We start from the raw sequence: 72,089 nt of genomic DNA, 5'->3' as shown, positions 1-72,089 counted from the left end.
GAGCTGTTCCGGTGGTCGTTGGAGGTCGGAAATAGGTGGGTTAGGACGGCAAGGAGTCGGTGATGAAGTGGTGAAGAAATGGTGGCCGGAGGTGGAACGACGGCGGCGGATCGAGCCAAAAACCGTGGGGCTTCAAATGGCTTTTCCGGCCAAACGGCCGGCCGGATGGGGGAGATATTTGGTGGGAAGGTGCGCCGGAGGGAGGGGGTTCGAACAAGACCGGCGGCGAGCCAAACGGTGGCCGGACGGCGGCGGTCTGGGCTGAAGAAGATTCCGGCGACAGGGGTGAAAACAGAGCAGGTGCAGCAACTTCCGGCGGCTCTCGAAAGCTAACGGCTGGTCCGATGGCTCTGAAAATTTGTGGGGATGATCTATGGTGGAAGGGGAAGAGAATGGTGGTAACGGCGCACCAAACGGTGGCCGGACAGCGGAGAACCGACCGATCAAAGTGGAGGCAACGGGAATGAGAAAAAGAGGGAGGACGCACGGGGAGAGGGAAACCGGAAAGGAAAAGAGAAAGAAAAAGAAGAAAAGAAGAAAAGAAGAAAAAGAAAAAGGAAAAAGGGAAAAGAAAAAGAGAAAAGAAAAGAAATGAGGTCCAGCCCTCACTCCGGAAACCAAAACTGATCCGCCGAAAACGATTTTAAAAACCGTAAAACGACTAAATAAAATAAACACAACATCAAATAAATTAAAAACCAATTTAAAACACATTAATTTAAAATAAATAAACTAATATATTAATTAAATTAAAAACAACCCTTCAGTGAAAATACACGCAAAGGCGAGTCATCACAAAGTGCTCATCAAATCCATCCTCCAAGCCATCCCCACCTACAGTATGGGGATTTTCAAGCTTCCAAAGATCCTGTTGCAGGAACTCAACAAGCTGGTAAGGAGTTTCTGGTGGGGCCATAATCCACAGGAACACAAAATACACTGGATAAATTGGAACCAACTGAAAAAAGCGAAGAGCCGTGGAGGATTGGGTCTAAGGGACTTTTCCAACTTTAATTTGGCATTACTAGCCAAACAAGGGTGGAGGCTCGTTAACAACCCTGATTCCCTTGCTGCAAGGGTCTTAAAGGAAAAATACTTCAACAACAACTCCTTCTTTTCTACTAGTTTGGGCCAGAACTCATCCTATCTGTGGCAGAGCTTAATGGCAGTAAGAGCTTTACTCAAAGAAGGCTTAGTATGGAGAATTGGAGATGGAGCTTCTACTGAGATATGGAATGACAGATGGCTTCCAAGGCAACAGATCTTCAGACATCCCAACTCTATCAGGTTCTTGCAGGCTGACACTAAGGTCTCATTCCTCATCAATGAAACCACTAGGCAGTGGAAGAGAGAACTGGTTTATGCAATGTTCTCAAAGGAAGAAGCTGAGAGTATCATTGCCATACCCCTCAGTCCATACCTCAGGCCAGACAAAAGAATATGGGGATGCACCACCTCTGGTATATTCAGTGTCAAAAGTGCATATCATCTATTAACAGAAAGGGATGAGCAAATGAATGGCCAGTCCTCCACCTCCATCTCATCTCAGCCTCCCTGGACCAAAGTCTGGAACCTGAGCATACCAAATGCTGCCAAAACCTTCATTTGGAGGGCTTGCCTCAATGGACTTCCCACCCGAGACAACCTACTGAAAAGTAAAACAATAGAGGACCCTACTTGCCCAATCTGCAAACTCCAACCAGAGACTGTGGAGCACATTCTATGGAGCTGTCCTTCAGCCAGGGACGTGTGGGCACTCAGTACAAGGAAGCTTCAGAAAGCTAGCCCCCTTTTCCACCACTTCCAGGACTTGGTAGAAAGTTTTTTGGAGAATTTGAGCAAGGAGGACTTGAAGGTTTTTGCTGTCACATCGTGGTTCATATGGAAGAGGAGAAACGAAATGGTGTTTAAGGACACTTTCCAACACCCCTCTAAGGTGTCACAGCATGCAGCTTATCTAATGGAAGAGCTTCAGCTTTTGCCACAGCAAGGGAAGACCCTTTCTAATCCCACTCTGGGTCAGACAGGCTGGGAAGCACCACCACAAGGCAAGATCAAGTTGAATTGGGATGCCTCTATCTCTAAGGCCACCTGCAAAGTGGGAGTGGGAGCAGTTGTTAGAGATTGTGAAGGGAAAGTGTTGACCACTCTTAGAATGCAACATGACCTCTTCCCTGATCCACTCTTGGCTGAGGCATTTGCTGGACTCCAAGCCTCAATCTTTTGCAAGATTCTCGGGCATAAAGACATCATCATAGAGGGGGATTCGCTGCAGGTGGTGTCAAGCCTCAATTCATCAACCGAGGTCCATACATACACAGGCCAACTCATATCAGATACAAGAACAATGCTAAATTCCTTCTCAGTCTGGTCGGCAAGGCACACTGTAAGAGCAAACAATACTGTTGCTCATGCCTTAAGTAGGGATGCTCTAAGCATCAGTGGTTATACCACATCTTTTGATTTTATCCCGTTTTGTATCAAAGACTTGGTTTAAGCATTATCAATATAGTCCTTGTTCCAAAAAAAAAAAAAAAGTCAACATTTTCTACCCAATCATTCTCATTAGCATTGTCATTAACTTGATTTTCATTCAATGTTTCATCTTTTTCATGAAATATTAATTGCGTGTAATTCTTATCAATTCAGTTAATGAATAGGTGATCTTCTACCACATTTATAGTCCTATAATACTCATTCTTATACTTAATACATGGACAATTGATTCTACCTAGTTTCTCTGCACAACCACGTGCAATACTAATAAATTGGTTTACCCATTCTACATATGTTGTAGAAAGTCTATTAGTAAAATGCATTCAGTTTTTGTCCATTTTGTTGTACGTATAAAAAATTTAACAAACAAATTGAGCTCAACTAAAACTAAAAGCATAGTTGAAAAGTTTGTATGAAAAATCAATTTTATTATCATGGAATATAATACCGTTAAAACCCTTTTTAAAGAAAAATTCTAAGATGCGTTCCTTTTTTTTTTTTTTTTTTTATGATAATAAAATTAAATCATCACTTATATTTGTTAAAGCAAAAGATAAAAGATCGATACTCAATTTTTTTTTTTTTTTACCAAAATATGTACCAAGTTCTGTTAATGAAAATAAACTCAAAAAACTGAATGTAAATAAATATTAACGCAATATCTAAAAGAAATTAAAGAAAAATAAAAATTATAGTATGCTCAGAATATAAACGTAGCTGTAAAGAACTGAAGGTACCTCCAGTGTGATTTTTCTTCTTCTTCCCTTATGCTCTGCGGCAGAGTCCCTTTTTTTTTTTTTTTTTTGTTCTGGATTTCGTTGTGTGCCCCGAGAGGTCTATTGGGAGAACAACTTTCCCTTTCCAATTCGACTATGCTTCTTTTTATTATTGTTGTTTTCTTTTTATCACTTCACCCTCACCCTTCAAGTCTCCATTCCCTCACGTCTGGTGCCCCAAGATCTCTCCTATATATTTGGGTACGTAGTTGCCACTTGCCATACAAAGATGAGATAAGAAAAAACCTTGAGGCCGGTCGGGTGTCAAATTAGCTTTCACACTGGTCAATCATGAAGTGCCACATAGGTGCCCCAACAAAATATGAACTGGACCCGCATACATTGAATCAACCTCTCCCTCTCCTTTCTCTCCCTCTCCCTCTCCCTCCCTCATCTGCACTCAATCGGCAAACAAAGCCCCAAAAGAAACGTCACTGCTCCCCGAAATTCAATCGATAAACTCCTCTATGGATGCCCAAGAATGTTCATGCATGATGAAGGGTGAATTGACCATGGCAATCACAGACTGATGACCACAATGACAAATCTCAAAAGAACAAAAAAAAGAACAATCTCTTAAAAAGTAATTTGATTGATATCTCTCGTCCTTTTTCCCTTAGGTAAAGACAAGAAGGATGGCCCCTCTAGACCCTTCAAATATGTACACGATGCCATCGATAAAGGGTGGGGGCAAAAGCAATAGAGAGAAAAGAATGAAAGAAGAGTAAAAATAGTTATTTTTTCCCTTCTAGGTTTTAGATGGATGGATCAGCTAGATCAGATGGGTTTATCGTCTGTTTAGAATTACCAGATTACAAATAGAACTACCAGAATAGAAAGTTTTACCTTTCAAACAACACGTCCACAAAAGCATTTGTAGATTGAGTGCAGATGGGAGGAGGAGATGGAGAGCAAGAAGGAGAGGGAAAGGTCAATTCACTGTATGCGGGTTCAGTTCACATTTTATTGGAATGCTTACGTGGCACTTCTTGATGGGCTGGTGTGAAAACTAATTTGAAACCCGACGATTCTATAAAATTTTAATGAAAAATAATGACAAGACATGACTTATTACCCTTCTACCACCTTTTTATTACTCTTTTAATATTTTTTATTTTTATTTTTATTTACTTAATAACTAATTAAGAAGTGACAATTATTAATAAAATTATATATATATTTTTAATTTTTTTAATGATTAAGGATGTTAAAAAATAATTAAAAAATAATAATAAAAAAATAAAAATTTTAAATATGCTAAAGTAATAAAGAAGCGGTAAGAAGATAACAAGTGTATCATTACCGTAATAAAAATTATTGTTCAGAGCAAATGTGAAAAAAATGTACAACAAAAGTGCTATGATCAACAATACTAACATTGTTCGTGCCCCTATCTTTTTTCATCCCGTGATTAATTCTCAATGCACAATTTACAAATTAAAAAGATGAAAATTAAACAGGCCAGAAATGAATTACAAATCAATTAGGAAATTATAAATTAAAATTTAAAAATTACTAAAAACCCTATTTTTCATTTATAAGAAAAAATAATAATACTCCTAATCACCAGATGAACCCCAAATGTACGCGCAAGTCATGTCACTAACTCATTTTTTGGTTTAAAATTTAGAGAAATATTAGCTCACAAAAGATATATTTCACAAGGCATATGCGTACGTCCCTCGTAGCTTCCTCGTGACCTCAGATTACAAATTGTTTTTAGTATAACATGGATGTAATGTATCATATCTAATCACAAAGACCCAATTGTTACAACTGATCACTTCGTGAATGATTAATTTTCTAGATTCTTTAATTACATACTACATGGACCAATTTGTAATTAATTAGCACAAATCCCAAGAATTAACCTATATATACATACTATAATTTTTTTAAAATGATAATTAAATCTCTAATAATATATAAACACTTATGTTATTTTGCAAAAATAATATTAAAAAAAAAAAGAACACAAATTAAGAGTGAAGAGGCCTAACAAAAGATAGGATAAATATCTAATATTTTTATTAAATGATTTCTAAACAAGTTTTACGTACCGGTAGTTAGGGCTGCAAACGAATAGAGTCGTTCGTGAATAGTTTGAGCTCGATTCATATATACTCAGAGTTAAAACTCGGTTTATTTAATAAAGGAGTTGTTCGCGACTACTAATATTAGTTCAAATATTAAATGAGTCAAATTCATGTAATCTCAACTCGACTCCGTTTAGATTCGTGAACAAAATTTATAAAAACCCAACTTGGCTCATTATAATATTCGTAATATATAGACATATATTCTTACATATACTCTTTAACTCTATATATTTTTATGTGTTATATGTTTTATTTTAGTTATTTGTATAAGTAATATATTTTGTTATTTTATGTATAACTAGGTTTCTATGATAAGTTTACAAAATATATGATAATTGTATATTTTAATAGTAAATAAATAAATAAATTTATTATATATTTTTTAAAATCATGATCAATAATTATACGAGACATCCTATGTAAGTATAATGTTAGTGCTCTACCCAATGTCCTAGACTTCACTTCCCAATACGATATGACATGGTCACTAATTAAACATTATTTGCATCAATTCCCACCATCATTGAGTACCATTTACATCAATTCTTGCTATTAACTTTTCAACTTTTTCCCAACACTTCACTTCCTAACGATTGACATGACTTAACACTATTTACATAAGTTAATCCAACTTGTCATTGTAAGGTTTTTGACTTTTTTTCAACTTAGCACTAATTATAATTTTTTTTTTCTCCTTGCCAAACACAGGACGATGCTCTTCCTTCACTCTCAATTTCTACTTCAATCTTCTTCTTCTTCTCGGTCGAGCTCCAAGCTTCTATTGAAAAGTTACAAGCACTCCAAATCCTCACTTAGCAAGTCTTTTCTGCTCCTCTAGTGTTTATATTTTTTTAAATAATCCAAAATCTTTTTTTTCTTCATTCTCTTGTCCAAGTCATGGGTTCGATTTTGGAAGCAAATTTTCTTACATCCCATCATGCTTGGGTAAAGTCTAATTTGACCCATAAAAAAACTTCATTTTTTTCTCTATTGATATTTGATTAAATGCAACAAAATCTCATTCTTTAGTTTTGTGTCAGTGGCTTATATTTTCTTTAAGTTTAATTAGTTAATAAAGAATGCACACTTCTACACAAATCTTAGGTGTTCATATTATTTATATTTGTTACATGCATGTTCATATCGTTTGCATTATTATAGTTGTGAGTACCATGAAAAACTTCTCCTATGATTCAAAAAATGTAAGATAACTTGCTTCTCGCATAATACTTTGTCATGAGTATCTATCTTGAACTTGTCCTAACGTATTAAGAATTTGTTCTAACAAATTTTATTCTTTCATTTTATAAAGAGAAGAACTAACTTATGAGGAGATTTTGCTTCCTTGACATGAATTGCCAGTAGGTTGTTAATTTTTAGTATAATTGCAAATATTTATTATTAAATTGTTATTTTGTTATATCTGTGTATTTGGTTCAAGTGTTGCTGCTAATAATGTGATGTGTTTTGCATGATAGGTTGATAGGGATTGGCTACTAGCTGGTTTTTATTTTTAGAAAGAAAGTATGTAGTCCTATTGATAGGTTGTTTAAGCAAGGCCTGGGTGTAATTATTCTTTGTGAGCAAAACTTGTTGACTCATTGGAGTTGTCCAACTGGATAAGGTTGCTGGAAATTTTGAATGTTAGTTGATTAGCTGCTTTACTTTTTTTTTTTTTTGAAAATTTGGAGATATTGGGATGGTTTCATTACTTGAATAGTTGACTTGCTTAAGTTGCAGAAGTATAGGGAATGTTGCAAACCACTATTGATATTTTGGTACTTGGTGCTAAAAATATAGTTTGACATATTGATATTGCTTTCATGTTTCTTATTCTTGACTCTTATAATTAGGTTATTTATTATTTTTATTTATTATTCTACATGTTATCATTCACTCCATTCTTCATTCAATTTTAGATTAGGTACTTATTATTAGTATTTTTTTTTCTCAATAAGATGTTTATTCTTAATTAAGATTAGTAGACTTAAGTAGTTGAGCCTACTCAAAATATTTTTGGTACATTGTGAGAAAATGTGAATTTGAGTAATTCTTAATATCTTGGGAATTTCATTTCAATATCTTTCTATGTACAAACACTATATGATCTTAGAGTAACTTTTCTTCAAACTTCCATTCTCATGCACAAAAGGTAATTCCAATATGCTGAAAATTATGGGTGTTAAGGATGTATTTTACACAACCAACCACACGGATGATCTGCAATGAACAAAGAGGCAGCTCTAGTTGCCTTGGGGACACTCCGATGCCAAAGTCAAAATAATAATACGAGGGTAAGTTTATGTAGAAGATAAAGTAAATCAAGTGAAATATTTGTTACTTCCTGTAGGCTATTTATAGAGGTGTAGAGTCGTAAAGATAATCATTCTCCTTAGATATATCCTCGACGGTTCTCCTTATTAATTGAAGTGATCATCTTCTGATAACCCGGGGATATTATAGCCCAATATTCCATGTACTAGTAAAACTCATCGGCACATCATGGGTCATTGGGCCTTTAATGTAATGGGCTTATAGGTGGACACTAAATATCTCTATTAGTTACCCTGCTAATTTTCTGCGTAACAATACATGGGAATTTAATTCACAACTCTTTCCTTTTCTATAACGCCCGTCCTTGTGGTGGACCTTTAGAAAATGATTTTATGAAAGGCGACAGAAATTACTGTTCGTTTTAAAACTTTTTCCTTTTATGCTAGGATACAAAAGACTTCATGTTTATAAAATAAAACATGTTTCTTAATTTAAAGAGAGTACAAATGGAAAATATTGAACTTTATAATTAAAAGTCTTTCATAAAAATACTGTGCCTAGGCTTCCATGCTCTTTTCCTTAGGCCGTGTCCATCTTGATGCATACTGTTCAGATTGTCCCTGGGAGGGCACACATAAAAACTAAAATGAATTGAAGACTCGTAAGTATTATTTTATACAATTAAAATATAATAATATAGATTTTTAGTCATTCATTCATCACCCCATACATACTATACACAAGACATTCATTCATTTAAAACATTTTAAGGCAGGGTTTTTCTTGAAAAGAATTCTCTTTCATAAAACGTTTCTTTTCTTTCGTAAAATGTTTCCCCAAGCCTCGTGCCTTTATTTCTTAAAGAGTTTAAGTATACATGTATTCTTTCTTAACATGTAAACATTCTTTCTCATCAATTTCCATTGGCCTTTACACATTGTTACACCCCATGTGCTAGGGTTTGTGGTCTTCCTTTAGACCTGGACTCTGCCCATAGCCACAGGTTTGGAATCTCTTTTTAGGCAGGGACTACCAATTCTACTTACCCAATATTGCAATCTACCCAGTCCTTGGTATCCTTTCCTTTCAGTTGTGGCCATTATGTATTTTCATATATTAAATCATTCAGTTCTTTCATTCTTTCATTCATCAGTCCGTTCATTCATAAACGTCATTTAAAAGCATGAGCTTAAACATCATCTTTCAAGGTGTCATTTAAAACATTAGTTCATAGGGAACATTTTAAAACATGAGTTCATAGGGACCCTTTAGAACACTTTCTTCGCGTCATTTATAGCATCACTTAAAGCATGAAGCATAAGCCTTGCATTTATTTTCATGAAAATACATAAAATACTTACTACGTATACCATCCATTCACATGCATACACTTAATACTTTGGGGCGCGAAAAAAGGGACTGCCAAGAAGGGTAGTTACATACGTATACTTGAAAACTTATACTTAGCATTCTTTCATAAAACATCATCCGTGTCATTTCGTAAAGGAAAAGTATTTCATTTTTATTTTGATTTCATCCATTTATTTAGAAAACTCTAGAAGAGTATGAACATAATACTTACCTGGACTCCATGCCATACTCATTTCATGCAGTCCATTCATATGCGTGTCAGACGGCAACCTACATGCATACACAACCTCAACATCATTGCTTATCTGGTACATAAGCAATTAACTAGAAATAGAACTACACCTCACTTGGAAACACTCTCCTTCTATCTCGGGCCCTTACATATCCCTTACTATGCTAAAACCTTTGGGACCCACTTATAGTCACTACCTCTTCGAAACTCAACGTTCTACCTCGAGTGCTTATCCACTAAAGTGAACCTCCACGATTTACCTCAAGGTTAAGACACTAAGACCTTCTTCTTACTCTCCTATTAACTACATTTTGATGCATGACTTAGACCGACTAAGTCATGCATCCCAATCATAGACAGTACACCCGTCACTTCCTTTACGCATCTTAGCCCATAGTAAATCCTTGTTTCCATCTAAACATGCTACATGACTTTAAGCCAACTCTGAGACTTAAACATCGTGTAACCATGCTTATGATAGATTACCTATTATATATGGTAAATCCATCTAGCACATGTGTCTCACCAAATGCACATGTACCTTACCCTCTTATCACTAAGATTAACTTATAATCTGTTGAACATCCACTTGTATAAACAAGCTCGGATACTAACTTTTACTCAAACCCGGTCAGTAGGATTTTCCTACTTCCTAGCCCTTTAGAAGTTCATCCCAACACTTACAAGGTAAGACCCATTCACACTACACCTCTGTCTCGTCGCGTAGCTCGAGGCTGATCCCAAACTACATCGTGACACCCGTCGTTATGGCAGGGTCACATCACAACTACTTCGGGACATTGTTCCTCAGTTCCCGACACTACACAATATGCTTTATGCTCCTCAACTACGCCTTCCAAACATTAGTGACACGCCATCCAATGCACCACATGGAGTACACTTCACGTAAACTTCGTTCTATCGACTCTACGCTATACACCATTACGATGCACTACACACGGTGCATCACTATACTACATAGAGTACACACCACATGTACTCCCTTCACACTACACTACACTACATCACTACTACAGCACACACTTCACAGCACAGTCCACGACACATCACAGCACACTACACATCTATGCCCAACACTTCACTGCACATCAAACTCCACAATCAACCAAATAAAATGTAACATAAATAACGAGGGAGAGAGAGTTATACCATTTTCAGGATTAACCCGTGCATTTCTCACTACCCATCATACATGGTGGCTAAACTGTGTACGATGGTTGTTTTAGGCATTTGGGAGCTATTTGGGCATGTGGGTTGGTGGATCTGGAAGGGTTGACCATGGGTGGCAGTGGAAGGCATAGTGGCGACTAGCCATATACAATGGTTGTTTTAGTTACTGGAGATGCGGATCTGGAAGGGGCTAAGTATGGAGGGCCTTGGAAGGACCTTGTGGTGGCATCGGTAAGGTGGTGCAACGGCTCTATGGTGGCAGATCTAGGCCATGGGTCATGGAAGACCCATGAGAGAGTGGGGGAGAGTGAGAAGAGTAGGGACCTCGGCTGAGCATGGGGATGGCTGGGGAAGATCGCCAGTGAGAGGAGGTGGTTGTTGGTGGTTGTGCGGTGGTGTGGTTGACCGTGTACGATGGCATGGGTGGAGGAACCCATGCGTGGGGTGATCCGAGGGAGGGGAAGAGAGCTACTGGGAAAGGAAGCCATGGGGTGGAGTCGGTGAGGTGGTGGAGCAGATGGTAGTGCTTGGTGACCTGGTTGGCCGCATACGGCAGCGCAATGAAGAGAGAAATGGGTGAAACCCATTTGGGAAGGAGGGAGGGGGAGAGAGAGGGTTGCCATACGGTGGCTCATCAGTTGGGGAGTGTGCTTGCAGGCATGAGGGGAAGATGCCGGTGGTGGTGGTGACCTGCAGTGGTTGGGCTAGAGAGGAGAAGAGATTCAGTGGAGGGAGAAATGGAGGCTGCCATGCGTGAGCTAGGGGAGAGGGAGGAGAGAGAGGGGAAAGGAAAAGTGAGGGAAAAGGGGGCAGGACTTGGGTATTTAATCTATGCCCTTCATCCTATGGCTCCCAATCTAATCCAACGGTGGAGAATTAAACATAAAATGCGAAACATCTCTTTATTTTCCCCCAACAGTACCTTTCCTTCCCCCGTATTTAGAAAATTCCCCTAACTTTTTCTTCGGCAAAACCTATTCTCCCTACCTCCACCTACAAATCCTGATGGTCACCTTTGTTTTAGTGCGAACGGAACGTTCTGCTTAAAGGTTTCACAAGCCACATACGTTCATGTACCTCTCTTTCCCTTTTTGGAGTCCCATTTTCCCACCCCATTCTCCCCCTAGTTTGTGTTTCTCTGTGACTTACTCACTTCAATTCTGAGTAGTTCTCCCCTTTCGCTGAATATTAGGGCATAGTGCCTCTATATTTGGCTGGGAACTCACGAAGTTGGGTTTCATTTTGCTGTCAACCGAGGTTGATTTTCAGGTCATAGTTTCTTTGTGAAGGTATATTTTCTTGTCCCTCTAATTTGCATAATCACTCCCCCTTCATGGTTGTGTTCCTCCACTGAAAACGACCACTAACTCGCTACCTCCCCCCATTTTGTGCCCGCACAAGGAATTTGCTACATTTCCTCTTAGCACAGTAAACGCTAGTCCCTATGTTTGATGGAATCTTCTGTGATTTTTTCCACAAAAAGCTCCCCTTTTTTGTTTTCCTAATCTGCTATGTTATTGTTGCATCACAATCCTTTTCCTGGTGGCAAAGGGTTTTTGGTATCTCCTCTTCCCCTTCATTTCCTCCACTTGGTTGCGATGATTTATTCGTGGTAAGAACCTCTAGTTTTTTTCCAATTTTATAAATGCATTTAGGTCAAGTAGAAATTAGCATGTATGTTTAACATTAATTTTACTCAATTGTTTGGCTAAAGTAGTTAACTAATATTGTTAATGAAACATATGTGCTTTTCTCTTTCATTTTCTTTCAAATTGCTATTTTATGACATGTTGTAACCAAAATCAAGTTTCATCAAAATTTTTCTTCAACACTAGTATACTTTGTGCACTAGTATACTTTCATATTCTTTCAAATTGCTTGGCACTCATCAACACTAGTCGTCCAATATGCATGCAACTCTTTCCTCTAAATAAATATTTAAATGGAAAGAAAGAAAACAAGTGAAGCTGAAATAATATGTAGAGGTGGGTCTGATGTAGACTTGTGTTAAAAAAGCATTGACCACTCAAATTACAGAACAAAATGGCGATGTCCAGTTACATGCTTGTAAGATACATTAGCTGATTTATAGTACTTAATTGCCTTCCATTAATGCACCATGCCAGTGTATAGATTACTAAAATAATCAGTATAATGTTGTATTGGATGATTGAATATACTTATATTTTTAAAAAATGGAATGGTTGTTAAATACCAAGTATTTGGATGAATGCAATTTTTGGTTTAGCATACATATGATGTATTGTAGTAAATGAGAATATTGTGAGTGAGTTCAAGCAAGATATGAATTAGGTGCCCAAGAGAAATTGATGATGCACCATGTGACTCTTAATCGCCACAAATAGTCTTTGAATTTGTCAATTTTTTTTCCAGCAAATGTAGTAAGCTGATAATGTCAAGTATGCATGTTTCCTCATTGGTTTTTACAGCGTTTCAAAATGTTGGGAAAATTATTATTTTCAGCAAATTTTTAAACGCTGGAAATAATAATAACCTATATGCAGCATTTCAAAAAATGGCTGCAAATAATGAACACTTTTTGCAGCGAAATTTATGTTATTTCCAATAGTTTGATGACGCTGCAAATGCTTTTCTCAGTTATTTACAACTAAATTGGAAGCATAATTGTGACAATTTTTTTTGCTATTTACAGCGTGGGAAATTGTTGCAAATAACTAAATATTTGTAGCGATTTTTGGCTTTTGCTGGGTTTATTTATAAGTGAGTAGACAAATGCGACTATCATTCGGCGCAGTAAAAATCGTTGGGAATAAATTATTGCAGCAATTTTGGAGATCTTTTGCGGCGATTTTTGGCACTGGAAAATGCCAATTTTCTTGTAGTGTGTGATTTGTTAAATCTATTTTATAATATTATAGTAATTATACAATTTGATGTATCACATTAACCCACCTCAGTTTATAAGCTTATTTTTATGAAATTAATTAAAAGCTCAAATATTTTTCTTTGTAATTGTGGTTGGTTAGATTGTACCCTACACCTTAAGGTTTAAGTTTAGGTGAATTTGTACATTTGGTTTGGGATTTGTTCGTTGTAATCATTGGCTCCGTGGGATACCCAATACTATTCAGGGTGTGTTTTGTTGTTAAAAATTTAAATCAACTTACTCGTTTAGTTACACAGTTCAGATGATATGAGATAAGATATTTTGTTAGAAATTGAATAAAATATTATTATAATATAACAATATTTTGTTATAACATGTTTTGAGATTTGAAAAAGTTGTGATGATAAAATGAGATGAGATAAGATGAAATAGTTTAGGTTTAGGTAAACAAACAGGGTAATTTATCTAGACTAATTATTGATGTAATTTATTATTTTTTTTAAAAAATAGTTAAATTTATCTTAACCTATTTCATACATTCAAACATATATCTTAACATATTTATATTCAAACATATCTTAATGAAACATACAAAATATTACTATTTACATATCATTTTAGATCATTTGAAATTATCTCAGCGTTCAAATGAAGCCTTAATCTTTTTGGTATTTAGGCAAAAGAAACCCATACATGGGTATTAGTATTGGGTAGGAATGATGATAAAAAAAATATATATATATATGAGAACTCGACTTTGAATTCGATTCTGTACTGATTCCAATAAAACAAAATTAAAGTCAGAGTCAAAGTCGAAGTTGGATTTTTTGTAATTTTTTAGTTGGAATCAAAGTCAGAGGTGTCACCGAATTGACTCTAACTCCAATATGATCTAACTCTAACTCCAATATGATCTGACTCCAGCTCTACCCTCCTAATAAAATATTGCACATATGTTATGAAAATATGTATTTACCTATATATTGATCATATATACTAGTATAGTTATATAGTTGTTATATAACTAGAACTTATATATATAGTTAAATTCAAGAATATACTAGTATGATCTAATTATTATATACTTATATTATAATATTAATAGACTAATAATAGTTTAGTTTATGTAAACATCATAGTATTAATACCATATATAATCAAGTATAGAAATAAGTTAGACACTAGTATTGAAATAAGTCTAATATAATAAGTTAATAATACATAATATTAATTTTTTTTACTAGCATCGGGTGTCCAGAAACAGCATCTCAACTAATCTCAAGAGATCCTCGACAAGGAATTTTTCACAAGTGCACATCAGATAATTTAAGGGAAAAATCTCACATTTCGAGGGCTCATAGAGATTAATTGTTTATTAAAGTATAATAATATGTAAATAGACACTATAAATAAGTCTAATATAAATAAATTAGACATTAGTATAAAAACAAGTCTAATATAATAAGTTAATAACACATAATACTATAATACAATAACATATCATTAGACATTAAAAATAATATGTAATACTATAGTATGATACGGCATACAAGGTAGTAATTGAATTTTAAACTTGTGGTTTTTTTTTCTTTGTTGTTGGGCTCCTATTATATTTATTGTTAATATTTTTTATAATTAAATATATATTATAAATATTGATATGGAAAGACCATTAATAGGGACATCCTCTTGACCTTGTTCAAAGAGTTTTGGTTATGATTTTAGTAAGCTTGAAATTTAAAAACTCGCAAAAAAATCTTGTTTAAAAATTGATTAAATACTATTGGTAAAAATACACAATAATAAAATAAAAATTACAATGAATTTAAAATTAAGACGAAACCAATTTATACTGAGACACTGAAATCTCGTTTTCTTTAAGGAGATTCAAGCCCTCTACGATATATAAAGTTTCAATTTAACTTATACAACAGAACTTTTATTGACTTAACTCATTCAAAATACAATAGTCCAACTAATCATCATATAACCCTAATCAACTCTGCACAAATGGTTGAGTTTAAATTTATACTAAAAAAACACTTTTTTTTATCCAAAAATACTCTAAAAATATCTACATACAACCCTCTTTTTAATCTCTCTACAAATTTTTCTCTATATAGTATAGAAAGACAACACCGCACTCAAATAGAAAAGAAAAATGATTGATGCAACCGAGCAGGGGCACCCCTGCGGCATCGCGACTGATGTGGCATTTATACAAACGATGCCGTTTTGGTTTCTTCTTAACAGCTAGCGCAAAGGCCTCTTGCCCAGTTCTTTCCCCACTAGACTTCATCTGAGGCTTCTTCAGTTTATTTAATCTTCTCCATCGACAACGTGGGAGCCTTCTTCAGTTCCTATCGTCTTCTCCGTCTATGACCCCCATCCCCCACGGTTGTCAAAGACAATGAACAAAATAGCCCATGAACACCCACGAAGCCCCAAATCAAGGACAGCATCATCGTCCGAATACATCGAGGGTCCCCTTCTCAGGCCTCTCACCCTCTGATCCCCAAGTCAATCCTACACCCAATACCATTGATACTGCTTATAGGTACAGTCCAAGAAGAAGCTGGATCCAGGATCATAACAAATAATGGAAAAAACAATGTCTAATATACTATAATCTATCCAAAAGTAAACGATGAGCCTTTTTTTTTTTTTTTAATTGCTTTTGTTTTGCCTTTTTGCTGGTCACCTTCCACACCGACTGCATCGATGCCTGGTTGGCTTCTCACTCAAAGTGCCCGGTTTGTCGGAACGACTTGATTCCGGAACTCGAAGAATACCCAAGTACCGTTCTGCGCGAATTTGGGCTTCTTCCAGACTCGAAGGCGATGGTGACGACGACCCACAGAATTTTCTTTGCTCTGTTTTTTTGGTTGATGAAACTTTCCCTCCCTCTAAACATTTTCATCATGAAAGACGGCCTCCTTTTCTTTTTTAAATAAATAAATGACGTGGCAGCCGATGCCGCAAAGGGTGCACACCCCAGTTGCCTGTAGCACTGCTGAATAGAAAATCAACACTAGACGGACGTCACACTGTGTCAAAAAGTTCAACCATTCAAATAAAATAAAATAGTTGTTTTTCATCCAGCAACTGTGCAATCAATGAAAAAAATAAAATTTGACAAAAAGTTGATGTTTTACAAAGGAACGGCAAAATAGGCCATCAGGGCTACTGACGGCAGCCAACTCACTAAGAGCCGATTACAATATATAACTTATTGGACCATTAACAAAGAGCCAGTAAAGTGATAAATCAAAAGAGAAAGAAACTCAAATATATGTATAAGTACTAATAAGTAGGGCTAGGCAGTCAACTCACTCCAAGTCGGAAGAATTTTTGCTCTGGAGTTCGACTCCGATTGGAGTTCGAAACTCCGATTGGAATATGATTGGGCCAAGGCCCACCTCCGAAGTCCCATGCCCAATAATCTAATTGACTTTCTATTTTAAAAAATTAAAATGCTATAAAAAATAATAAAAAATTTAAATACAAATGACAATGAATTAAATTACATACATTACAAAACCAAAGATCCTTATTTCCAAAAAGCTAACTTTAGAATCTTAGATACAGATAACTTTATTCGTGCAAGAAAATCTAAAATGAAAGTAAAATGAGATACCTTTTGAAAGCTTATCAAGACTACTTTCATGAAGATGTCGGCTTTCAATATTGGACATATATGTGTTTAAAATATTAGAAGCTTTAGTTGTTTTTTCAAGGAGGATATATATCTTTTCACTGTATATATGAAAAATTTGTTTTTAGTTTTATAGTCACGCGAGAGCTTCTTTCTTTCGGTTTCAGTACTAAACTCTCCGAGTCTCCGGAGCTCGTGCATGCAGTGGCTCTTTGTGTGTTTGTTTGTGCGTGTCACTGTGTCAGCGCCACTCACGCCTCTTTTACTCTCACTCCCATGCATGCTCGCCCCGACACTCTGGATATATCCAGTCAAACCATGCCCACCACCAATCATATACCCTGCCCTGTATATGTATTTATGCGCTCTCTCTCTCTCTCTCTCTCGTGTGGTTTGGCTCATGGTTAAATCTGTAAGATGCATTCAGTGTTAATTAATATTAAGCAAGGTTTTACGCATAATATTGGCCGGGCTCGAACTTAAATATTGGTCAATCGAACTTTCCGGCACCTAGTAAGCCTTCAGCTCTCAAGCTTTAAGGTACTCAAACAATACACATATTGCTTAAATTTTCTAGGCGTTCTGGAAATAAAATGCATGGCTAGTGTTAATTATAATATGGTAGCTAGCTAGAGAATAAATCTAAAATATGATCCAAGATTATTATTACAATAACTGATGATAGCACCTCTTCATGATCATGAGTACTTGCATTGCATGGTTCCAGTAAGATCTAGGAAGAAATTAGAAGCTTTCTCAATCAGAATGCAGCGTGTAATTTATAAGGTATGGCTTATATATCTTCACCACCGTATGATTTCAGTTGACACATTAAAAAAAGCGTCTTTGCACTACAAGAAAAATAGTCTTTTGCGATCAATTTATTGCAACGAAAAGACTAATAGCAACCGAAGGTAAGTCCGAATTCTCATCTTTTTTTTTTTTTAATTTTATATTTTTATAGGATTAATGGAGATGGAGGATGTGATTGTGAATTGTGTGTTGTAGATGATTGAACGTGCATGTGTGTGATCAGTGATGGATCCAATTGTTTAGAATCATTTTTAGGATTTTTTGATTTATTTCGATTTTGTGTAAATTTGTTTTCATAAAATGCTTTTATAGATATAACAATTATCATTTTGTGTAACTAAATAATATGAGACAGTCTTAATAGTTGGATTTTATGGAAAGATCCGATTATCTAGAATCATTTTTAGGGTTTTGTGATTTATTTCGATTTTGTGTAAATTTGTTTTCATAAAATCCTTTTATAGATATAAAAATTATTATTTTGTGTAAATAGATAATATGAGACAGTCTTAATGGTTGGATTTTATGGAAAGTGCCAATTGTTTAGAATCATTTTTAGGGTTTTGTGATTTATTTCGATTTTTTGTAAATTTGTTTTTGTAAAATCCTTTTATAGATATAAAAATTATCATTTTGTTATAATAAATAATTTGAGACAGTCTTAATGGTTAGATTTATGGAAAGTGCAAATTGCAATTTCGTAAAAAATAAATAAATAATATGAATAAGTTTCTTATTATAAACCAAAAGTGCCTTGCAAGTTGAACAATAAATATGTTATATATAGGGCTTAGCACTTATATGTTTGGCATGTTATTAATTTATTTGGATTGAAATTAACAAGGATTCTTAATTATTATTATAAACCTATTTTGGAATGCATTGCACTTGATTTGATGTTAATAATTTTCATGTTTGCTATAATTTTAGATTTATTGTTTGCTTGAGTTAATAGAAATGCCGACAAATTCTAGTGCAAGCTCTCCTATTCAGGGTACCCCTGCCTCTACACCTACCCCTACCACTACCCCGACCTTACCCCTATCACTGTGCTTACCAGTACAAAACCTTGCCCTGTCCCCAAGCCTACCAAAAAACCTGCTTCCATAGTTTGGTCTCACTTCACCAAACTAGAGGGTAGTGATCTTAATAATCCCCAAGCCAAGTCTAACCATTGCAGTAAAATTTATGAATGCCACTATATGAAACATGGCACCTTACAATTAAAGGTGCGCTTAGAAGAGCAATGTAAAAAAAGTCTAATTCTAAGATCTTTGCAAGAGAAGAGCCAATCTATGCTAGAAATTGGACTTAAAAAAATGGAGGATGGGAGTATTGGGGGTATTGAGTTGAAGGGGTACATGAAGTATGATCTTGAGGAGTGTAGGATACACCTAGCTCATATGGTCATCATGGACGAGCTACTTTTTCAAATTGTGGATGGAAAAGGGTTCCAATCGTTTTGTCACTACTTGGAATCAAGGTTTCAACTTCCTTCTCGTCACATGGTGGCAAAGAATGTAAAAAAAAATTACCGATCTGAAAAAGAGAAGTTGAAGGGTTTTTTGGCGAGTCAATTTGTTTGCCTCACCACTAATTGTTAGACATCAGTCCAAAATTTTAATTATATGTCTTTGACTTGTCATTTTGTTGATGACAATTAGACATTGCATAAGAAAATTCTCAAATTTTGTCAAATTACTGATTACAAGAGTGAGACTATTTGGAGGGCCTTGAAGGCTGCTATAAAGGAGTTGGGGTTGACACGCATTGTGAAATGCACAACTGATAATGTCTCATCTAACGATGTTGCATTGGGATATCTTAAAACCTTTCTTAGAGAGGCAAATAAGACAATCTTGGGTATTGAGTATTTGCATTTAAGGTGTGCGGCACATATTCTTAATCTTATTGTCAATTATGGTATGAAAACTCTTCATGACTCTATTGCTTGCGTCAGGACTGCTGTGAGATGGGTGAGATCTTCTCCTATGAGATTGGAGAAATTCAAGGTTGCTGTGAGTTTGCAGGCATAACATAAAATAAGGGGACTTGTACTTATTTGACTACACAATGGAACTCAACATTTTAGATATTAGAGGCGGCCCAAGAGTATAAGTTGGCATTTACATTATTGGGTGAGAAAAACATTCAATATGTAAAATAGTTTGATGATTAAGTGGCATTGGAGAAGCCTTCGACTGAGGACTGGGATGTTGCATTTACTTTCGTAGATTTTCTAAGGCTTTTCTATGAGGTTATCATGACTTTATCTAGTTCTTTGTATCCTATATCCCATCATTTTTGTCAACAAATCTGTAAGGTAAAAGAAGAATTAGATGAAATTATCGCGAGCAGTCACACTAGATTGCAGGAGATGGCATTATTGATGAGAGCGAAGTACGACAAGTATTGGGGGGAGATTTCGATAGGGCTAATATGTTGTTATATGTAGCTGTTGTCCTTAACCCTCTGTTTAAGGTTGATGGCATGGTATATAGATTGGGTATTGCTTACAGGCAAGTATGGGTGGAGCATATTATATCGAGGGTTAGGGAAACCCTTGATAGATTATTGCGGCCACCATCTTTTCGTCACTTCATCACCTACCTCTTGTCATCCTAAACCACCCATTTCCAGCCCCGATCCGTTGCCGGAGCAGCTCCCACGAGCTCAACTCCGATTTTCCCTTTTTCTGCTTTCACCGCCATTTCCACCCCCACCCACGGTCAAAACTCGCTTCCATTAGCTTCATAAACATCTCTAAGTCATTTCCTATCAATTTCAAGTCTTGGTTTGTCCCCGTTCAAAAGTGGGTATTTTACAACCCACGGCCACAGTGTAATATACATTGTTACGTTGCTTTTTCTCCGCCTTTTGCAATGTCGTGATCCTTCGAAAAATATCTTATAGCGTTGTAAGTATTTTCCAAACTCTATTTTAGATTTAAATATATTATTGCTCTTACAATTAATTATTTGACTTGTTAGTTAATTCCAGACTGAATCCGAGGAGTCAGGGGTCGGATGGATTTGATGACAGAGTGTTTGGTTATTGTTGATATTGTTATTTGTTGGATGAATTGTGTCTTGAGGTGTGTATTGCATGTATGTACATGTGTTGGAACTTGAAAACTGGGCTTTCAAGCGAGAAGTGGTTTTGGTATGTGTGAATGATTGGATTGACTGGTTTGAGTCAGAGGCACGTGTATGGATGGTGGTAAGCAGAGACGGTGGTAGAATCCAGCTTGTGGTTTCTGCCTACGGTGCGCGCGGCGTAGGGATGGTGGTAAGCAGGGACGGTGGTAGAATCCCGCCTGTGATTCCCGCCTACGGTGCACGCGTAGGGATGGTGGTAGAGTCCCGCCTGCGATTCCTGCCTACAGTGTTCTGATGGTCTGGTTTTTGGGTCATTATTGGGGATAATGGATAGGTTATGTTTAAAGGGAATGTTTTGGGCCAAAATGAGATTTTTGGCGTGCGTGGAAAAAAATATGGATTTACGGAATATGTGCATTTGGCATTCTTTCATGCATATTGTTTGAGTTTAATATGTTTTTATCTTGTGGCGTTTGGATCTTTACTTATCTGCGGCACCATTTTAGTACGATAGATTTTGATGCAGAGGTCGAGGAGGAGGAGGAGGCTGAGCCCAAGGAGGCGGCTTCGCCAGAGTATTGATTTGGAGTTTATGCCTTGTAGTTTGGTTTGAAACGATATTTGAAGCTTGTAATATTTTATTATGTATGTTTTGAACGGGTTTGTATTAAACATAGAAAAATTCTGGTACTTAGTTACAAGACTTTATTTATCTGCTACGTGTTTTTGTTGTACACTTGTTGCATGTACACATACTTGGCACTTGGCGATAGGGTGGTGACCCGTGTTGTCATCATCCTAACGTCTCGATTTTCACGTGTCCGTACGTGGGATTTGGGGGTGTCACAGGTGGTATCAGAGCGGTTCGGCTCTAGGTAAAACCACATGTCCCGTAAGTAGGCCTGTGCAAAATATCCGCTGGGCTGCACAACCCGATTGGGTTGAACCCTCTAAAATCGGATTGAGTAAACGACGGTTTCGACATTCCTCCAATCCGACTAATATCGGATGAAATTTGAATCTGACTAATCTCGTTCCTCACTTCCGTTGTGATTAAACCTGTCTAATAATATAAATTCCTTCTCCTCGATTTGAAAATCTGAAAAGAGATATGAAGATGGTACTCTTTGGTAGCAAGAACGACGGAAGGATCTGAGGTGCGAGGTTGTTGTTCTTACTTTAACAGAAACTCCGGCAGCTCCCAGATCGGCGTAGAGCGACTTGTCCTCCTCCCTCATCAGGAAAAACATCGCCACTGTCGAAGACGTCGTCTCCATGTCGCCGAACCAACTGAACTCGTCACTCGCCATCAACTCGTCGCTCGCCATCAACGACGACTCGCCCTCTAGATCCGCGAACTTCTCCTCTGGCTCGAGCTTCTAGAAGCCGGCCACGGATGGTTGTGCTCGCAGGAGTAGGTGACCACTAGCATCGTCCACGTAGCTCCTCTCCACCTGTTTTCTCGCCGGACATCTTTGGAGTGAATAAGGGTTTGGGTCTTCGTTTCAGACAGATGGAAAACGCCATTGTTTTTAAAGTCGGGTCATACGGGTTCGACCCGGTTTGGTTTTAGTTGGGTCGAGTCTATCCGAGTTAGCTCCTAAAGTGAAGTCTTGCGGGTCGGATCGAGTACAAAACTGGATTTACCAGGCCGGGTTGCAGGCCTACCCGTAGGTGTAGTACCAAAAAGTTTTTAAAGTTATGATTTGAAATTTATTTTAATTAAAGTTTGTTATTTGATTTGTTTTATTTGATTTGAATTTATTTGAGTTAACTTGTTTGTATTTATTTATTTAGTTATGTTATTGCATACTAGTATATTTTATTTTCTTGTTATGTGGTTTTGGTTTTGGTTTTGGTTTTATGTTGTTGGTTTTATTCGTTTCTTAAAGGGGGTCAAAGGTTGTGTTGTGGCAGGAAGATGGTAAGGCCAAGAAAGTCTACTCAAGAGCCTCGGGACGATATGCCGAGAGATGATGCCATAGCCCAAGCGCTAAGGCAAATGACTGAGTTCATGCAGTAAAATTTTAGGCCACAACAAGGAGGGCCTAATGGAGTGGTGCAAGTTGGATGCACCTATGAACGCTTTCTAGCGCATAGAACTCCACCCTTCACGGAAGAAAATGATCCACTTCAGGCTGGAAAGTGGGTTAGAGATTTAGAAAGAACGTTTGAAGTATGTGGTTGCACTAGGGTGCAACAAGTAATTTATGCCAGTTATCTGTTGCAAGGCACTGCTTCTGAATGGTGGGATACAAAAAGAGTAATGTTAGAATCAGAATTGGGGTCTTTTGCCGCTGTGTCCTGGCAGCGCTTTAAGAAAGAATTTAATGACCAATTCTTTCCCGCTTTTGTGAGGCGGCAAAAAGCAAGAGATTTCACAAGCTTGGTCCAAGGGAGTATGACCGTGGAACAGTACGCCCGAAGATTTATAGAGCTTGGGCGATTTGCTCCCCACCTCATCGCCACGGAGGAGATGTAGGCCGAGCATTTTCAGGAAGGTTTGCGACCAGATATACGCAAAATGGTAGTTTGCCACCGGATTACAACTTTTCAAAAATTAGTTGATTTGGCCACTCTAGCAAAGCGTGAGGTTAGTTTGAGTGTGGGCTCCCCTCTAGGTCAAAAGAGGCTGAACATTGATGGTGAAGGAAGCAGTTCTGGATCACCACAAAAATTTATGCAAAGGACAGGAATCCGATCGTTGGCAACCCCTGGTATGTGTATGGGAGGCTGAGTTCCAGTTTCTGGCAAATGTAATAGAGCTCACGGAGGCGAGTGTCGTCTGGGTAGTAACCAACGTTTTGAATGCGGTCAGACGAGGCATTTTGCTCGTGAGTGCCCTAGTCGAGTTCAAGAAAGCCGTGGAGCTTGTCGTAGTGGTAGAACTAACCAGATGCAATTAGCTCGAGCTTGAATGTACGCAGTAACTCTTGGTACCATTGGAGGCGAGGTTACGGAGACTCAGAATGCTGGAGTCATGGCAGGTATGAGTCTAAACTAATATTTCGTGATGAACGCCTTGTGTGGTTTGTTTTTTTTTTTTATATTATCGAGGCTTGGAGAGAATGGCATGATCTGGGTGATCTTTTAGGGAAGTAGAATAATTGAGTTCTTTGGTTCCGTGGAGTTTATGAAATGGTCTATAACGTAGTAGGTTGTAAGTTCAACAAATTTCAATGATAGATTTTATGAAGTCTTAGCAAAGTTTTAAGGTTTTGCAGATTTTAGGAAATGATTGGTTATTATTTAAGATTTTAGATTTTGAAAGTTTCGGGAGTCGATTGTTTTATTATTAGATATAAGTTCATTGACCTAACGGATTTTGGGGGAAGAAGTTTTGCATAATTTAAGGTTATAGGGTCGCAGATTTGAAGGACTGATTTTTTAATGAGATTGAAGTTTTTAGTTTCGCAGGATTGGTGTGCTAGTATGAGTTATTTTGGAGATTGATTAGGCTGTAACATTAAAATGGGGTTGAACATAGTGGGATGATGGATATAGGAAGTTTCAAGGAGAATATTTATTTGAGAATTAAAGGTAATGACCTAGTTTGTGTATTTTGAGGATTGACGATGTTGATCTTGTTCGTGTGTTTGTCTAAGGATTGAAAATATCGATCTTTTTTAGAAAAAAAATAATAATAATTGTTATAGCTCGAGGTTATAGTGACAGGTTTTAGGATTGATCCATACCAAGTTTGAGGAAATTAGATGGTGTTTAGAATTTAGGTGATGAGTTTTCGAGATTAGGTTGTCGAGTAGAAGTTTTTTTTTTAGGCACTCCTCGTGGTGGGTCAGGTTGGGTATGAGCTTTTAAAGGGATGTTCCTTATTTTAGATGAGACGAGTATCTTTTGGGATGAAATAACTTGTTTTCCATTTGGGATGCTGATGTTGATTTCGTACTGACTTCCTGTCTATGATCATGGATGTAGTCACAGAATGTTGATTTTGATTAAGGCAGCTAGAACCAATTAAGGAATGAGTGATAATTCGTGATTTTTGGAAGTTTATTATTATTTTCTATCAAAATATGGTAAAAGTTTTCTTGTTCGTAGGTGTTAATCGAGCTTGTACTTGATGTTGTTAATTTATGAGGACATAGTCATTATATATTTTGGCGAGTTATCAAAGTGCGCGCGAAAGCATGATTTTTGGAGATGCTTAGATATTCAAATTTTGTGTTGATTTTGAGGAATTAGTAGTGATTCGAAGTTTTAATGGGAGATTAATCATTTGGTCGTACAATTTTTTTTTTTATTGATGGTTAACTTTGGAAGTGGCTATTAGGTTACCAAAGTTGGAATATGATGAAAATTCGGAAGGTAAAGTAGAGACGTCGTCGATATTAGCAATTTATGGTGTGAAGATAATAACCATTGGAATTTGTTGGGAGTTGTCGATGATATATATCTCTCAATTATGTTCGGAGTTGTATCCTGTATCTTATTTTGGCACTGATGTTTGACCTCACAAATTTCGAAGACGAAATTTCTTTTTAAGGCGGGGAGGATGTGACATCCCGTTTTTACGTGTATTTTTACTAAAAGAGTATTTTAATTTAATTAATATATTAGTTCTTTTATTTTAAATTATTGTATTTTAATTGGATTTATTTAATTGTGATATTTGTTTTGTGGAACTTTTTTTATATTAATTATCGTTTTGAATTTAAATTGCTGTGTAATTTAATTTTATTTATTTTTTTAGATTTAAAATTTAGTTCTTAGTTTTTATTAGTTATTTATTATATTTTAGTTTGATGTGGTGTTTAATTTATTTCAATCGTTTTATAGTTTTTAAAATTGTTTTCGTCTGATCAGTATTTAGACTCCGGAAGTGAGGATTGGACCTCATTTCTTTTCCCCATCTTTTCTTTTTCTTTTCTCTTTCTCTTTTTCTCTTTTCCTTTTCTTTTTCCTTTCTTTCTTTTCCTTCTTTTCTTCTTTTTCTTTCTTCTTTCTTCTTCCTCCCGCGCGCGCAGCACCTTCTCTCTTTCTCTCTATCGCCGGTTGCTTCCTCAACCTAGAACCGCCGCTCACCGGCGACGTGGCCGACACCACCCACCCAGAAAGTTTCCCCTCTGGCCGGCGCACCTCCCCACCAAATATCAACCCCTCCCGTGCCGCCGTTAGCCACCGAGAGCCCCACCATTCTGCACAGTTTTTCCCCCTTTCTGCCGCCGTCGCTCCACCTCCTGCTACCATCTTTTCACCACTTCATCACCTACCTCTTGCAGTCCTAAACCACCTATTTTCGGCCCCGATCTGTTGCCGGAGCAGCTCCCACGAGCTCAACTCCGATTGGCCCTTTTTCTGCTTCTATCGCCATTTCCACCGCCACCCATGGCCAAAACTTACTTCCATTAGTTTCATAAACATCTCTAAGCCATTCCCTATCAATTTCAAGTCTTGGTTTGTCCCTGTTCAAAAGTGGGTATTTTACAACCCCTGACCACAATGTAAAATACACTGTTACGTTGCTTTTTCTCCGCCATTTGCAATGTCATGATCCTTAAAAAAATATCTTATAGCACTGTAAGTATTTTTCAAACTCTATTTTAGATTTAAATATATTATTACTCTTACAATTCATTATTTGACTGGTTGGTTAATTTCGGACTGAGTCCGAAGAGTCGGGGGTCGGATGGATTTGACGACAGAGTGTTTGGTTATTGTTGATATTGTTATTTGTTGGATGAATTGTGTCTTGAGGTGTGCATTGCATGTACGCACTTGTGTTGGAACTTGAAAACTGGGCTTTCAAGCGAGAAATATTTTTGGTATGTGTGAACGATTGGATTGACTGGTTTGAATCAGAGGCACGTGTATGGATGGTGGTAAGCAGGGACGGTAGTAGAATCCCGCATGTGGTTCCCGCCTACGGTTCACGCGGCGTAGGGATGGTGGTAAGCAGGGACGGTGGTAGAATCCCGCATGTGATTCCTGCCTACAGTGCACGTGTAGGGATGGTGGTGAGCAGGGATGGTGATAGAGTCCCGCCTGCGATTCCCGCCTATAGTGCTCTGATGGTCTGGTTTTTGGGCTATTATCGGGAATAATTGCAAGGTTATGTTTAAAGGGAATGTTTTGGGCCAAAATGAGATTTTTGGCGTGCGTGGGAAAAAATGTAGATTTATGGGATATGTGCATTTGGCATTCTTTCATGCATATTGTTTGAGTTTAATATATTTTTATCTTGTGGCGTTTGGATCTTTACTTAACTGCGGTACCATTTTGGTACCGTAGATTTTGATGCAGAGGTCGAGGAGGAGGAGGAGGAGGAGGAGGCTGAGCCCGAAGAGGCGGCTCCGCCAGAGTATTGATTTGGAGTTTATGCCTTGTAGTTTGGTTTGAAACGATATTTGAAGCTTGTAATATTTTATTATGTATGTTTTGAATGTGTTTGTATTAAACATAGAAAAATTCTGGTACTTAGTTACAAGACTTTATTTATCCCCTGCGTGTTTTTGTTGTACACTTGTTGCATGTACACACACTTGACACTTGGCAATAGGGTGGTGACCCGTGTTGTCATCATCCCGACGTCTCGATTTTCACGTGTTCGTTCGTGGGATTTGGGGGCATCATAAGTAGGAGGCGGATTGGGGGGAGTCCACCTTCGCACTCCTATTATCGAACGAGGTACTCCGCCCCCACATGGATGGGGGTAGAGGGCGAGGATAAAAATCCTCCCCCCGTTCATGCAGGGGTGGGGGATGGGGTAGGGCTAGCCCCGCCCCCGGAGGGGGGGGGGTAGCACCCCTACTGCCTCCAACATAAAAAATGTTAAATTCCATCGTTTAGTCTAATCAATATGAAGCTGCTTCTTTGATGTTATGCCTGCAAACCTAACAACAACCTTGAATTTCTCTCATCCCACAGGAGAAGATCTCACCCATCTCACAGAGATCCTGACCTAAGCATTAGAGTCATAAAAATTTTTCATACCATCATTGGCAATAAGGTTAAAAATATGTGCCACACACCTCACATGCAAATACTCACCATCCAAGATTGTCTTATTTGCCTCTTTAAGAAACGTCTTAAGATATCCCAATGCGACATCATTTGACAAGGCATTATCAACTGTGCATGTCACAACGTGTGTCAACCTCTACTCTTTTATAGCAGCCTCCAAGGCCCTCCCGATCGTCTCACCCTTGTGATCAGTAATTTGACAAAATTTGAGAATTTTCTTACATAATATCTAATTTTCATCAACAAAATGACAAGTAAAAAACATATAATTAAAATTTTGGACTGATGTCCAACAATCAGTGGTGAGGCAAACAAACTGATTGGCCAAAAAACCCCCTAAATTCTCTTTTTCAGATCGGTAACTTTTTTTACATCATTTGCCACAGTGTGACGAGAAGGAAGTTGAAATCTTGGTTCCATGTAGTGACAAAACGCTTGGAACCCTTTCTCATCCATAATTTGAAAAGGTAGCTCGTTCATGATGACCATATGGGTTAGGTGTATCCTACACTCTTCAATATTATACTTCGTGTATCCCTTCAACTCAATACCCCTATTACTCCCATCCTTCATTTTTTTTAAGTCCAAATTCTAGCCTAGATTGGCTCTTCTCTTACAAATATCTTAGAATTAGACTTTTTTTAAATTGCTCTTCTAAGTGCACCTTTAATTGTGAGGTGCCATGTTTCCTATAGTGGTATCCTTAAATTTTACCACAATGGTTACACTTGACTTGGGGGTTATTATGATCACCACCCTCTAGTTTGATGAAATGAGACCAAACTATGGAAGCGGATTTTTTGTTAGGCTTAAGGGCACGGCAAGGTTCCGTATTAGTAGGGGTAGGGGTAGGGGTAGAGGCAAGGATACCATGAATAGGAGAGCTCGCACTAGAATCTATCAACATTTCCATTAATTCAAGCAAACAATAAATATGAAATTATAGCAAACATGAAAAGTATTAACATTTAATCAAGTGCAATGCATTCCAAAACAGGTTTATAATAGTAATTAAGAATCCTATATATAACATGCCAAATAAATTAATAACATGCCAAACATATGAAGTACTGAGCCCTATATATAACATATTTATTATTCAACTTGCAAGGTACTTTTGGTTTATAATAAGAAACTGAGTCATATTATTTATTTTTTTAAGTAATTGCAATCTGCACTTTCCATAAAATCTAACCATTAAAAGTGTCTCATATTATTTATTATAACAAAATGATAGTTGTTATATCTATAAAAAGATTTTATAAAAACAAATTTACACAAAATTGAAATAAATTACAAAACCCTAAAAATGATTCTAAACAATCGGTACTCTCCATAAAATCCAACCATTAAGACTGTCTCATATAATATATTTACACAAAATAATAATTGTTACATTTATAAAAAGATCTTATAAAAAAATTCACATAAAATCGAAATAAATCGCAAAACCCTAAAAATGATTCTAAACAATCGGATCCATCACTTATCACACACATTCATATTAAATCCTCCATAGCACATAATTCACAATCCCATCCTCCATCTTCATTAATCCCATCCTCCATTTAATTCTATAAAAATAGAAAATTAAAGAGAGAGAGAGAGAGAGAGAGAGAGATGAGAATTCGGACTTACCTTCAACGACGATGGCGAGCACAAATGACGAGGAGTCAACTGCGGTGGTGACTAGGGGCATAAATGGCGGCGATTCTCAATCTCTCATGAAGTCACGGCGCGGGGCAATGGGGCACTGGGGCAACGACTTCTCTTCAAGTGGAGTGGGTACTGGGTATTGGGTAATGTCCAGATTGTGGGGGGGTTTTAAGGTAGTTACTCAGTAAATCTAAAACGGCACCATTTTGAATTTATTGAGTTAAAAAAATAAAAAACCTCAAGTGCCAAAACGATGCCGTTTTGGTCACCTAAGGGTTTTTTTTTTAATATATTATATATTATATATATATATAATATATGTATAAAAGCAAGGTAGGATGGGGTATTTATGGGGTGGTGGACCACCCCATCCCGCCCCTGCCCCCACCTATTAGCCATACTAATATGCCCAACCACATGAGGTCAGGGTTGAAGGGCAGCAAGGTAGTGGGGCGCGGCTAGGGGTGCTACCTGCCCCCTACGGGGCGGGGCCACCCCTTCTCCGCCCCCCGCCCCCGCATGAACGGGGGATGGGATTTTTTCTCCGGACTCTGCCCCCGTCCATGCGGGGGCGGGGTACCCTGTCCGCTGACGGGGGTGCGGGGGTGGACCTCTAGCCGTCCGCCCTCTGCCAACGTCTCTGATCATGACTCGTCGTCGAGATCGACGTTCATGATGATGAGGTCCGCAGGTGGAGGGATAAGCTGCCAAGACTGCGGGAACCAAGCCAAGAAGGACTGCGTTCACATGGGGTGCAGGACTTGTTGTAAAAGCCGAGGATTAGAGTGTCCAACGACTCCAACCCATGTCAAAAGCACTTGGGTCCCAGCTTCTAAGCGCCGCGAGCGTCAACGTGAAACACTCTGTTTTCTGGTTTCCTAAACAGAGGAATTGTACAGTGCACTGTGTCTCCCTTCTTTGCTCGCTCTGCTCTAGTGCACTGCCGCACGAGCGTCTTTGTGCCACCGTAACCAGCTTCCAGCCGCCACCTTTCTCCATCTCTGTAAGCCGCCGCTCGAGTTTTTGTCATCTCTATCCTGTCTTTGTTCATGATTCAGATCACTGCACGGTAAACAACCTGGCTTTCCTACTTTATACTTTGTACTTCGATTTGCTTGGGGTGATTGAACTCTCAGCTTCACCATCTTACAGTTGTTTTCCTGTCTCGACTTCTTTAATTCTGAGCTCTGAACCGATTCCCATTTCTCTCGTAGGTCTTAAGAACTCAATATTTGGATTTACATTATATATGCAGGGGTGGGGCGGGGGATTTACAGAGCGGGGTTGAGCCCCCTCCATCCCCCGCCTTCGCAGTTCCCCTTCTTACGGGGCGGGGGGCCCCGCCCCCGGCCTGTGCGGGGCGGATCCCCCGCCCCACCCAGGCGGGGGCGGGGCGAACGGTGCGGTGCAGCGGGTGGCGGGCAACCGCTGCCCACCCCTAGGCGCGGCCCCGCTTGCCAACCCTAAGACATATGGCACACTATGTCAAAAAGTTCAACCATTCAAAAGAAAAAAAAAATATATATATATATATATATAGTATTTCATCTGGCAAATGTGTAATCAATGCAAAAATAAATTGACAAAAAGTTGACATTTTACAGAAGAAACAGCAAAATAGGCCATCAAGACTACTAACGAGTAATGCTATATATAATTGTAGAGTGTGTAAATACTGTGTAATTTTTTTAAAAAGTAGAGTTCATGATTAAAAAGTTAGTTTTTTTCATGTGAATCTCATATTAATTCATTTTTTTTAAAAAGACTATGCGGCGCTTGCATAATCACAACTGCAAATATTATTTCTCTAAATCAAAAGAGAGAAAACTCAAACGTATAAGCAACGCTAAGAGGAAACGTTATTAATAGATATTATTTATTAAAAAATACTAACAAATTATTTAAAATGCTAAATTAAAATTAAGTGAGTTATTATATGAGAATTACATAATAATAAATCGTATAATTATTAATATATACAATTATTAAAGAATATAATACTTATATAATATTGTGATTTATTAATAATTAATTATATATAACTATTTTTATAAATAATAAAACACATATATATATTTTTAAATTTTCATCTGATCCAATCTAGAGAGAAAAATCTTAAATCAGAAATTGGACCGAATGAACTCGATCTTATTTAATTTGGACTGGACCGGACCGACCGAATCACACCACTGAATACATTCAAAACACGTGATGCTTATGTAGGTTCGAGACGGGCTACGTTGGAAGAAGGGTCCAAGGAGCGAATTGGACACTAGATTCCTGTTTGTGCGCTTTTGAGTTGACTGCTTACCAACTACGGTTTGCTCATTGCTGTCCATAGCGATGGACCTCTCTCAGAGGCTGAGATTCCGACCTCCGGAACTCTATCTTATTCCTGGAAAATCTATCTCTCCGATCTACTTTCCCGGAAAGCAATATCTACCCATTATTCCCCCTTCCAAGACGAACCTAGTGACCACACTTTCAACTCCAAGGCCTCACCTTGTTCTTAAGGCAAAGATAAGGTCACCACTGGAAGGCGTAAGTGACGAGATGAATGCGATCGCTTTTCAGAACCTGGATTTCGCTCCCGCTAGAAGACGTGTCCGCTTGGCCTTCTTGGAGGTCCAACGGCAGCTTGATCATTGCTTGTTCAAGGTTGGTTTGGCTCCATCCCAATCCTGGCTTGATCTTTGGAGCTTTGTGTACTTTTTGGATTTTTATGTTTATATCATTTGACTAATTCTTTGTTGTTACTACCGTTTTTCTATTTTTTGGCGAATGTCAATTGGTTTTGACTGGTGGATAGATGGCTCCTACTGGGATCAGAACAGAGGAGGTAAGTAATCCTTGTCCGAAATTGTGAAAAGGCCTTGTTTTCTATAAACTGGGACCCCAAAAACAAAAGAAAGAAAGATCCACTAAAGTGACCTGAATGTATATGAGGTTCAAATGCTTGTTTTCTTATTGATTTTACAATTTCCGTGGCAACTAAATGGGGGCTAAGTTTAAAGGCTAATGAGGTTGTAGTTATAGTATTTGTTGTGGGTTTTTAGTGGTACGAAAGGAACTCGAGGGGAATGGAAATTTTCTGTAAAAGCTGGATGCCAGAGCCGGGTGTTCGCATCAAAGGCGCTTTGTTTTTCTGCCATGGATATGGTGATACTTGCACATTCTTCTTTGAAGGTTTGTGATCACATTCGGATAATAATGTGGAATAGTGCCATGCCTTTTATTTCATTTTTCCTTTAATCCACTCTCAAATGTGCAAAGTGAATTTCGTGTGATAAATGATGAGTTTGGACTCTCAGGTATTGCCAAGCATATTGCTGCATCTGGATATGCTGTTTATGCTTTGGACCATCCTGGTTTTGGCCTTTCTGAAGGGTTGCATGGTTACATCCCAAGCTTTGATGAATTAGCTTATAATGTAATAGAAAACTATTCAAAAATCAAAGGTGCGACACTCTAAACTTGTCTCTGAATCTACATCGCCATCTTGAATTGTGTTGTCAGAACTGTGTTCCTGATTGTGTATCATGTTTCAATTGGAAAGGAAGACCTGAATTGAGAGGGTTGCACTGTTTTCTATTAGGACAGTCCATGGGCGGAGCCGTTGCTCTTAAAGTTCATCTAATGGAACCACATGGATGGAATGGAGTCATCCTTGTGGCTCCAATGTGTAAAGTAAGTCCATCTCTACTTCTTACTGTTCATGTTCAATAGTTTAGTGAAATCCATGCTAGTAACTGTTAGTTTTTAAACTTAGAAATGATTAAAATATTTGATGTAAAGTAAAAAATAATGTGAACCATTACCATTGTTCAATGTATTGGTTCGGTTATCTAGATTTAAATGAAAATGTATCATGGTAACTTGAACCAATGTATGCCTCTTGGGGATAGGAGTCTTAACTGCTTGCCAACCAAACAAAGGGTTGTGTCCTTTACTGAATTAGAAAATTTTCAATGTAATCTCTAATATTTGAGAAGTTGTGACTTCTCAAAAGTGTTCCTTCATTTTAGTTGTGACTTTTCACAAGTACCATTTCATTTATATGACGTGACTTTTCAGTAGTACCATTTTATTTAAATAAGTTGTGATTTTTCACAAGTCCCCTTTCATTCTCTATAAATGGGAAACCCCACCCACAAATTCATTAACTCCAAATTCTCTACAAAAATTAGAGAAACACTTCCTCCTTCGTTTTGGCTTTCTTTCTTTGGGCTTTGGCCAATTTATATCGGGTTCGAGGATCTCCTTTTGTGTGCACCGATGAGGAGATTAACGAAAACCGACGTTGTTGTATCTTGGGAGTAGGCTGTCAAGAAGCCTAGTGCATGTTTAAATTTTGGAGACGGCGGAATCTACTCTAAGGAAAGCGTCCATCACAACGTGCCTCAATACCGAGTTCTCTCTTTCTAATTTGTTCTTGTTACTTTACATATTCTCTAGTTTATAAAGCATTTCAAAATATTTACCAGCAGTAACTTCTGAAATTGTAGAAAATTTATGAGCGTTATGAAATTACTTTTTATGATACGTAGAGTGTTACGAAATTATAAAAATTTCATTCGAATGTGAGGGAATTCTTTATTTTGTAAACTAGTCAGCTAGTTTTGTACCTAATTCACATGTCCAGACCTGGTTGATTGGGAAAATGACATTTATGGTGGCTGATTCATTGTTGTGTGAGGTAATGATTAAGTTCCATTTTCAAGATCATATTGTGAGGGTTCTATAGTGTATGAGGCAATATGCAGAATATAAGATGGGGATTCACATACAAAATGAGAGGAAGAAAATTTTTAAGAATTAAGTATCCATGTTTATATAATGCCCATTAACATCTGGTAAACAATTAGTGATGTGCAGAAGCCTAAAAGAAGCAACCTGTGAGTATGTTTCTTGCAGGTTTTCAGGTTGTGGTTGCTAGGTGAGAGATATTTTGGGAGGACCATTGTTGTCCATTTGGGGTATGGAGAGACAGTAGACACTATGTCTCAAAAGCCCTCTATCCTAGCCAACAAGTTAGGACTCAAGATCAGTCTGTGAGACAGTAGACACTACGTCTCAAAAGCCCTCTATCCTAGCCAAAAAATTAGGACTCAAGATCAGTCCGTAGATGGTGGTGGTATTACCTGCACTTCTCTTTGAGGTGGACTGAGTTCATATGGATCTCCTAACCTTCTGCATGTTAAATGTAGAAAGACTTCAGTGTTTGGGTTTACTGCTTTTTTTTTTTCTCCCAAGAGACCTTTTATTTTTGTTGTCTGAGTTGTTTGGTACTTAGGTATGGAAATTCCTCCTTGGGCAGATGGGCTGGCGCTTGGGTTAACAATGGCAATGCTGAATTGTCTTCTCATTTTGACATGGGAGAACTTTATGGAGCAGGATTAATTTTTTACTCAGTGACCTGATTTTTGCAGTTTTTGAGATGTTATAATTGGGTATGGATAATCCACCCTAGGCAGATGAGCTGTCCCTTGGGTTAAGATGGTGCTCAGAATTGTGTTCCCATTGTGACGTGGGAGAGATTTTGTGCTGTAATATTAATTTTCTACTCAATCCGTTATAATGTCGCTTATATTCTAATACATATGCTAAACATCTGTGTTCACTAGATATGTTCCTAGAGCAGGGACAATGAACCGGCCAGAAAATTACTCGTCATCAATTCTGAGAGTGTGTATGTATATCTTCAGCAATTACCTGAAATAAAACAAAACATTTGATGGAATTATAGAATATTGTTTTGTGTGCTTTACATCACTTTTTTTGCCCTATCATCTGCACTGAGTGATGGATAGTGATCTCTGTGTGCATGCAAGTTTGGGTAAAGGGGTACAGGAGGGGTTACAAAGACAGTATTTCATATGCTCATCCTTACTTATCAGGGTGTTTCAGGAAGTTACAGGGCCAAATTTTGAATCTGGTCCAATTTACTGTCATTCACCTACTGAAAAGTGTGCTGACTTTGAGTTGCTGCTTAGATTGCAGAGGACGTGAAACCTCCAGCTCCAGTCCTGAAAGTGTTAACCCTCATGTCTAAGGTCATGCCAAAAGCAAAGCTCTTCCCTCAGAAAGATCTAGCTGAGCTAGCCTTCAGAGAATTGAGGAAAAGGAAAATGGTTTGCCCTTTATTTACTCTCTTAATATGAATGCACTTGTATAGTACATAATCTGCAAATGCTTTTTTGTTGTACATCAATATGGTTCGAGCACTGCTTAAACAATCAGAAGTATGCTGACCAATTGATCTCAGAAAGATAATGAACCTGTTAGCAATGCAATGTTGGATGAAGCAAACCTTTTACATGTCAGTAACTTCAACTCTAAAGTATAGTGTTAATTATTACTATTTTGATAAGTGAAGTAAGTGTTAATTATAATAGCATTTAAGCCCAGATGTAGAGGAAATCGAGATGGAAGATAATCAGCTAGGTTGATGGCCAATGGAAGAAGGTGAAAACTTTAATTCACGGATATAAATTGATGTTTTATTACTTTAGATAAATATGACAAGAATTTATCAATCTTTCACTTCGGCCCCTGAATGATTTATGTGATGATGTCCTATGATTACCATCAACATTCTTTTAACTCCAGCATTTTAATCAATTAAACCATTATAAGAACTAGTCATTGTATCTGCTGACTAGGATCTACTGGTTTAGATGTTACTAGTTTATTTATTGTATGTATTTCTATGCTGTAGGCGGCCTACAATGTGATCTCTTATAATGAACAAACGCGGTTGAAAACTGCAGTGGAACTTCTCAAGGTGACTAGTGAAATTGAGAAACAAGTGGAGAAGGTTAGTTTCCTTTTGTGTTTTCCCATGCCCATTATCATTGTCATTATCCTGGAGAGGATGTTATTCCTTCCGTAGTACCTCAGGTAGGCATAGGGTTAATTCTGTATCGAACATATTTAAACAAATCTGGAGCATTTGCAGGTTTCATCCCCATTGCTGATTCTTCATGGAGCTGCAGACAAGGTGACAGATCCATTAGTAAGCCAGTTTCTTTATGAGAAGGCCTCTGCGAAAGACAAAACGCTAAAACTCTATGATGATGGTTATCACTGCATTCTGGAAGGGGAGCCGGATGACAGAATATTTAGAGTCCTTAACGATATTGTTTCTTGGCTTGATTCTAGGTGTTCCCTTGACTAGGCAATATGCACCAGTTCATCCATTGTTATTTTCTTCTGCTGTAGGCTGCCATGCGACATGCAAATCCTTTTGTTGGAAGTCTTTGGGCTTAACATACATTGACAGACACAGAAAGGAAGAGAGACTATAGAGGGAAGTGGAAGAGAACATTTTCTATTTTGATACTCGTCACTATTGGTTTGCAATGGACCGTTGGCGAGACTTTATGTAGCCTTCTCAAGCCCCTTGTAATTCCATTCATAATCAATAAATCACCTTACGTGCATCATCTCTTTGGCACGATCACAGTGGCTGTGCACAAACCATTTACATGAGATGCGCAACAAACGAAATTGGTTTGGATCAATACCTAAAAATTTACCTAAAGAAAAGTATTTTGAAACCCACAATTATATAAGCACTTGATAGTTTATACCCTAAAGTCTGTAGGGGTGCTATCTGCCTTATACGGGTAGGTAGCTACCCTCCCCATCCCTGTCTCTGCCTAAGTGGGGTAGCTATGTGGCTCCCTGCCACCTCTCTCTACTCGTGGAACAGTTTGGCAGGTAAAAATTTTCCAACCATTTTGCGCCTCCTCCAAAAACCCATGAGCATTAAGGGGATAAAATATTTCAAGTTCAAGTAAATCAAATCCAGTCCATCAAAAAGGTCTCAACTAGAATACAAATAAGAGAAGACATAGAAAAGAGAGTGTCAAAGGGAAAAGAAGCAATGGACAAAAATAAAGAAAAAATGGAGGACGCATGAAAAGTAAGTCAAGCACGCCAACAATGAGTGAAATAAAGTTGTCATCTCTCATCACTCTTAAGGCGAGGAACAAAAAGGAACCAGGCAAAATGAAAAATAGGTTTTTTTGACTTAGACTTTTTCTTCTTCAGTTTCTTCAATCTCATGACAAAAGCTCCAGCGAGAATGTCTCCACTGTCAAATAAATCTCTGACTCTTACTAAACAGTGAAAAATGAGAGACTACGAGAGATTGTAAAACAATTATATTATAGTAGATCTTCCCTCCCCAAATGCCTGTGGACGTAGTTATTATGCCGAACCACATGAATCTGTGTCTCTCTCTCCTTTATTTATCCTACATTTCTTTTCCATTCATCGCTATGGATGTACGTACTAACAACGTACAGTCACAACGAACCACTATCGGGGGGCACCAAATCACACTGATTGAGGCACAAATCGTCTTAGTAGGCCGGAAATGACTATTTCTTCATTTCTGGTCTTTTGTACAGTTTTTTTGACATTAGCAGTTGATATCGTTCCTAGGATCTAAATTACTTTCTACACTAGAAGTGGAAGAATGACGATTTTCCAGTGCAAATAATAATGTCTGAATGAGCAGATAATATTTTTCTAGATAAGTATTATTGACATTTCAATTTTTTTTTTTAATGAACAATACTTTCGCAAATAATGGGTGAGTGAATCCTTTCTTGCCCAAGCAGGAACCCAAGCTACTCGCTAGTTAAGTTGTAAATGTTTAGTGCACTGTGCAAACAGAGGGGAGAGTACGTGCACAGTGTGTTACAAACATTGACAAGCCACTGTGCAGATGCATTACTTGTGTTAGGCATGGCATAGTGTTGTGTGCATCTCAAGCATTCATGGCATGAATGGTGCCATGCATGGCAACTTGACAGGTGCATGACGTGCGCTTAGAAGTGCCGTGGCCCCGCCGTGGCATGATCGAGAGGCGGTGCTAGCAATGGTGTTTGTCTCCTCTGGGTGGTCCTCTACCACCCTCCCTCCATAGAGGTGGCTTTGCTATGCAAACCACATGCACGAGAACGCATGTGGTAAACACCACTTAGGCCGACACTACCATGGCACAGCAAGGACTCTGGTGACCATTAGGTAGACTGCTGGTGTCCTCTATTGCTGTCTAAGTGGCTCCTGCCCATGGTGGCCATGTCCACAAGCCTTGTGGAGGCATGTGGACATGCTCCCGAGATACATCTCAGCCACCACGAGGGTCGTCAACTTTTTCTACCTTGGCTAGGGTGGTCCTTGGCAACGAAGACTGTGCATGGTGGGCAATCGGTGCACGTTGCCTTGTGCACCCTGAAGGGAGCCCCACTTCTCATGGCTCCCACAAGCTGGCAAGCAACTACCCACCACTACCAAGACTTCCGACGATCTTTGTAGTCAGTGGGGTACCATTCACGACCATGCATTACGTTGCCCGACCGCCTAGTGGCGGGCACGTTACTTGGCTATGCAATGGGTTGCCCTGCTATTTAGTGGTGAGCATGTTGCTCGACCAAGCAGTGTGTTGCCCAACCACTCAATGAGTCCCTCAACCACACAAGTTCCTTGGCCAAGCATGGGGGCAATATCCTGCCTAGTAAGAAATTGACAAGCTCGAGATCTTGCTAGACCACCCAATTGTGGGCATGACATGTCACTCAGCCACTGACAAGCATCTCGCCTACTTGCTCCTCCCCCACTTTCTCGGTCCTGGCTTCCCCGGCCACTAGCTTCTCGGCCTTGTGTTCCTTAGCCTTTGTCAGGTGCTCACCCACGATTTGTGCCATGTTGCTCGATCACCCAATGAGGGACACCCCTTTGCTCGGCCACCCACTGGCACGCACATCCTCTTCGGCCATGCATGCATCTCGACCACATGCAAACGGAGAGCCACGGGCAACCATCTCGCCATGCATTTTAGCCCCTCATCTTAGACACCATCCTCGGACAGTCAGCTCCTCGGCCACACGCATCCCGACCGTCTTGCTTAAGCACCACCTGTACAGCTTCTTGGAGGTGCACGACCACAAAGAGAGACCTGATCCAATTCGAGCTTTCTCTAGGGCACGTTGCATGGCTCATTCAACTTCATCAGCCCTTGTTCGACAAACCCATGCTCAGCCATAGAACTTTCTTGGACATTAATCTTCCTTGACCAGAGTATTGCCTGAACATGACCGTTGTATTAAACCACATGGTTCACCACTAGCAAGCATATTCCATGTGACAAGGAGTTCCACAACCACATGTTACCTATCCCATGCAACATACCATGTCCTACACCACAATGAAGACAACAGTTGACTCGCCCACAATGCAAGCCCAAAAAATATATATATGTATATATATAGAAGATGAAACAACAACCACCGCTAGTAGATAATTTCAGTCAAGCAAAGATCAGCTACAACAGTTAAAACATCTTGGTTTGTCTCTCTCAAGGTTTGTGTGAATTTCATTTTTACTAACAAAATTCGTTTTTGTGGTGTGGAACAACGGCTACGTAGCCCTACTCAGGCCTTGCTTGAGCATCTTAATATGTCTCCATCAAAATGAGCTGCTTGGCATTGCGAGCACTCGAATCTTCATCATCGCAGAAACATGGCTACCCACAGGCCTCACCAACATGTATCTGACCCTCGCCATGCACTAGCAAAGTGATTCAATTTTGCAAACCTCACATTTTTATTTGGGTTATTTATGCTAATCGGGTTGACTTTTTTAGCACAGGTAAACATCTTCTTCAACTAAGCTGATTTCCTTGACTAACCATGAATTCAAGCCAGGAACAAGTCCTAGGACTTGCCTAGACGACCCATTTGACACAAGTCCCTTAACTTGCCAACCTTTATGCAAAAAAGATGAGTCATTTGATTCGCCACAAAGTTTAGGATAGGCACTAGTCCTTGGACTTGCCTAGATGGCTAGTCGAACACAAGTCCCTTGACTTGTTGATCTTCATACAAATAAGCCGAGTCCCTTGATTTGTTACGAAGTTTAGGCTAGGCACCAGTCCCTAGACTTGCTCAGATGGCCAGTTGGACACAAGTCCCTTTAGTTGCTGACCTTTATGCTACAAGTCGAGTCTTTTGATTCACCACGAAGTTTAGGGCGAGAAATAGTCTCTGGACTCGTCCAGACAACCATTCAAACACAAGTTCTTTGACTTGCCGACCTTCGTATTACATGCTGAGTTTCTTGATTTGCCATGAAGTTTGGGTCGGGCACCAGTCCCTGAACTTGCCCAGATAGTCAGTCAAATACAAGTCCCTTGACTTGCCGACCTTTGTCCTACAAGTTGAGTTCCTTGATTTGCTATGAAGCTTAGGCTGGATACCAGTCCCTGGACTCGCCCAAACGGCCAGTTGGACACAAGTTTTTTGACTTGCTGACCTTCATGCTATAAGCCAAGTCCCTTGATTCGTCATAAAGTTTAGGCTGGGCACCAGCTCTCAGACTTGCCCAGAGGACTAGTTGGACACAAGTCCCTTGACTTGCTGACTTTCGTGCCACCAAGCAAAGTCCCCTAACGCACCACGAAGTTAGGCCAAACACAAGTCCCTTGACTCGCCCCTGGATAGCAACACCAACACAACATCTTCCCTAGCAAACACTGAGTGTTACACTCATGCCACGACAACTGCCTTAGACCTTCACCACACTTCAACAAGAAAATTTAGGTTTGTAAATTTTGTACTTGTGATTAGAGATTATTTCACTAATTGGTTTGACTTTTGCAGGACTATCAAACATCTCCTGCTTACCTTCCTATCGAGGGTGAACAGGTGGGTCGAGCCTAATGCCAGCTCAGACTATCTCACAGTGAAGCGTGGATCCAGTCTTTCTACTACCGACATTATTCTTGAGATGACATCTCTTTCAGCAAACATCGAATGTTACACTCGTGCACAACCACCTTTCTCGATTTATTTTCAACAACGAGTCAACAGATAGGAAAGGCTAGGGACCGCCTAGCTCCCCAGGTGCCTAAATAGGCAAGTAGATCACTTGACTGCCTGGTCTTTGCACTCCAAGACGACCCACACGCTTGTACCTGACACGGTCGAGCCGGCCTCCTTCTTATCTTGCCAAGATGAACTCTGGGCTCACACTTACATGGTCGAGCCTATCTCCCACACATCTCCTGCCAAGGTCGGGCTCTATGTTTGCGCTTTACACAGTTGAGCCCATCTCCTGCCTAACCTTATACTAAAAAATCCTTATACTGGGGACATACTCTCGAAATTTGTTTTTCTATGAGTTTGTTATGGATTTCTGCATTTCTTTTGCATATTCTATCTTAAAGATTCTCAAAGTCATTTTTTAAAAAAATTGCGGAAGGGGATAAAATATTCCAAGCTCAAATAGATCAAGCTAGCCCATCAAAGGGGCCCCCACTAGAAGACAAATAAGAATATAGGGGAAGAAGAGACAGAGGAGATAAATAGGAGACAAGAGAAAAGAGAGTGTCAAAGGGAAAAGAAAAAAGGGATGGAAAGGAAGAAAAAAAAGAGAAATGAAGGAAAGCAAGTTAGGCATGCCAACGAGGACTGGAATAAAGTTGCCATTTCTCACCACTCCCAATGCAATAAAAAGGGATCTAACTAGAAGAGAAAGGGGTTTCTTCGACTTGGATTTCTTTTTCTTCAGCTTCTTCAACCTCAAGATGAGAGCTCTCGTGGGAATATCACCTCCACCAAGTAGATATCTGACCCTATTGTACAGTGAGAAATGAGAGCCTATGAGAGATTGTAAAACAATCATATTATATTGGATCTCCCCTCTCCAAACGTCCTTGAACATAGGCACTATGCCGAAACACATAAATCTATGTGTCTCCCTTTCCTTTATTTTTCCTGCATTTATTTTCCATTTACTACTATGGATGTACATACCGACGACATATAACTATACCGGACCATTGTTGGGGGCTCCAAATCACACCGATGGAGGCACAAATCATTACAGCGGGTTGATAATGACTCTTTCTCCCATTTCGGCCTCTTGTGTGATTTTTTCAACATTAAGAAGCATGGTTCTCTGTCCTTTTGAGTATTTATTTAACGAAGAAGAAAGCCAAAGAAATAGCAGTCGAATAATTTAGAAAGTTAAAGGAAAGTGTTGTTTGCCAAAAAATAAATAAATAATAGAAAATAATAAACTCACAATTCTTTTCAAAACTATGTTATTATAAAAGGTATTTTTATAAAATAACTTATAAAAATATCATCATTGTTAAAAGAGAGCTATCATATTAATAATAATATAAAAGTCAGATTCTTCAAACTTAAGAAAGTTAAAAATTTAACATAACTCCTAAGGTTGATTGTGGTGACAATATGTTCTTGTTAAACCAATCATGTTGATTTCATAATTCATTTTATAGTGATGTTACCCCTAACCGGATCTAGAATAGGATTGGGCGGTAGGTTTCAGCATTTGGCTTGTCTCGGCGAGTGGGGGCACTCACTTGCATGTTAGGAGGTGTAAGGGGATGGGGCCCAGGCTAGGCCCAAGCCTGCCCATGTTTCTCCCGTCCGCCCGACCCAATACATACCTATATATAAACTAAAAAAAAACTAAAAAAAAAAACCTTCTACCCATGCCACTCCCTCTCTGTGTGTTTAGCCCCATGAATGGTCTTTTAGACTCTCTTTCTCTCGCCATCACCCCCTAACCTGGGGTTTGGGGCCCCCTCTGCTCATGCAGGGTGGGACGAGGGCTTTTTCAAGATTAAACCCTGGGAGGTGTGGGTAGCACCCCTAATCTAAAAATGTAGAACTTTTTCATCTCAAGATTAAGAGCTTGTTTTGATGTAAGATAGTTTTGTAAATAATGTGTATTACTGTAAAGACTTGTAAAAACATTTTAAGAAAAAGATTTTATAGAACTTTAAAAAAGTGATAGGACCCACTATATAATTATGTTTAGATGTAAAAATCTTAAAGAAATAATGTAAGAAAATTTGAGAAAATTTGTTTATATTAATATAACAAAAACATAAAACTTAATAGCCACCCTGCAGTGGCTAGAGAAGCAACCATGGGCAACCAGATTTGACCCAATCTGAGCCAGTTGTGGTAGCTAGGGTGGCCACCTTGTGGTGGCACTACCTTGTATTTCATATTTTTTATTTATTTAATTTTTTAAATAATTAGTTTATATAAATTTATTTTCAAGGATTTTCTTTTGAGTTTTGGGTGAATGAACAAATTTTGAGAAGTTTTAGCACTATAGGTGTTGTATGTTTCGGAATGAAACTATGTCTTTGACAAAAAAAATATTTGAATATTACGTCTCACCTTATATCTAAACATTGCCTAAAATTATATGTGAGTTGAGTATCAATTATTTAAACTTTGTCTGTTTAATTTTTATTTTAATATGAGCCAACTTTGAGGGATCACTTATATAGATATATATATATATATATCTATCATGTTCAGTTTTGTTTCATTTCTTTTTCAACCAAATTTGAGTTTGCTCACAAATTTTTTATTAATTTAGTATTTTGTCAAATGAAATAGATCCCATTACAAAATATTCCATAGATTCAAGTTAATTAGATTTAGCATCCAACTTAGAAAATTTTGGTGGGGTCATAGTTTTGCAATTTGCATTGGCTAAAATTACAAGTTGTTGGTAAACAAAGTATCTGCTAAGATTATATCTTTTAAATGGGAAATGATAAGGTCCAGACATGGTGTTAAGGTTGGATTTACAACCTCCAATAAATATGTGACATGTATGATTTTTAACAAATGATGAATAGAAGTGCTTGCAGGCAACAAACTCACATGTATACCTTTTCTCCCTATCTCTATTCAGTTCTGCTAGGGACAAGCGGGGTGTGCAAGCAGGGGGTAATCGGCCGTACGTAAATGCTTACGTGGAAAAAAAATAAAAATAAAAATAAAATAAAAGTCAGAGCTCTCTCACTCTCTATCTTCCCTTCCGATTCTACCTTCCTGGGTTTTCTTCCATCTCTTTTTTTGCTTCTTTTTTTTTCTTGATCATAAATTGTGAGAAACGTTAAAAATGCAACCAATGGAGACTGAGTTTCAGAAAAAAAAAAATGCAAAAATACTCAAAAGTACACTGGATTGCAGATGGCAAGACACTTCTCTTCGTCTTCGTGCGTAACTGAGTGACAAATTTTGTGGGTTGGCATTGTTGATCTGTGCACCATGGGTTGGAGCTTCTTTAGAATATTTTGCTTCTCTTTTCACTATGTATTGAAACTTTTCTTGAAAATTTTTTGAGACAGATCTGTGCAAAATCAAGGTGTTTACTTTCTCCCTCTTGGTTGCCAACCATAGTGTCGGCACAACCAGTGTATTTCTTATTCTCTTTCGGATTTCTATTTCCTCTACAACCCAGTATATTTCTAAGCAAAAAACTTATTCTCTTTCTGATTTTAGATCCTCTGCAACCAAGATGATTTTTATTTCTAAAAAATACACCAAGGGGCGAACGAAAGGGGAACGAAGAAGATAAACTTTTGAGAAAAGAGCTCAGCCCAGCTTCTGCTCTGTTCGTTCTTCAATTGAGATTAGATTCGGTTTATTTTTTTCATTGATGTTCTTAGAGAATTTTTTTTTTCTCGGTGGTTTCCAGAGTTGCGAAAATCAATTCTTGTTCTTGGTGTTTTTGTTTTTGTTTTTGTTTTTTTCGCGTGGTGGCTGCGCACATCTGAGTTTGTCGGTAGTTTCTGATGGTGACTAAGTGGTGGTCGAACACTTATGCAGTGCAGGGCAGTGATTTCTTTATTTCTGAGCAGTGACTCTCTCTGTGCCAGCATTCTCTAAGGGTGGTGGTGTGTGAAGGTCTAAGGAGAAAATCGGTCTAAGGACCAAGAACCCAGAAATTATGCCGTTTTCATAAAGGGCTGACATATCATCAAGCCGTTTGCTCCTTGCGACTGCATCTAGCATTTTTGATCTCTACTTCTCTCATCTTTCCCCGCCTCTCTCCCTTATAGGCGAAGCAAGGAATAAGAGAGAGGGAGAAGGGAGATGAGAGGTTAGAAGAGAGATGGAGATAGAAGGAAACCCTAGCCTCAACTTGTATTCATTGTGAATAACATAAATCTCCTAGGTGTCTCTTTTCATTGTGAAAAATGAAAATTCACACCATGTTGGAGATTTGAAGATTTCCCCCTTTTAAATTAGTTACATAATTTTTGTATATGAAATTTTGAGGATTAATTTGACAAACCTCTTTCCAGCAAACTAGAATATTTACTTTGTTTATAAATTCCAATAAGTTAATTTTGAGATTTTTTTTTTTTTATATCATAATTCACATATCTATTTATATCAAGACCTGTATTAAAAAATCTATTGCATGGAAAACATGATTCCTTCTTATATTTTCATGGAATTTAAAAAAGAAATTATAAAATAAAACTAAATAAGCACATGCAAAAATTAAATAAATTTATATACTAAAATGATGATAAGTGTTATATCAATTAAAAGACATCAAAAAAGTAAACTAAATATTTATGTGATAATCTCATAATAGATTTCAAAATTTTGACACAAGATTCCAGAATCTAGAAGATCCGAGGAGTTACTCATAAAGATATTATTGATATATCAATATATACTATTTATAGCATCCACTTCTCATAATTTTGAATAAGTAAAAGATCATTCTTTTCTAACATATTCACATAAATAAAAAATTTTAGAATCCAACATCAAAAATTACGTTAATTTGGTAGTTTATATTTATGTGAATTGTTTGTAAATGAATTATTTGTCTAAAAAGGTGGATTAATTTATTAAAGATTAAAAAAAATAAATAAAATAACTATAGTATTTAGTTCATTTACCGCCGTACATGAGAGTCCGAGGCCATTACCTGTTGATAGTCGATCTTATAGAAAGAGAGACACATGAAGATTCAAAACATTCTACGGTTTTGACCCTTTGCTATGATTCAATTATAGAGAGAAAGAGATCATCCTTGAGCCGCATATTCCTCGATGTCGCTCTTAAATCAGCTCTTCAACAGAGGCGTTTTTGGCACAAAATGGTCGGTCGTACTGTTCTTTGCAGCATCTCCTTATTTTTCATTTTCTGACTCTTTATATCCTGTAATTAATTTTGTGATCTGCGTGTTATTTGTTTTCTGATTGTGGTTTGACTTCTTATTGCTTTTATAGTTTTGGTTGGTCAGCTTGTAGAGTATCCAAGGTTTAAATTTCGGTGAATTTGTAGATTTAGTGAGGGATTTGTTTGTTGTAATCATCTTTATGTGAGATACACACTGCCCCATTAATGGATTTCGCCATATGGGCTTCTTTCAGCCAAAATTGTTTCGGTTATTAGCAAAACAAATTATAATTAGCAGTACTTTAAAATTTGTTCATTTTTTTTTTTTTTTTTTTTTTTTTTTTTTTTTTTTTTTTTTTTTTTTCTAGTCATCGATGGTACTTGCTTCTGGAAAGTAATATTTTTCTTTGAATTGTCTTGATCCATAGTTCATTGATTTCATGCCACCTAGTTTGATTTTAGATACTCCCTATAATATTATACCTTTGAGCTTTACAATTGACTGTGTGCGTTCTTTTATTTTTCTTTGTGCATATCTAATGTTTTAAGGGTAATTTTGTAGCAAAACATGCTTGAGCTTGGCAATCTCACGCATCAAATTGCTGCAAAACAAGAGAGACATGCACCTCAAACATATGCGCAAGGAGATAGCGCAGTTCTTGCAAGCTGGCCAAGAAGCAATAGCTAGAATACGGGTGCCCCTTCAAACATATGATCATGCTTACCTATTTCAAGTCATTTTTTTTTCATAGTACGAGTATTCATATTTGATTCTTGTTCATTTATTTATTTGGTTAGGTGGAACATGTTATAAGGGAACAGAACATATGGGCTGCATATGAGATATTAGAGCTGTTCTGTGAATTTGTTCTTGCACGTGTTCCTATAATTGAAAGCCAGAGGTAAATCTGTTAATTGAGTTTGTGTATTTTTTTCATTCAAGACACAGTTCTAAAATACTTGGCCTTTCTTGCAAGTCAAAATGGTAAACCTAAAAGAGTGCTATGCTGAATGAATCTCTTCTGCAGACAGTTGCTTTCCAATTTTACCTTGCTTTTCCCCCGCTTTTCCCCCAGATCCATTTAACTACAAGTCTGCTGCAATTCCATAATCATACTTGATAAATGTGAGTTACACCAGATATCTTGTCACGGCTTCCGTGATAATAGGAAGAAATACTTCAAAAATAATCACCGTAGCTAACCAAATTTGGCCAATAATGTTGGGAATTTTTTATCCATTCATCCCGAAAGCTTGAGAAGCCCCTTGAGACGGGCTTCACATGTTTGTTTTAGCATTTAAACATCAATACATGTATTCGTGATTGACTTGTCAGTTAAACTTCTTTAAATTTGACAGAACAATACATAAGCTATTTTTCATCTTCTCTTTGGCTAAACACCATCTATGCCAGTCTCCTGCTGTGCAACCTCTGGCCTGTTAGATTGGGGTATACCTTTGTTGAAGATTTGCAAACTCCAAAGAGCCAAAACTAATGGACCAAACAGTCAATGTTTTGCCTCAACCGTTGAATGCCTATCTGGAAAGCTTGTTTTAAACAATCTAGCATGCAGCTCAAGAAATTAATTTTAGTTTTGGTTGCATATTATTTGGTGGATATGTTGTTAACATAACCATTTTCTGTATCAAAATGGGTGGATGAAAGAGAGAGGTGGTTGTAAAGTTTTATACAATTATGAGAATGCAGGGGTGGGTCTGAAGGGCCCTGCCTTGGAGTGGTTCCCTGACATATCTATATAAAATGAGCATGAATGAAGTTAGAATGTTATATGTTGTGGAAATATAATAAAAAATAAAGCAATTTTCAATTTACCTTGGGAGTGCACTAATTGACTTGAAGACGATGAATCAACTGAGTTGGTTTTTGGATTTTCAAATTTCAATCAAGGCTAATGGAGAGTGTGGAGTAATTTGCTACAAGTTGGAGGCTTTTTAAAGACTAGAAGAAAGCCAGCCAGAAATATGTGGGTAATGATTATGACCAATGAAACAAGGGACAATCACCTGACATATATTTGAGTGGTTGAGTTTATGAATTCATAATTTATTTGGGTGAACACAAAAAAAATGTTGTTGTACTTTTGATATTCTAAAATGGGTCAATTGAATAAGAGAATTAGAAAAGATAAGAAGAAGAAGAAGAAGAAGAAAAAAAGATGTATTGAAGGGCCCATCAAATTGGATTCATGTTGTATTTTTCTATGTTGACTTGGTCTCTTTTGTTTTTATTGGAAAAAAGAAGAAGCTATTTTTGTTGTATTTAACTTAATTGAGTGGTAGTCACTATGTCTATCCCATAAAGTTTTTTATTTTTTTATAATTGATAATGAGTGTTTTAAAACAGAAAAATTTTATTTTGTTGATGTTAGGCTAGGATTAATTGCCTAGAGGATCATTGCTAACATCTCTAGCTCTGTATGAATAAAGCAAAGAATTCCTTGGTAAAGTTAAGGTAATAAATTGTTTTGAGTATGAACTGAGGCATAAATGTCTTAGGGGTCTTATTGCTTGTGTGGAGTATGACTGTTAAATGTTTTGCATTTGATTTGTGGCTCTAGAGAATTTCAGATTGATCAATGCCATGTCTTACATAATCAATTATGTTTTACAGAATGTATTTTGTAACATTAATTAATTTATGAAGGGAGAATACATTTTATACTGAAAACTATCACCTCGTTTGCATTATGATGGTATTGCACTTTAAAAATACATTTTAAACTTGTACAAATTTGGGTTTTGAGCTATTTTGTAAACATCCCTTCCTGTATGACAGGGAATGTCCATCAGAATTGCGAGAAGCTATTGCAAGTATAATATTTGCAGCTCCCAGATGTTCAGATGTGCCAGATTTTATGCAGATAAAAAACTTGTTTACTGCAAAATATGGGAAGGAATTTGTCATGGCTGTGTCAGAACTTCGTCCTGACTCTAGCGTCAACCGTACAGTTAAGCAGCTAGCAAATTTTGTAAAGTTTGATATTCTTCAGGGACAGCCATCATGGCTTCAAAATGCTGATATAAATTTCTACTTTATTTTTCTATTAAATTACTTTCTTTTTGCAGGTAATTGAAAAGCTTTCAATTAGTGCTCCAGCATCTGAGGTAAAACTCAAGGTATTGAAGGACATTGCACAAGAGTACAAAGTGCAATGGGATTCTACAAGCACAGAAGCAGAATTTGGTAAAAAGCATGAAGATTTGCTGGTACTTATTCAACTTAGTGCTTCAGTTTAATATTCTGCCTTAGTAGATGGTTGTTGGAATTGAGCACTTTAGGTAGAATGCAAAACCTTCTTCCCATATGGTTAGGAGTGCTACTAATATATAGCTTAGAACAGGTAAGAGATCCAACATAAAACTTTAACTGATCTTATTAAATGAAAATAAAAAATAACATAGTAAGTTTCTAATAACTGAAATGTTTAGAAAACACCAATGACCTAGTAAAAGGCCAAACTAATCCTATGTGTGAAATACCTTGTTTGGGCTAGGTATTATCATTTAGATTTGGCCTGCCTGCTCATCAACCTTCTGATTACATGGTACATTTTAAACATGAAAAAAAAGTAGTTGAAGACCCAATAAATAGCATATCATACAATAAACATAATTTAAATTAGGTTTTACCTTTCGAACACATGTACTCAACATGCATGGCATAAAGAATAACAATTATCGACAATTGCATTGCATGTCCAACAATTAGTAAACAAATGGGGGGGGGGGGGGGGGGACATAGCATATCTTGCAATGAATAAACAATCATCATGTTCCTCACCCAATTAACATGCTTTGTGGCAACAACATTAGCACTTGTCTCTAAGGTGGTCCCATAGTAGGTAGCCATAGGGTGCTAGACTTCTCATAACTTATCTTTGGTGGACCATACCTTTACTTCCACATCCATCCGTGCATCTTTTGTGACTATTGTTTTAATGCTTTAGGCATTCATTTACATAACTTAGCTTTTATCTTGTCTTATGAGCTTTCCATGGCATGTGTATTAACAAGTGAACTAATCATGTGTTCATAACATTCGATTAATCATGTGTTCATAACATTCGATTCTAACATTTGCATGGCATAACAGTAAACATATCATGACAAGTATTGTATGCATCTCAAAACAACTTTGATACATAAAAGGCGCTTTCAATGGAAGGGTCATATATAGCATAATAATTGAACAATACTTTTTCAAGCCAAACAAATGCTTTACCACAACTCATAAAGGTATGATTGCACTACATACTTTATCTTAGCTCCAAAAACCAAAGATGTGTCACTGAACAACCCACAATCTCTTGGATTACACTAGGGGTGCTGGGTGGGCCCTTGCATATTCCACCTGCCTGGATTTTCACCCGCCCTCCCACATAATTATTATATATATATATATAACCCTAACCATTTACTGAGATTCTTCTTCTTCTTCTTCCTCCTTTTCCTCTCCTTTCTTGCCCTAGGCTTCCTTTCTCCTTTCTTCTTTTTTCATTTCTTCTTCTCCTTCCCTCTCCACTCTTCATTCTTCTCTGTCATCACTGTCTCAGATATTATTATTTTGAGACCCACGACCGTGGAACTGGGTCTTGGCTTTTTTTTATTTTTTGGTTGGTTTGAGAGCCATGACCACAACCTTGGGTCTCAGATTTGTTTTTGTTTGTTTTGAGAGCCATGGCTGCAGCTGTGACTTTTAAATATGGTTGCATGGCCGTGGGTCTCAAATGGTTATTTGGTTGTTTTGAGAGGCCGTAGGTCTCAGCTTTGGTTTTTTGGTTGTTTTGATTTGGTGATTGTGAGACTCAAATTTGGATGTTTTTAGCTCAGATGAAGTTGTTGTACGTGTTTGTGATGGGTTATTTGTGAATGGTTGAAAGTTGTGGGATTTTTTGGATCTAATGGCTGGACGGGCTGGCCAGACTGTGATGGTACCAATCCGCCTGTGCGGTCAGCGGGGTGGAAGGACAGTGGCTAAAGGTGGTGCCTGGGACAGGAGGCAAAAGTGCCACCCCGCCCAGTCGGGGGGGCCAGGGGGCAGGTAGGGTGGCTACCAGACCGCATATGGCTGGTAAGTGGTAGCACCCCTAGATTACAATATGGCAGCAAGGACCACTTCCTTGATTGATTCCTTGGTGTTAGCGTCACAGTGATGGGGTAAAAAATTAGGGAGATTGCAGCTGGTTTTTTTTCACACCCTAAATTTGCAGCAGCCTTTTGGAGACAGAAATAGATTTGCAGTCACTGGCAGACTGCTTAGAGAGTGTTCTCCAATAACTTGCCAAGAAAACTTAAGCACAAGGGCTTGTAGAGTGGCCGGCACGGTGATGAATTAATGGCTGCACTTTTCTCTTTGAACTTGAACCATAAAGAGTGAGAGGCTGGTAAAGAGGCAATGACACAAAAGTGTAGGGCTGCTGTTTCGCTTCGTAATTGCCTCTTGGTTTATGGAGGATTGTAACCCTAATTATAACGTCCCAATGGAAGGCCCAAACCACATGGCCCATACTCTAAAAGGACTAGTCAATGATATAATTGGAGTTCTATTGGAACTTTATAAAGAATAAGAACTTGTCATTCCCAAGCAATATGAGATCCCATACATCACTTACCCTTATCATTATCATATGGGGGTATCACATTAATGCATACTAAGGTTGGTGGCAGTAGGGTTTTATTTTCTGGGGTGTCTTGCTGATTTCTCTTTGCTGGCAGCTTGTTGTTGTATAGAGTATCCTATAACCCCAGGCATTATATGGGAGTTGAGGCACAATTGAATTATGGGGCTGCTGAGTTAATGTGGCCTGTAAGTGTTTATAAAATTATGATTAGGGTTTCCCAGCTTGAGGGCTGACATAGAGAGCTTTTATGAGGTTTGTAGAGATAAACTTTGTTTTCGTATTAAAGTTTCTGCTATTTGTGGGGGATGTGGCAGCCCCTGTTCTAGGAAATTCCCATCCAATCTTTCCCAACTTTGGGGATCTAAGGGCCTGGCTGTGACATAAACTTCTGCAGTTGGACTCTAAGAACAAAGCAAGATACAAGGCTCAAATTCTGGTAGGTAAAATGTTGTTCTAGTTGTTGACGTGATAGATGAGGCAAGCTCAATCTTATCTGAGAGCCCAATGATTTTGTAAAGCATGTTTGAGCAAATCAGTTTTTAGCTTGCTGAGTTTGTTAGTAATTAAAATCTTCAAGCAATTGGGGCTAGGGTGCTATGGGCCTTGTTCAAGACTGTTTGCAGGATAAATGCACTAAGCTCAAGATGTGCAACTCCATGACTCCTTGTGGCTTGGCTCTCCTTGCAAGACTACTAAACAATGAGCATGAGGTGAATGAGTTATAACTTTGTCCACAAGCCTCATTGATTACTTTCTTTTTATTTTTCTATGAAATGGAACCTCACAAAAACTGGTGCCTTTGGACCCACCCTAGGGGAGTAAACTCCGTTACTGCAGTCACGACCTCACCCGCTAGAAGTGTGCATTATGGTAATTCAGGATAACTCCTGGCATGGAATGTTACCCTGGATGTTTTGAGTCTACAGCTCATCCTAATCCTGCCCTTTAAGCACTATAGGTTGTTGATTACTTTGAAACCCCTAGGGGTTGGCTCAAGTGGTAAAGGCATTGGACATGGAGGTATGCTCCATTTAGGTCTAAGGTTCGAGTTCCACTGGGTGCAAATAATCTCTAGGTGCCATCGGACTGCGGGCTGTTCCCCTTGAACTACCTGAGGTGGACTTACGAAAAACTCCTTGATGAGGGTCTATGCACCTCCAGGATTAGTCGGGACACTGTTCCCAAACACTCAGTGCCAATCAATCAAAAAAAGGTTATTGATTACTTTGAGATTTTCTGGTTTCTTTATTTTTACTATGTCATCAAACAAAACCTTTTACTCTCTCTGTGGCATGCGCACTTGCCCAGATCCGCCTAAGCTGGGGCACTTCAATTTGCCATTAAGCACAATAACCACTAATATTAAAAAAATGGATTTATTGATTCAGATGTAAATTGTTTCTGGCATTTGAATTAAATGATTGACAGCTACTTAAAATATTTTGTAAACATCTTGATTGGGATAATTAATGATCTATTTGCCTTTTGATTTTATTTAAATTAGTTTTGTCTTTGTGATTTTTATCAGCAGGGTGGATCAAAGCAGATAAGCGATGGAGCTGCAGTTTCTCAAGCTCCAAAGAAACAAGGCTCTTTTGAATCTTCACCTTCTATTGTGGCGGCACAATCTGTTATGTCTCCGGATAGTCGACAGAAAACTCAGCACGTTCAAGCTCCAAGCAGCTCAAACAATGCACCTTTGTTGGGTTGTAATGAAATTGAATCATCAGTAAAAAGTTATGTGGCAGGACCAGTTAATGATGCCAAAAGGGAGACAAGACCACAACCTACTGAAATCTTGGAGAAAGCTCGAGCTGCCATTGCGTCTGCTGAACGGGCATCTGCTGCTGCTCGTGCAGCTGCTGAGCTGGTAAATGTTAACTTTGGATCATTGAAGCTTGAAGAAGGCAAGTCTTCATAGTGCTGAATCGAGTATTTAAGCTGCATTCTTGTGATTTCATCGTGGCATGCGTTCCCAAATCCTTGGAAAAGAAATTGGCTTGGGAATTGAAATTCGTTTGCAACTTTTTCAGTGCTTAATGTCTGAGAACTAAGTTTGGGTCTAAGTATTGAATTTGGGAAGACGTGAAGTTAATTCCCCAGTTCTGTATATTTCCTATGAGTCCAATCCAGCTGCTTCTTGTTGAGATTGGAATTACCTGGACTGAAAGGTGTAAAAATGTAGATTTTCATAGGTTTGCTTTGAGAAAATTTAAAACGGAAATACTCTTTATATTCCTCCAACTTCTAGGCTTTTGACATTTTGTACTGATCTAAACTATCCACATTGGCATCTTCTAATTATTACGAGTTTTACATTTTTGCATCTAAAACTATGTAATCTAAAACTACTTAAAAGGTGTACCATACGTGTCAATAATTGGTGAAAATATCCTATAAGAATACTATACTCATACACCTCCTTTTATTACTATTTTACTATGTATATCTAGTTAGTTTTTTCCTTTATTCTACTTGTATCTAGATTAAAAATTTCAGAATAAGACATTCTTGTATAATTTAGACGAAAACAAATTCAATTAACTAACGTATTCATGTAATTTAATTAAAAATAATTTTAATTTTATAAAAATTGACCATTCTTGTATAATCTAGAAGAAAATAAATTCAATCAACTAACGTATTCATGTAATTTAATTAAAAATAAATTCAATTTTATAAAAAATTGATTACATGAATACGTTGGTTGAAGTTATATTCTTCTAAATTATGCAAGGGTTCCATATTCTTAGACTTTTAATCCAAATTTAAAGAGCAAAAAGAAAAAAACAAAAAACTGAGCAGTAAAGGTGTAAATCATTACCCAAACTGTAATATCACTAGTTGAAGGGTGCAAATGATATTTTTCTAAAATTTAAATGTTTCAGTTTCAGATGCTTAACTCGAAGGCCTTATATCCGTCGTCTGTCCAAAGAATGGTTGGTAGGTCATGCATTAAAGCTAAAATATTTAAAGCTAAAAAAAGAGATTATTTCTTATATGATTCCCAATTAAATGGAGGAAAATGAGGCCCTCAACGGAGGAAAACTCGGCATATAACTCCTTCAGCTTTCTGCAATCTTTTCTGTATTAATGTTCTAAACACAGTTCAGAGAATACTTCACGCTCTTCTACCCCACCCTAACTCTTATAGCTTAAACAAAGGGTTGCAGAGATCCAGGTTGCCAATCTAAAATAACTTTTTTTCTGTTCATGTTGCCATAGACATGGGACTACAGTTGAGAAAAGATGCCCTTTTCACAACATCCCAAAAGCAGGATATTTCAAGAATTGACAAAAATATCCATGGTCGCACAGACTGTAAGACTTGAAATGGCAAGCAATGATTGATTGGTTACAAAGAAACTACATATATGGGGCAGCTGAACCCAGTTGTTTTACTATGTTTCAAATCAGAACAGAGCAAAACCAATGTTTACATTAACATTAGTTCCTTTCTGACCGCATAGGCTGAGCCCCGGCCCCTAGGGTTTGTTTATATATATATATATATAAGAGCCCTAAAGCCATAGGGTTTCGTACTCTTCGAAAATAAAAATCCTTTTGCGTAGGGAGGCACAGTACTGTGTGCAGGCAGAGACAAGTTTGTAATATTACCTGAATGCATATGTGTGTAATATGATCACACTTCTCAACGACATCCCTCTCTCATGCAACTCAAAAAGCCATGTCTATTTCACAAAAGACACATGACTAGCTAGTGATCATGCATGAAACTTCAGCAAACAGTTGTGTTAGGCACACTACATCATCAGCGTCTGCATGTATTCAAAGAGAGAGAGAGAGAGAGAGAGAGAGAGAGGTGGGTCTGTTATGTGACAAAGATGTAACATAGCGTTAGCTGGAGAACTAAGGACAATGCTGAATAAGACCACTAAATAAAACCTGGTGTAAATGATAGCATCCCAAAGGAGAGGCTCGAGCTCGTGATCTGGAACAGAACCCACATAGATTTTGTTGAGATGAGGGGTCCTTTTCGTCTTGAATTTCGTTTTGACTCAGAGATGCTTCAATTGGTCGGTTTAAGATCCGTTCCTTTGTCTATTTTAGTTCTTTCTTTTTCTCTTTTTCACTGAACCATTTACAATCTTAGATTAAAAAGCTTCCCCTTTTTCTTTCGAGTTCCTTTTTCGTTATCCTTTCTTTTCTGTTCCACTTAAGAAATATCTTTATATACGTTTGTCGAGGTCATCATGAATGGTAATTAAGCACAGACGTACGTTGTATAAAACAAAGTCATGTTAGTTAGCTTTTGGTGTCTTCAATAAAAAGAGAGAGAATGCAAAATACATAAAAAGTCGAACAAATCAGCAAGGAACTGTCTACATACATGCAGTTGTTAATTTGCTGGTGCATGGGTGTTTAGTGGGGAAAATAATGGGGTTATTTTACAAGAATATCATCCTAGGATATTGATCACAAACAAGGAGGTAGTTTTGAATATAATAAACATCATGCCTTGGTTTTTTTAAACAACTCATGTGCTTAGCCCATAATGTTCTTGAAGTTTTAGAATTTCTGGGTATATATATTTCATAATTTTTTTTTAAAAATCTTATATGGATTGGGGATCAGAATATCATAATCAATAATTGCACTAGATTTTCATGAGAAAGCTTGAAATATGATGTTTATCAGCACGATCACTACTTCATTTCAAGACCTATAATCATTGAGATTGCAGGTAGACCGAACGAAGTGGATATATAGGATCACAAGTTGATTCTGGTCACATGCAGTACATACCCACAACACACCAAAAAAGTGTTGTTTCACTTATCATTTCTATTCAAACAAAAGCACAAAATTGAATGGAAAGGAGGCCAAATCCGTGAACAAATTGTTTGAAAATCATGACCCACCTATATAGCTTGCGAGTAAATAGGACTGACTGTTCTGTGTTGCATGGTCGAGTACCCCCATCTTCTTAGTTTAGGCGTAGATTGCAAGAAGATTTACTTATTCCTTCAAGAAGAATACTTGCTATATATTATAATTGTTTAGGACTTTAATCTATTTGAGGATTTTAGGGTCTAGCTTAGGCTACAAATTGCTAGCTAGCAAGCTAGCTGCAAATTACATTAATTGATGTCCAATGCAAATTAATTTCAGCTCTAAAGCTTCAACGACTCCATTCTGAAGGTATATATAATCAATAAATATGAATATCGTAGCTAGCTACAGTACTAGGCCTTTTCGATTTTGAGGTACCTGCAACAGCACGCTGGCCATCTAGCTGTTTGCTTGATGCAGTACTACAGTACTACTTAAAGAACAGCTCCGTTTGTCTGTCATTGTAATTATTCTTTATAATTAGTTTGGATATGCAACAAGCAAGTTAGGTGCATTGTTAGATGATATTATTACTTTTCAATGAAACATGAAATAATAATTTAGTATGCGATATTGAGTTCAAACTCTTATTATATATACATTTTGTACTATCCCAATTAAAAAAATATGATCAAGTTCCACTCTTCGATCGTTGGCCTGTCCACATGCTTTCTCGCCTTGCACATGCGGCGTGCGGATCGACACTCAGTTGCTCAAAATGAGCTAGCTTTGATTGTTGAAAAAATTAGTGCTAGCTAGGTAGTGGGTGTAATACTTGAAGATCATTTATCTTTTATAGTACTAGGTTAATATAATACATGACACCCATGATCTCTCTTTCAGCACATTTATGTGTGACGTGGCATTACTAATGGACTAATATTAGACCATTTCTAAATGATTAATATATAGATAATACCATGTACGTACTGCATGTCATTACATGAGAACAAAAGTGGGATGGTGAACTTGTGATACCCTGTATGTGTTGTATCGAATTCTGCATTGCTTGACAGATAAGGAGCTCTTACTGTTTATAAAGATTCCATCAGAATTCCAATGATTATGCTATTGGCTAGTTCTTTGGAAATAGTATACGCCATATGTGACTTGTCACTTGAACCTTCGTTAATGGAGCGGTACAAAACCAAATACTCTAGCAAGATTAATTCTTAGATTGTCAAATCCTGATCAAACAAAATTAGAAATCATGAATAAAATTCTTGTTAGAAATACTAAATTAGAATATATAACGGAAGCGATATTACCTATTTGGCAAATCGTAGATATAGTGTGGTTGTTCCATGGATTCTCCATCATCGTTGTTCATCCAAAATTCTCTCGTATTGATTGTGGAGTGTGCTACGTAGTAATACTAGATTAACACCCACATATTTCACAATCTAAATATCGGGACTAGAGCGAACTATTTTAGAGAGAGATTTTCTATATATGCCACAAGTAAGCTGTCATCCAAAGGGGGGATAGCCTCTTTAAGTAGCCCCCGCCATTAAAGACCAGCTCTCAAGACTCATGAAGTGGTTTAATAGTTACTTCATAACCCCAAAAGAAGGGAAATGGGTGCCACTATGGGTGCCCCTTTATTACAATTCCCGAGTTTCAGTTTCCTAAGCATCATAGGGATAGCGTTTTCTGAGCATGTAAAGATAAAAGATAAACAACACTTAAAAATATTTTGTTAGGACACCTATTGTACTAAGCCCGATTTGGATTTAGGTGTACTTTCATTTTTTAAGCAATACATTCCTCGTGGTCAGAATTTTAGGAATAGCCCATTCTATTACAATTTTTTTTCCCATCAAAATTAAATAGACGTACGATGATCACCACTGGGCGGCCTTGGTGTGGTTGCCTCTAGAACGGTTTCTACACACTTCTTCATAGATCTCCCATAAGCTTCTTTAATATAAGACTTCTCCAAGTAGCTTATATTTAGTCTCCCTAGCCTTTCGTTAGCCTGGTTCACCTTTTCGTAATTCTTTGCCCTACCAATCAATCATTCATCTAAGAGCTCCTTGGATGTCCCTATTTCTAGGTTTATCTTGGTCACAATTCATCTACCTAAGATTCTATTGAGACTTATTTATATCAAACTTCTTGAAGTGATTCTTCACTTTCCATGATTACCTATGTTGATGATGATGGTTTCTATCTTCTTCTAACGACACATGAAATTGTCCTACAAACATATGTTTATAAACTCTAAAGACAGGATGAGTTTTTGAGAAAGGACCCCACTTATACCATCTTCTCTAGCCTCCCTTCTGCCATCTCAATCTCACCTAAATTCTCGGTGGCACTTTGCTAGATCATTATTTTATCCTTAACCTGGCCATGGTCTCCTTCTGCCAAGAGGGTGCCTTAAGGATAAGAACAGTCCCACCACCCTAATGAGTTTATTTACAAACATGCACTTAGATTGGGCCATTTGAGCTTTCATAATCTCTTTAAATATTGGTATTCAATAGCCTTTGTGCTTTGGCCATAAACTTTGTCAAGTTTGCAAAACAAGTTGTTTTGGGGCTAGGAAAACATCACGTTGGATAACTATGATCTACTAATGATCTTGTGATCTAGATTACCTAATTCTTATCCAGCTTATCTGCTAGCATTGCTTCCCAATTCAAACGAAAGACATACTTCCTGAGGGACTCTTTGTTTCTTTGATTGATGGTGATCAAGAGGTATTTTGTTAGTCTCTTTGATGATCACTTTGCCCTAAATTAGATGAAGTGGCTAATAAATAATTTGTATATCTCATTAATGAGCTGGTCAATCTTGTCTTTAATATGTTAAATCATCGTCTTGTTAGCCTGTCCTAATGTACATAGTTTGGAAGGATCTATGTTCACATGATTTCAACGGAAAATATTAATGCTTGTAAAATCACGAGGGCCTTTTAGGTTTTTGAAGTTCTCCATGGTACCGTCCACAGTTTATTAAAATAGAAAATAGAAACTAAAATATAAAATGAACAAGTGATGTGGAGAAACTCTTCTCTCATTGATTCAAATTTATGGTACAGGGAACACTTATATATATACACTATTACAAGAACTGAAAAGAAAAAGAAAACTTCTAAAATTCATCTTTCTATTCTGCTACTAAATTACATATAGTAAATCTCAACTTGTTGGACAATGTGGTGTATCCAGTGCTTTATGCATTGAGACCTTGACTTCTCTTTGTGTGCAGTCATGTATTCCTTCAACTAATGTTTTGAATTTCTATGCAAACACTTTCTCCTTTCTGCTGCTTTCTTCTTTTTGTGAATTGCATCATACTTTATTTACTTTTTCAACGACATGCTTTCCTTGAGTGTTGTAGGTTGTTGCAGGTCTACTTTGGCTGCCGCATACACTCCTTTGTGAGTTGCAACTTTGATGTTTAGTGTCCTCATGTCCTCCTTGCTTGTTCTTTATTTCTTTGTTTTTATTTTGTAAGACAATTCTGTCATACATCTCCATTAGGGAATCTTCAACTTCAAAAGAAGGGCAGGCTCTGTGATCTTACGCAAGATGCGGGGGAGACAATCTTTTGGATAAGGTAGTCTAGAATCCCAAGTACTTCCCATTCATGGCCTTCGTCACTTTGCATGTCTAGTTTGGCTTCTTATCCTTGAACTTTTTACCAATCTCCTTGAACCTTCCCTATCCCTCTTTGTTTTCTCATATTTCTCTTATTAATTAATTAATGTCATGAGGGTTTAATGTAATTATGTAATTATTATAATTACAATGCTATAAGAAGCAAGCCTTATGACAAACTATGGTGAAGTAGAAAAATCTATTTTGAATTGACTACACACACATGCATACATGATATATATATATATATATATATATAGCTAACTTGAGTATATAGTTACAACTTAAGATTTATAATGGAATTAAGGCTCCAAGTTTTATAGGTCCTCTCTTAGTTTCTGCTGAGTAGAGGTTGTTCTTCCTGTCGTTGTATAGGTTGTTTACCTACACTCCCATCTGTAGACCCTACTTTTTTGAAATGGAAGGGAATCTGGAGGAGTTGTATAAAAGTTTATCCCTTGCGGATCAGGAACAAGAGGAGATTCAAGTGGAGACCCACCCATAAATTGGAAGATGCCTTTATTCGTGGAGGTCAATGCTTGATTACACAACTTTTGACAGTGTGGCATGATAATAGAGATGCTTTTAAATTGATGATGAAAAGGATTTGGAGGCTTGTCAAGAATATCATATTTTTTGAATTGACTTCTACGTTAATACTTATTGAATTTGAAGATATTAGAGATAAGAAGCGTGTGAATTGAGAAGGCCCCTAGTCTTTTGACAAACAATTGGTGTTGCTAGAAGAGGTGGAAGGGAATCAACCTATAACAGCCCGCTAGAAATTTAATGGTGAAATTTCTATTGGTTTTAGGAATCTCGTGAAGACCCCATAAGTTTTCACGAATCCATTAATCGTATAGGTTTTAGTCTAACCACATAGTTAGTGTTATTACTCACTATGTAATCAGAAGTGTGGAATGTCCAAATTAAATTAGAAAAGTTTTAATTAGACACCTTAGCATTGATTTTGGCCAAGTAATTTCATCCTCCTATATGGCTAATCAGATGTCTTCAAGAGGATCTAGAAGGCTCTAGAAGGAAAAAATTCAAAGAGCTACCTCACTCTTCCAAGTTTATACTCTACCATTAGAAAATATCTTGGGCTGATATTTGTGGATATTTTTAGGTAAAAATATTTTGAGCTGATTTTTGTGGATATTATTGGGTAAAAATATCTTGAGATGATATTTGTGGATATTTTTGGGTAAAAATATCTTGAACTGATTTTCGTGGATATTATTGGGTAAAAATATATTGAGCTGATTTTTGTGGATATTATTGGGTAAGAAAAACCAACACTCAACCCTCACTTCAGCCTCATCCTTTTCCATATCTTGTGCATAAATATCTCCAGCCTACTCCCACGAAATCATCTTCCTTTACACCTTTCATTGAAAGAACACCAAACACTCTCTCGGACAACTTTTAGGTATTCTTTTGCACGTTCATTTTGAAGTTTTTGTAAGTGTTTTATCATAAAGTCTCCTTAATACAAATTGTTAATTTTTTGGTATAGTTTATGTGGATAGCTTATTTGTTCCATTTGAAGATCATTTGGTCAGTCAAATATTGTTTAAACTCTAGAAAGGTCATTCTGGGAGATAAACTGGAGAATATGTTGTATTTTGGAGTTTTTGACAAAGCTAATGGATAGATCTTGGTCTGAAATTTTTATAGAGTATTATTAACATGTGTATATGATTATTGGTTTAGTATTTGTTGCATGATTATAGGTTTTGATGAAATATTTTCTTAGATCTAGAAACTTAGAAACTGGAAGATGAAAAACAGTTTCTGTTTTGAGAAAGTTTAAATCTTTGGTGGTTTAAACCTATTCCAATAGCTTTGATAATTTTATTTAAGGATCATAAGCCTCTTATATACATATTAAAATACTATTTTGAAGATATTTGATGTTAGTTTCAAAGATATGAAATATTATGCAAAGAGATGTTCAGATAGGCCAAAGTGTGAATGTTTTTGGCTCAATTTATATTTTGGTTAATGTTTAACCATGTGATCTTGAATTAGAAGCTTATATATGTTTTAGGATATCTTTTTAAATCATGTGATGGTTTGGTTTGAAGATCACATCTTTATAAGTCATAGATCAAAAGGTTAATCAAAACAAGTTGAAACAAAAATCAATGGAAATAGTATATGGAATTTCGGCCCTATGGAGTTTTAATAGTTGTGATTAGTTTTAAATTTTTATAAATTGATATTTGAGTTTAGGATAAAATTTACATGAGGCATGTAAATTTTGGTGACTTTTGAAGTCAGTATGCAAAATCCTTAAGTTAGGGGTAAAACGACCATTTTACTACATGTAGAGGGTAAAATGAAAATTTTACTCTTTAAGTTAGTATTTTTCCATATTTAAAATTATTAATGATTTAGTTCTAAGTTTTAGAATTACTAATTACAGTTCCTCGTGACTGCACTTGAGCTTTTATAAGAAACGTGGAGATCGAGGTAAGTTAGCTTTTAACTTACTAGCAGTTTACTGAGTATGTGTGCTAAGTAAAGGAATTGCAGTGTATGTATGTGTGTTATCATATATGCCATGTCATGCCAAGTTGTCACATATTTGTTTGTTACACGAAATTTATTCTGTTATCAGTTTTCATCTGTTACACAAGATTTTTTATTATGTATTGCTATACATTACAAGTACATCATGTTAAGTATGCCATCTACTATATGTATGTCATGTCATGTTCACTGTTGCAAGTATGTCATGTTAAGTATGATTCCGTTACATGTGATATCATGTTATGAAATATTGTGTGTTACATGTTTAAGTCATGTTACAATATAACCCTATCTCAAGTTGGTCATGTCTTTCAAGTTATGTTGAAGTCACGTTATGTTACGTCAGAGCTTCTATCCTTTCGTATTCCAGTCACGTTTCATCTTGAGTTACATTCAGTTTCGTGGGGTCCACAACAACTGTAGCACACGAAGTATGGGGTCACAGCAATTGTGACGCATACACTATGTGAGACACAACAATTGTAACACTTGTAATACATGGGGCTACAACAACTGTGGAGTATGTATTTAAGCAATTAAAAAATAAGTTTCAGATCAAGTTTATGTTATGTCATGTTATGTTCACATACATATTATGTTCATGTTCAAGTTTATGTCAAGTCAAGTCAAGTTCAGTTTACATTTCAATTTAATTTATGTCAGTTATGCTATGTTGTACGTCAAGTTATGCTATGTTATACATCAAGTTATGCTTTGATTACTTATGTATGGAGTTACAGCAATTGTGACGCATATACTACGTGAGACACAGCAATTGTGACACGTAGAATACATAGGGTCACAACAACTGTGGAGTATGTATTTAAGTAGTTAAAGAATAAATTGCAGATCACGTTCATGTTAAGTCAAGTTTTAGAGCAAGTTCATGTTAAGTCAAGTTTCAAATCAAGTTCATGTCAGGTCAAGTTCAGTTCACGTTTCAATTTAAGTTATGTTAGTTATGCTATGTTGTACGTCAAGTTATGCTTTAATTACTTATGAATTTGATTATGCATTCATGCTTTTACTGTCATCCATGCATCATTAGCCTGTATGGAGGTTTTTTGTTAACTTACTGAGATTTGTAATCAAATCTCACTATGGTAGTCCCAACTACCATTCTCCCGAATGGTAAATTTTGTTACAGGACCTGAAGGAGAATTAGGAACTGACCAACTAGACACAGTTGACTGAGCAACGGTGCGACGTCAATGTTAATATAGTAGTTAACGTAAATTACTACTTGTACGATGAAGTTGCATCTCCAGTACTTTTTGGATCATAACCATTTTGGACTAGTGTTTCTTAATTGTTCAATGGGTCTTTATGTATGAAGTATGTTTTAAGCATTGGGATATTTTCAATTTGGTGCATAGTATTGCTAAAGAAAAAAAATTTATACGCTACGAATATTGCATAATGTTAGATGCATGTTAGGAACATTGCATCTTATATGTCATGAACATGGGCAGATAACCTTGTGTTGCATGTCTCGACGCTTCAAATTTCCATCCGATCCCAAATGTAATTTGGAGATGTCACACAACCTATTCACCAAATATGCTTTACAGAGGCTCTGTTTTGGATTCATTTACATGGATTACCCCTTGGTGCAAGGAATGAGTACATCGGGGATCTAATAGGAAGAAAAATTGGGAAGGTAGAAGAAGTGGATCTTGAGGAAGGAGAAATGGCATGGGGAGAGTTCATGTGAGTGAGGGTCACAATTGATATTACAAAGCCATTACTTAGAGGGAAGATGATAAACTTTGGAACGGGGATACAAAATTGGATTCACTTGTCCTACAAGTGACTTCCTAACTTTTGCTATTGTTGTTGCCGATTGGGCCATGGGCATAAGGAGTGTGACTAATGGTAGAAGGCACAATGTAAAGTTGAGGAAGATGGTTTTCCTTGTGGCTTGTGGATGAGGGCAGTAGGTAATGGAGTTGGTGGTGGGGAATGACAGAATCAGAAATATGCTACTAGTAATTCACCTCTAGTGGCTGTTCTGGTGACTGCGATGGACGACGAAGGAGAGGTGCTTTAGTCATGCAATCACAATCTCCACAAATGGTGGGAGACATTGAATTGGACATTTTCAAAAAGGTTGGGCAAATCTCTAAAGGGGAGGCGGGGATAAAGGGAGTGAATATATGTCAACGGATCGCATTGATTATGGAGATAGTGGGTTTGAATCTCTTAATAAATGGCAAGCTAATGTTGCGTAGGTTATGAAAGACATTGAGGTGGGAAGGGATGTGTTTATGGAGAAGATGACATAGAATAGTGGGCCCTCTATACTAAATCATGAGCTAAAAGACCAAAATGGGCCTATGGCTAAGATGGATGTTTATTTGGGTGTGATATCCCATTTTTATGTGTATTTTTATTGAAAGATTATTTAAATTAGTGTTTTTTAGTGGTTTTCTTGTTTTAAATTTAATATGTTTTTCGTTGTATTATTTTATAATTTCTAAGTTGTGAAAGTTATATTGATGTGCTTTCTTAATGTTAATTATTGTTTATTATTTAAATTACTCTTTACTTTAAATCATTTTATTAGTGGATTTAATTATTTTATCTTATTAATGTTTCGTTGTAATATTTTTATTTATCTTTAAGTTATTTTATTGTGCATTTTCCTTTGTTGGACCCTTTATTTTCGGGTGGGCTTATTTTTAGTGGGTTTCAAATTTTCTTTTGGGCCCAGCCCATCTAGCCCCATGAAGCTTAGCCCTTTCTGCATTCCAGCTAGTCCTCTCTTCCTCTCTATGCTATGCATTTTGGCTTCAACCCTTAGGGCATTATTTCATCTCCTTTCTTCTTCAATTTCTTTTCTTTTCTTTCATCTCTTTTCTTCATTTGTTTTCCTCTTCCTGTAGCTGAATGCGACACCCCCTCTCTCTATTTTTTCTAGTTGCAGTGCCGTCCTCCACAACCAGCCCAGCCTCACCCTGCAGCCTTGGTTGCGACTTCTTCTACCATCGATCACACCACCACCATTTTCCCCTCAACCCTTGCTCAGTTTTGGCCCTTTTCGTGCCTTGTTTTCTCCCCCAAAGCCGTGAGCCTCCATGCCGTTTCTCTCCCTTGATTTCTCCCTTGGTTATTTCATGTTGATCAAGCTTGTGAAATCTCTTTGCATTTCCATTTGTTTTGCTTTGACCGTTGCCTTGTTTTAGCCCCAATTCGTGCACTTCTTTTTAGTCTTTGCTTGGTTATTTTTCTTCCATGCCGTGTGCCATTTTTCAGCCATCATCCTTGATATTCATCATCTTGTAAATGAGCCCTTTTTGTTTCACAAAATTTCCCTTCAAACCTTCTTATTTTTGAGCCCTTTTCAGTCTCTAAAATTGTGATTTTTGGTATTTTACTTCAGGTTCACTTTTGAAGTTTAACTGGGTGCTTGTGCGCTTGATCTTTTAGAGTTTTGCCTTTAGCACTATAATTAATTTTCCAAAGAACCTTTTTGAGATTTAAATATATTTTTCACTAACAATATTTTGTGATTTGGTTGGTTGTTCTAGATGTTGAGTCTAAGGAATTTAGGGGTCGGTTGGATTGGAGGATGAAGCAGTTTGTGTGATTGGATTATGCTGGGAATTGGTGGCTGTTGAATATTTGTGTCGTGTCATATATATTGCATAATTGCATGCATGTTCATGTTTGTAAATGAAAATTGAGTTTTTGCATAATTGCATGCATGTTCATGTGTATAATAGAAAATTGGGTTTTCATGTGAGAAATTATTTTTGGGTGTGTGTGTATCACAACCCTAAGCCGAGATGTGGTATTATCTTGGTAGAGCTCTTTTGGTTACTTAGGAGTGGAATATACTGAGTGACATCCTCTGGATTGTTGTTGGGCGACAATGGGATCAAATGGAATGGTAAAGCTCTCATGCCAACTCCATGGCCCCTCTGCTAGCGAGGGTTAGAGGATGCTTAGCCATGAACGCACTGGGCATGGAACTGGGCATTACTCGTTATGAAGTCACACACACGATCATTACCCATGATGTGGCAAAGGGAGTCAGGGTGTGCGAATGATCCCTAGGGGAGATCATGGTGCATATGGTTTAAGATTGGATATTTGGTTTTGATAAATGGATTTATGTGATCCCTTTTCTATGATGGTGGATTTTTATATTGGGTCATTTTCTGAAAAAATGACAGATGTTATTTTTAATGGACTTAGTTTTTGGGCCAAAATGAGATTTTGGCGTGTGTTGGAAATAATTGTTTTGGGAAATAATAATTTTTGAGTCTCATGCATATTTCATCATATGCACGCATAATTGTTGTTACATGAATGTATTTTCATCTCTTGAGCTATTTGGTTTATTACTTACTGAGATTCACAATTTGATGGTATTTGACACTCTGCGATACCATTTTATGGTACCTTAGATTTTGATGCAAATGATGAAATAGAGCCTGAGGATGTGGCTCCATCAGAGGAGTGATCCAGGATCACTTTCTCGTGTATTGGGATTTGTTTCCAGCTTTTGGATCATGTATTTGGTTTTATTATATTTTCACTGGATAACTGTAATATCTTTTGAAATGCTTTTATTTCCATTTGTATTTAACAATTTTGATATTTAGTTGATTGATTGTGTGATGATCCGCTTTTATGTGTATTTTCACTGAAAGAGTATTTTTAATTTAATTAATATAGTAGTTCTTTTATTTTAAATTATTGCATTTTAAATTAGTTTTTATTTTATTTGATGTCGTGTTTAATTTATTTTAGTCGTTTTATGTTTTTAAAATCGTTTTCGGCGGATCAGTTTCTGGATTCCGGAAGTGAGGATTGGACCTCATTTTCTTTCTCCTTCTTTTCTTTTTCCCTTTTTTCTTTTTTCTTTTCTTTTTCTTTCCCTTTTTCCTTTTTCTTTCTTTTTTTTTTTCTTCTTCTTTCTTTCTTCTTCTTTCCTCTCCCCTTCTCTCCCGTCGCCGTCCGTTGACCCACCCTGACCCACTATCGTCTGGTTGCCGTGGTCGACACCACCCCTGCTGTTTGGTTCCCCTACGGCCGGTGATCACCCCCACCAATTTCCAGCTCCATCCGTGTCGCCGATCACCCCCTACGCCCCATCTAAACCGCATGACGTTTTGCCGTTTCCGGTACCATCGCTACACCTCCAGCCACCATCTCTTCACCACTTCTTCCTCTACCTCTTGCCGACCTAACCCACCCATTTCCGACCTCGATCCGTTGCCGGAGCAGCTCCCATGAGCTCAACTCCGATTTGTCCTTTTTCCACTTCCACCGCCGTTTCCACTGCCACCCACGGCCAAAGCTCACTTCCTTTAGGTTCATAAACATCCCTAGGCCATTCCCTATCAATTTTGTGTCTTGGTTTGTCCCCGTTCGAAAGTGGGTAATTTACTACCCACGGCCACAGTGTAAAATACATTGTTACGTTGCTTTTTCTTCGCCGTTTGCAACGCCACGATCTTTCAAAAAATACCTTATAGTGCTGTAAGTATTTTTCAAACTCTACTTTTAGATTTAAATATATTATGCTCTTACAATAATTATTTGACTACTGGTTGGTTGATTTCGGACTGAGTCCGAGGAGTTCGGGGGTTGGATGGATTGAGAACGGAGTTGCTTAGTTTGTTGATTTGTGATTGGTTGGTTGTTTTGTGCCTTGAGGTTGCATTTACATGGTGCATGTATGTGCATTTTATTTAATTGAGAAAAATCATGTTTTGTTGGCGTAAATGGATTTTCGGGTGCATGTGTATCACAACCCCAAGCTGGGATGGGGTATTATCTCGGTGGAGCTCCTCTGGTCACTTGGGAGCGTAATATACTGAGTGACGTCCCCTGAGTTGTCGCTGGGCGACAACAGGAGCGGGCGGGATGGTAACGCTCTCGTACCGACTCTGTGGCCCTTCGCTGGTGAGGGCTAGAGGATGCTTGGCTACAAACGCGCAGGGCGCGGAACTGGCCATCGCTCATTTAGGTGTCACACGCGTGGTCGTTACCCGCGGTGTGTCACAGGAGCCAGGGTGTGCGGATGACCCCTAGGGGAGGTCATGGTGCATTCGGATTAATTGGATATTGTTCTGAGTTGGATTTGGGCCAAATGAGTCTTTTGGCGTGAGTTGGAAAGTAATATGTCTTTGGGGCCAAATAAGATTTTTGGCGTGTGTGGAAAAATATGATTTTACGAGTTATGTGCATTGGCATTCTATCATGCCTATTGTTTGAGTTTTAATATACTTTTATCTAGTGGCGTTTGGATCTTACTTACCTGCGGCACCATTTTTGGTACCGTAGATTTTAGTGCAGAGTTCGAGGAGGAGGAGGAGGCTGAGCCCTAGGATGCGGCTCCGCCGGAGTTCTGAGTTGGAGTTATGCTTTGCAGTTGGTTTTAAAACAATATTTGTAGCTTGTAATATTTTATTATGTATGTTTTGAACGGATTTGTATTAAACAATAAAAATTCTGGTATTTAGTTTATGACTTTGCTATCCACTGCGTGTTTCTTCGTGCACATTTGTTGCTTATACACACACTTGGCACTTGGTGATAGGGTGGTGACCCGTGATGTCACCATTTGGACGTCTCGATTTTCCCGTGTCCTTACGTGGGGATTTGGGGGCATCATCGGTGGTATCAGAGCGGTTTGGTTCTGGGTAAAATCACATGTCCCGTAGGTAGTACCAGATTATTTTTAAAGTTGTGTTTTAAAATTTATTTTAAGTAAAGTTGCTATTTGACATGTTTTATTTGTTTTGAATTTATTTGAGCTAGTTTGTTTGTATTTATTTATTTAGTTATGTTATTGCATGTTGGTTCCTTTTCGTTTCTTGTTATGTGGTTTGGTTTTGGTTTTTGGTTTTATGTTGTTGGTTTTATTTGTTTTCTTAAAGGGGGTCAAAGGTTGTGTTGTGGCAGGAAAATGGTGAGGCCAAGAAAATCTACTCAAGAGCCCCGGGACGATACACCGAGGGATGATGCTATAGCCCAAGCAATACGGCAGATGACTGAGTTCATGCAACAGAATTTTAGGCCCCAACAAGGAGGGCCTTGGCCACAACAAGAAGGGCCTTGGCCGCAACAAGGAGGGCTTTGGCCACAACACGGAGGTCCTTGGCCATAACAAGGAGGGCCTAGTGGAATGGTGCAAGCTGGATGCACCTATGAGCACTTTCTGGCGCATAGAACTCCACTCTTCATGGGAGAAGAGGATCCACTTCAGGCTGGGAAGTGGGTCAGAGACTTAGAAATAACTTTTGAGGTATGCGGTTGCACTGAGGCGCAACAAGTACTCTATGCCAGCTATCTGTTGCAAGGCACCTCTTCTGAGTGGTGGGATACAAAGAGAGTAATGCTGGAGTCAGAATTGAGATCTTTTGCCGCTGTGACCTGGCAGTGCTTTAAGAAAGAGTTTAATGATCGGTTCTTTTCCACTTCCGTGAGGCGGCAAAAAGCAAGAGAGTTCTCAAACTTGGTCTAAGGGAGTATGACCGTGGAACAATACGCCCGAAGATTTATAGAACTTGGGCGATTTGCTCCCCACCTCATCGCCACAGAGGAAATTCAAGCCAAGCGTTTCCAGAAGGGTCTACGTCCTGATATACGCCGGATGGTGGTCTATCACAGGATTTCCACTTTCCAGGATTTAGTGGACTTGGCCACTCTTGCGGAGCGAGAGAATAATCTGAGTATGGGCTCCCCTCCAGGACATAAGAGGCAGAGTTTTTCTGGTAAAGGAAGTAGTTCGGGTTTGCCTCAGAAATTTGTTCAGCGGACTGGGACTCGACCACAAGCGGCCTCGGGTTATAGGAGGATGGGTGCCAGTTTGCAGAGTTTGTAATAGAGCCCATGTGGGTGACTGCCCTTCTGGTGGGGCTCGATGCTATAATTGTGGCCAGCAGGGGCACTTTGCTCGTGAGTGTCCTAGGCCAGTTCAAGGAAGCCGTGGAGGTAGACAAGGTGGAAGAACAAATCAGAGGCAAACAGTGCAGGCCCGGGTTTATGCTGTTACACCCAGAGATGTTGATGATGAGGCACCAGCGACCTATGATGCTGAAGTAATTACAGGTATGGATCTAATTTAATTTAATGTTGGATTTGATTTTTTTGGTGTGCTTTGGTTTCTTTTTGTATTTGGATTTCATGGGTTAATGTGTTTGGTTCAGGGAGAGTCCGTTTATATGAATTTTATGCTTGCACTTTGTTTGATTCGGGTGTGTCACAGTCGTTTGTATCTTCCACTTTCGCTTGGATGTGTAATTTGGTTACGGAACCTTTGCCAAAGTCATTGGTAGTGGCTCTACCAAATGGTGAAGTGGTGTGGTGTTCCAAGGTTGCATTGGGTTGTCCTTTAAATTTTGATGGAAGGTTTTTGGATGCTGATTTGGTTGTGTTTAAGCTGCTAGGTTTTGATATCATCCTTGGGATGGATTGAATTGCAGAAGTTGGGTAATTAGCTTTTAGCTTCTAGATGGGGATTATTTGGAATTTGCAGGGAGTAAGCTAAAAGAAAAGCCGGTAGTTATATCGGCAATTCAAGCGAGAAGAGAGATTGCATGGGGAGTGGATGCCTTCTTAGTCCAGATGGTGTCTACACTGTCTGAGAAGAAGTCTTTGGTAGACATCCCCATTGTGGAGGAATTTCCGGACGTGTTTGTGGATGACTTGCCTGGGCTATCCCCTATTTGTGAAATGGAGTTTGTTATAGACTTGGAAACTGGAGCGGCTCCTGTACATAAAGCTCTTTACCGCATGGCACCGGCTGAATTAAAAGAGTTGAAGACTCAGTTATAAGAGCTGGTAGATAAAGGGTTCATTCAACCAAGTACTTCGCCGTGGGGTGCGCCAGTGCTGTTTGTTAAAAAGAAAGATGGAACCCTCCGTATGTGCATTGATTATCGGGATTTAAATAAGATGACCATCAAGAATAAATATCCTCTCCC

The 72,089-nt window shown here is 37.8% G+C and overlaps 2 protein-coding genes across 4 annotated transcripts; both read left to right on the top strand.

Moving 5' to 3' along the window:
- The first annotated feature begins 31,735 nt into the window (after window positions 1-31,735).
- LOC122297133 (caffeoylshikimate esterase-like) lies at window positions 31,736-36,956 on the top strand. 2 transcript variants are annotated; one of them, XM_043107035.1, is made up of 8 exons: window positions 31,736-32,169; window positions 32,321-32,350; window positions 32,568-32,697; window positions 32,823-32,969; window positions 33,107-33,198; window positions 35,505-35,642; window positions 36,230-36,328; window positions 36,470-36,956. In XM_043107035.1, the coding sequence occupies exons 1-8, from the start codon at window positions 31,855-31,857 to the stop codon at window positions 36,686-36,688; spliced, it is 1,170 nt and encodes a 389-aa protein (XP_042962969.1). In that variant the 5' UTR covers window positions 31,736-31,854; the 3' UTR covers window positions 36,689-36,956. The 2 variants fall into 2 exon arrangements, with proteins under 2 accessions (XP_042962969.1, XP_042962968.1); XM_043107034.1 differs by having other exon boundaries at window positions 31,738-32,169; window positions 33,068-33,198.
- A 9,333-nt stretch (window positions 36,957-46,289) lies between these two features.
- LOC122296355 (IST1 homolog) lies at window positions 46,290-54,391 on the top strand. 2 transcript variants are annotated; one of them, XM_043105965.1, is made up of 6 exons: window positions 46,290-46,485; window positions 47,068-47,200; window positions 47,304-47,407; window positions 49,303-49,474; window positions 49,593-49,733; window positions 53,679-54,391. In XM_043105965.1, the coding sequence occupies exons 1-6, from the start codon at window positions 46,436-46,438 to the stop codon at window positions 54,066-54,068; spliced, it is 990 nt and encodes a 329-aa protein (XP_042961899.1). In that variant the 5' UTR covers window positions 46,290-46,435; the 3' UTR covers window positions 54,069-54,391. The 2 variants fall into 2 exon arrangements, with proteins under 2 accessions (XP_042961899.1, XP_042961898.1); XM_043105964.1 differs by having other exon boundaries at window positions 46,291-46,485; window positions 53,676-54,391.
- Window positions 54,392-72,089: the final 17,698 nt, after the last annotated feature.

Source organism: Carya illinoinensis, chromosome 15 (assembly GCF_018687715.1).
Source record: "Carya illinoinensis cultivar Pawnee chromosome 15, C.illinoinensisPawnee_v1, whole genome shotgun sequence".
In the NCBI taxonomy this organism is placed as follows: domain Eukaryota; kingdom Viridiplantae; phylum Streptophyta; class Magnoliopsida; order Fagales; family Juglandaceae; genus Carya; species Carya illinoinensis.
Note: the sequence above shows the minus strand (reverse complement) of the source record. Positions and strands in the feature narration are given on the sequence as shown.

Excerpts from the sequence above, each read along its gene's own strand:
- LOC122297133 (XM_043107034.1), top strand. The coding sequence starts at position 31,855 with ATGGACCTCTCTCAGAGGCTGAGATTCCGACCTCCGGAACTCTATCTT. Across the intron at positions 32,698-32,822 it reads TTGCACATTCTTCTTTGAAG|GTATTGCCAAGCATATTGCT; the intron begins GTTTGTGATCAC and ends TTGGACTCTCAG. Across the intron at positions 35,643-36,229 it reads AATTGAGGAAAAGGAAAATG|GCGGCCTACAATGTGATCTC; the intron begins GTTTGCCCTTTA and ends TCTATGCTGTAG.
- LOC122296355 (XM_043105964.1), top strand. The coding sequence starts at position 46,436 with ATGTCGCTCTTAAATCAGCTCTTCAACAGAGGCGTTTTTGGCACAAAA. Across the intron at positions 46,486-47,067 it reads GGCGTTTTTGGCACAAAATG|CAAAACATGCTTGAGCTTGG; the intron begins GTCGGTCGTACT and ends GTAATTTTGTAG. Across the intron at positions 47,201-47,303 it reads AAGCAATAGCTAGAATACGG|GTGGAACATGTTATAAGGGA; the intron begins GTGCCCCTTCAA and ends TTATTTGGTTAG.